The 72089-nt window shown below is 41.0% G+C and overlaps 1 protein-coding gene across 1 annotated transcript; it reads right to left on the reverse strand.

Moving 5' to 3' along the window:
- Positions 1-19979: 19979 nt before the first annotated feature.
- On the reverse strand, positions 19980-20729 carry bhlhe23 (basic helix-loop-helix family, member e23). Its single transcript, XM_060836052.1, has one exon. It carries the CDS (start codon positions 20727-20729, stop codon positions 19980-19982), a length of 750 nt encoding a protein of 249 aa, XP_060692035.1.
- Between the last annotated feature and the right edge of the window lie 51360 nt (positions 20730-72089).

The following is a 72089-nucleotide window of genomic DNA, read 5'->3' on the forward strand; positions in this document are numbered from 1 at the left end:
AAACTCAGCAGGTTTGGCAGCATCTGTGGAGAGAAAGCAGAGTTAAAATTTCAAGTCTGGAGACTTCATCAGAACTGAAGTTCATGGCAATTTCTGTTTTTGTCCTAAAGAAACTGTGATGATTCTGGCTCAATTGTTTTATACATTTCAAAATATTTTGGTACTATTTCCTTAAATAACAGTTTGTAAGAATTTTGCCAATGACCATTGCTAGACTAACTGACATAGTTTCCTGCTTTTGGCTTCCTCTTTACTTAAACAGTGGTGTTACATTTGCAGCTTTTGACTCCACTGCAACCTTGCCAGAATCTATGAAACTTTGGAGAGTTATAATCAATGCATCCATTATCTCTGTAATCACTTCCTTTAATACCCTAGGATGTAGACTATCAGGTCCAGGGGAGTTCTAAGCCTTTAGCCCAGTAATTTTCTGAGTACTTTTTTCTCTAATGACTATAATTACCTAAAGTTCCACTTCACCTTTTTCTTCCTGCTTCTCTACCATTTTGAGAGGGCTTGTGGTCTCATACCTTGAAGGTGAATGAAAATTCTGATTCAAAGTCTCTTCATTTTCTTGTTTTCCATTATTAGTTACCCACTTTCAACTAATTTCCTTTTTATACCTATATTTCTTATTTATGAAAGCTTTCCTTATATTCTTAAACTTTTATCAAATTTTTATCTCATACTCTAGTTTTTTCATCTGTTACTTTTTTAGTCATCCTTTCCTCTTTGCTAAACTATTCTCACTTGTCTGTTCTACTAATAATCTTTGCCACCCGATGAAGGAGTAGTGCTTCAAAAGCTAGTACTTCCAAATAAACCTGTTGGATTACAACCTGGTGGCATGTGATTTTTAACTTTGTCCACCCCAGCCCAACATCAGCTCTTCCAAATCTTTGCCATTATGTATGTCTTTTTTATTTCAATATGATATCATCCTCAGACTTCCTTAACTGGTCACTGATTAGTTTTGTTGAGAATTATGAATATCTCCTTAAATGTCTACTGTTGTTTCTCTGCCATCCTTTTTAACCAGTTTTCCCAGTCTGCTTTAGCCAACTTGATTTTCATATCCCTTTAATTGTCTTCATTTATCTTTAAGATTTCAGTTTCAGACCAAACTTTTTCATGATCCAATTGAATATGGAATTCTATACACTATGATCACTGGAAGATCCTTTATAATCAGGCTGTCAATTAATCTTGTTTCATTACATATTATCGTGTTCAATATAGCCTAACTCCCAGTTGATTCCTGAATGTATCGTTCTGAGAAACTTTGCTATGTACACACTATCAAGTCATGATCCAGGTTGCCTTTGCTAATTAGATATGTTCAATTTGTATGGAAAAGAAATTCTCCCACAATTATTGCAGTATCTTTCTTACAAATCTCCACTGTTTCTTGAATTAAATATACCTACAAGGTAGATGGAGTGCCGTCAGCTCAGTTGATTGGTATATACTGTATTTCAGGATCATATGAACTGCATGGCTTCAATTCCCTTTCTGCCTCCTGACCCTGCCCTGAGAGTGAAAGGCAATTGCTAAGCACTACTGACAAACTGGCAAGGAGCCAGATGTGGATGAAATATAAGCAGATACAGAGGCAAGGACTTGCCTTTGGCAGAACATACATGATATGACTGCAGTTTAAGGGCTAACATGAGGCCTGTAAACCACTTCCACCACTGAAAATACTTTCCTTTGCTATTTTTTAACTCCACTCAAATTAATTCTATATCTTGAAATTCTTAAACAAGATTATATCTAACTACTCTACAGATTTCATCCTTGATTAGCAAAGCCACCCAATCTGCTTATCCTTTCATATTGCCTTGTCAAAATGTTAATTAACTTTGAATATTCAGGTCCCAACAGTGGACTGGATTTTATTTTTCCCCACCAGGATTGAAGTTCATAGAATGCAACATATGGCCTTGCTGCTGCCTACCTACCTGCCCATAACCTTTGCGCTGTTATCAAGAGGTTAGTGGAAGCTGCAGACATATAACCCATCCTTCTGCCTATTAAGTTGTTTAAGTGACTAATTAATGCCAATCCCAAGATCATAGCTCCTTCTTTGCTCTCCCCTTGGCATCTCAAGAATGGTCCACTTCCCTTAACCACAGCCCCACCAAAGCATACCAGTCTGACAATAGTGAAATTCCTTCCATAGAATAGTTGAACTTGCCTAAGATCGATACTAAAGCAGGTGGCAACTGTTCTGAAACCTTAGCTGAAACATTGTGATTTAGGAGCTGGAAGAGGAGGGCAGGAGGATGCATGATGAGGGTGAATGGTTGGTCAGTTCAGACTGAGGTATATATAAATACTACAGCATGATGCTACAGCAGGAAGAGGAAGATATTGAGAGAGAGCTAATATATGTTTCCAGACTGATAGAAATCTTCACAGATGCGGGGGTCTTCATAATCAACAAAGACAAGGAAAAGTTCATGTGCAAACCTTTTCTTACTGATTACAGCACTCTTCATTCCCCAGTTAGTCAGCCCTGCAACTTCTAACAACACTTGTTTCTGAGGCAGCAAAATTCTTTGAACTAAAAATCTGTTTAAAGAAATCAGAAAGCCTGCCTCAGCCTGCACTGTGAGAAGAATAACAAGCATTGTCACTGAGGGAATGAACCAAAGAGCCATCAAGCAATTCACCTGTTGGGGAATATCATTTCATTTCATGTCACTATAGACAAGAAAGTGGCCAATAAACCTTCAAAAATAAACAATGCATTCAGGAGACTCTACTAATGAATGTGGAACAACCAGGGCACAAAGTGTACAAAATTGTAGTCCTCAACACCATTTTGTGTGCTGTTGTGTCATGTGTCCTGTATCACACTCCTATATGCCTTCTAGAAATTTCCTGCAGTGCTGCATCTGCAGCACCCTCAAACTCTGCTGGAAGATCTACATCACAAACACTCAAGAACTGGAAATGGACAATACCACCAGCATCAAACCATTTTCCTGCAAAACTAGCTGTGTAGGGTGGGTCATGACAGTCATCTGCTCAAGATTGTGTTGTACTGAGAGCTGACCATAGAACTGTGCTGTCCTGTACAAATCTTTCAAGGAATCCCTGAGAAAGTTCTTCTATGAGTGCCATATGAACCATCACCAGCACAGGCCATAGATTCTAATACTTAGTGATGCTACTTTGGGAGTGCTGCAAACATTTTTGAGACTCAATGAAAATTCAGAATGAAAGAAGAAAGGAAGATCCCATAGCTTCCGACTGGGCTGCACAATCCCTTGCCCACTACGGGACAATCTGACAGGTAGATCGGACTTGCCACCAGCTGGTCTGCAAGATATGAGTAGTCTTTCTAAAACCTTTGTGAAGAAATGCCAAGATGAGATGGCAAATAATTGGTAAAACTTTGACTTGTGTGTTCTTGTTGTGGCAGCTCAATGCCAGGGAAATTTAAGTGGGGGTGGTTTTCCAATAAATTCTAGACTATTTTAGAGGTGATTAATACTTCTTCTTCAATCTAATGAAGCTTTATTTCATTATATTTTGAAGGGAAGAAGATTCGACTTTCAAAGAAGATTAGGAACAATTCATTAGAAGAGTAAGCGAAGCAGTAAACTGTCAACATGCTGTGAGGTGTTTTGATCTTATTCATCTACATTTGCATTTTGTTTGCTACTGGGACAAGTTAAATAACTCTGCCAGAGGGTCTATTCTTAAAGCAAATATTACAGATGATATGCAGCAAATCTTGGCATAGTTACAATATTTTGAGCAGGCATGTCACCTGCAATATTGTGACAGTTTTTTAACTTGATTTTAACACCCAATGCAAGAATAGATAGTCAGTTAGCATTTGAATGTACACAGTCAAGACTGGTAAAATGTGAGATTACTCCTAAAGTTCACAGCACCAGATCCTGATCTCCCCTTCAACATAAAGACCTGCTGAGTCAAATCCGGAGACTGAATTTTTCCCTGCTATATGCACAAGGATGGGGACAGATGCGTTGTAGCTTTGCCAGCATGCTAGTTTGACAGTGCATCCTGCACACAAGCCATTTTATTTGGAGGGGGATCAGGGGCAGAAGGGTTCCAGCAATTGGGAGGTATCCAGCTGAGGTAAGATAAAGGCCAATTATCCAATGCCAAGTAGGCAGGCCTGCAGGCTCCTTGAGGCATCATGATGAGGTTAGTTGCCTGCAGGAAATCTTCCTTCAGTAGTCCAGGGTCATCCCTTCAAGCAGGCTCTGAGGTTTCCTCACACTCTGTACACCATTTGTTTTGAAACTCCTGAGCGGGCACCTCAAGATGGAGGGGGCCACTCTCTCACACATGTCTAATAGCAGGCTGCAGTTTCTTCAGCCTCCTATTGGCCCCTCAACTTCAAGAATCCAGCCTCAGTCTCGATGACAAATGCACCCTTTAGCAAGAAATAAAGCAAATGTTGAGCTTCTATCAGTGAGAATGGAGAGTTAATAGCTGATAACAAAGAAATGGCTCATGTAATAAACAAATACTTTCTTCTACCTTCACTACATGGGATTCAAAAACATCCCAGCAATAGCTGCAACTCTGAAGTAGATGGAAGGGAGAGATTTGGTGAAATTCCAATAACTATGGAAGTGGTATAGAGTAAAAGTGATGAGCTATGGGTTGGTAAGTTTCCAGGACCTGATGATCTTCATCCTAGAGTCTTAAAAGAGATGGTCAATTAAGTAACAGATGTACTGGTATTATGTTTCCAAAATGTGCTAGATTCTGGGATCCCCTGTATTCAAGGAAGAGGGAGACAGAAAATAGGAAACTGTAGTCCAGGTTAGCTTGACATCTATCTTGGGAAAGTTGTTAGTTTGATCTTTAAGAAGATTATACCTGAGTACTTGGAAAAACTCAAGGTAACTGGCAAGAGTCAGGGTGGTTTTTGAAAAAAAGTAATCTTGTTTAACCAATTTATTGAAATTTTTTGAATGCGCTTTTGATAAGGGGGAGCCTGCTGATAACCTGTCCTTTAACTTCCAGAAAGCATTTGACAAAGTTGCACAATAAAGATTATTATATAAAGTAGCAGCAAATGGAATACGGAGTAATACGCCAGCATGGTTAGAAGATCAGCTAGCTGACTGAAAACAAAGTATGCATAAATGGGACTTTTTCAGATTGACAGAGTGTGGCAAGTGGGGTCCCACAGGGATCTGTACTGGACCCTCAAATGTTTACCATTTGTTTTAATGACTTGGATGAAGAGATTAAAGGTATTGTGGCTAACTTTACAGCTACCACACAGATTAATATATGTAAGTTAATTAAGTGGGCAGAAATCAAGCAGATCAAGCATAATATTGGAAAATATGAAATTGTTCAACTTAGCGGAAAGAATTAAAAAAGCAGAGTATTACTTAAATGAAAAATGATCGAAGAATTCCAATGTACAGAAAGATCTAAGCGTTCTAAGAGAACATAAAAATAAGGCTTAATGCTTCAATTGCAGAGGGCATTGGTGAGTGCATTTCTCTTACTGTGTGCAGTTTTGGCCTCCTTATTTAAGAAAGGATGTAAATGCATTGGAACTGGTTCATAGAAGGTTTATTAGATTGACACTTGGAACAAGTAGTTTGTCTTATGAGGGAACATTGGACAGGCTGGGCTTGCTTTCACCACAGCTTAGAACAGCAAGTGGTGATGCAATTGAATGTTATAAGATCGTGAATAGTCTTGATGTGGAAAAAATGCTTATTTTTTGTGGATAAGTCCAGAACGAGAGGATTCTGTTTTAATGTAATGTGTCACCCTTTTGAACAGAACTAAGGGAAGCCCTTCTTTCTCTCAGAGGGTTGTGCAACTTTGGAACTTTTTGTTTCAGAAGGCCCTGGAGGCAAATCAGTCAATATTTTGAGGTAGCTCAGTTCTTGTTAAACAAAGGAATTGGGGATAGTTGGGTACTTGGAATCTGAACACAAACAGGTCAGCGGTGATCTTACTGAATAGACCAGGGTGGGTTTGAAGGGCTAAGTGAGATTATGATTAGATTCCCTACAGTGTGAAAAGAGGTCCTTCGGCCCAACAACTCCACACCGACCCTCTGAAGAGTAACACACCCGGGCCCATTTCCCTCTGACTAATGCACCTACCACTATGGGCAATTTAGCATGGCCAATTCACCTAACCTGCACATCTTTGGACTGTGGGAGGAAACTGAAGCACGCAGAGGAAACCCACGCAGACCTGGGGAAAACGTGCAAACTCCACACAGACAGTCGCCCAAGGCTGGAATTGAACCTGGGTCCCTGGCACTGTGAGGCTGCACTGAGCCACCGTGCTGCCCCTGCCTTAATTCTGTTCTTAACGTTTATCATTATATGTATGTTTAGTCACTATTTGATCAATGCAGGGAAAATTATCTCTGTTAGGCCATTTCCCACAAAGTATGGGATTATCTGTGATATCTGAGACCTGACTGAAAATCCAAAATCCTGCTCATGCTATTTCTGCACGAAGAAAGAAAACAATTAAGAGATGAGACCATAAAGGCCTATCTGATGCATTTGTCAGAAGTTGGTTTGGCAGTTGATTTAGCAGGGAATTGTGAGTGGAGCATATACAATGAATCACACTTGAACATCTGATGTGATGCAAAGACAAATCTAGCCACGGGTCAAAGCAACATAGTTTAAAGTTAGAAGAAAAAAATTCTTAGAGTGAGATTTAATAATGCTATAAACTAAAAGCTATGCCAAAAGAAGGTTAAATACTTCTTTTCAGCAACAAGGGAGACAATCAATGCCCCTAATTAATTTGTCTAGGAATAATTAATGACAATCAGTAATCTACCGACATTTTCTATTTTCAAGTGCCTGATGGTTCGATCCTGCGCCAATTGAAAGTTATAGGGACTGGTATGCATGCATCGGCTAGTAGTAAGTTAATAAGGAATTCATTAGTGCAAATTACTTGCAAAAACCTTATTGTTGGGCTCTTTTACACAAGGGAAATAAAACCAAGCAGGAAAACAATCTGTCATGGTAACCTCAGAAACTGAAATAAGTGAATAGAAAGTCCTCAAACCACCAGAGTAAAGAAGAACCCAGAACGACAGAAAATAATTAGGGAAGTGGGAAGTAAACTGAGACTAACTGTTTCATTTCAGGTTATTTTTCTTTATATGCTTTAACTGGCAGATTTTGAATGTATACAGATCTACATTTGTTGTAGTAAAAAAAACTTAAGAAAGTAAAAATTGCAATGTAACTCTTGACACCATAAGACTGTAAGACAGAATGACATAGAAGCAGAAGCAGGCCATTCAGCCCATTGAGCCTGCTGTGCCATGCAATGAGATCTTGGCTAATCTGATGAAGGGCTCTGGCCCGAAACGTCGAATTTCCTGTTCCTTGGATGCTGCCTAACCTGTTGTGCTTTAATTTTCAGCTCTGATCTCCAGCATCTGCAGACCTCACTTTTTACACTAATCTGATAATCCTCAACTCCACTTTCCTGCCTTTTCCACGTAATCCTTGATTATTTTTCCTGATTAAAAATTTGTCCATCTTAGTCTTGAATATACTCATTGACACGGCCTCAACTGCCCTCTGTACTAAAGAATTCCACTGACTCAAAACCCTCTGCGAGAATAAATTCTTCCTTATCTCTGTCTTCAATGTATGATCCCTGCTCTGAGTCAGGTCTGAACCCGAGTTTGGCAGGGCAATGTGAGAACCAGCTGGAAGAGACTATCTCATGCCACAGGGGTTTGTCACTGCAGTATTGAACCAGGATTATGTGACTTTGGAGGGTGGATGAACATGTGCAAGATTTTATAACAACATCAACTTATTTAAATGTATCAAGATTACAAGCATTTCTACTTATATGCTCTGTATATTTCAAACTGGGTTTCTGCGAATGATATTCTGTGATGACAGTGGTTCTTTTCTTCAACGAATTAATGGCTATGAATGAATATTGGCCACTGGAATGTATGGGGTTTTTAAACTGTCAACATCTCAGTCTGACTGCAGCTTCAGGATTGCTTTGCAAGTGGATATTAATGTGAACATCCTGAAGGTGTGATCTGTCATTCACTGCCACAAGTGCACCATCTCCAACTATCCCCACCCTAAATAACTCTGAGCTGGCAATCGGTGCAACCCATTCATCTGGTGAGAAGTTCCCATTTTCCACTTTCATACTGCTATTAGTAACCCCATAAAATTTAAGGCATATTCAACAAGGTGCAATTGAGTTCTAACCATTACCTAAGTAACGACTACTGTTGTGAAATTAATCAATCCCTGGAATAATAATTTAGTTGTGGAATATAGCTGAATGTCAGCATTTTAATTTATTTCAGCTTTTATCTTAACCCCATGTATAAGATATTGGTAATGGCACAAATGCATTACTACGTGCAGTTCTGGTCACCACATTACAGGGAGGAGGTAACTGCTCTGGAGAGTGTGTGGAGAAGTTTTACTAGAATGTTGCCAGTGCTGGAGAATTGTATATATGAGGACAGATTGGAGAAGTTAGGTTTGTTTTCCTTGGAACAGAGAAGGCTGAGGGGAGACACAATTGAAGTATATCATGAGCGGTAGACATAGAGTAGACAGGAGGAATCTGTTTCCCTCAGCTGAGGGTTCAAAAACCAGGGTTGCAGATTCAAGCTCAGTGTTAGAAGGGACATGAGAGAAAATATTTTTATGCAGAGTGTTGTAGGTGCCTCAAATTTGCTGCCTGAGTTGGTGATAGATGCAGAGACTCTAAACTCTTTTTAAAAAAGTATCTGGTTCCGCATCTTAAGCAGGGTTGTGAACTGTCGACAGGAAGATGGGATTTGATAGGGCATTTGGATGCTTTTGGGTCAGTATGGACAGGATGGACTGAATGACCACAGAAATGCTGTAGCATTTCTATGGTCTATCTTTGTCTCAACCTTTATTTCATGTTCTTCAAATTTAAAAAAATGATTATTTGATCTTATTAGTATTACTGTTTTCCATGTCCTTGGGAAACAAAGAGTTAACATTCTCAACGCAGAGGTCATTATTTCTCTCAGCAAAGTTGTATTTGAAGAATGGGGTTGTAGTGCAGTGATTGTCTCTGGACTAGAATCCATAGAAGGTAATGTTATAGGGAGCGAGCAATAATGCAGGAGCTAGGAGATTTAGAGAATCATGCATGGAAAGCTGATGGACAGTTTAAAAAATATAATCAGAAAAGGCTACTGCAATGTTCGCCTTAATTTCAAGGGAACTGAGAGACAAAAGGGATTTATTGCAGTTACAGAAAACCCTGGTTTGATTGCATGTTGTGTTTAGTTCAGAGTACTGCACACAACAAGAGTATGTGGACCTTGGAGGAGGACCAAGTGCAAATTCATCAAGTTACAAGATTTACATTTTCAGGAAATGTTGCATGTACAAGCCTATATTCTCTTTCGTATCGAAGATTAAGGAGTAATACCATTAAAGTGTTTAAGATGATGAAAGGATTTGATAGGATTGATATTAAAAAATTATTTCCTCTGGTGAAAGTAAGGAAGATAATAATTATAAAATTACAGCTAGGTATGATGTCAGAAAGCAGTTCTTCATCCAAGGAATAGTGAAAATCTGAAACTTTCTTTTTCCAAAAGCTTTTAGGATTGGTCAAAAACAATAAACTACATTTGCAAATTGCATTTGAAGTAAGAGAATGTCTCAATAAATTTTACAGTGAGTTTCCAAAATATGATTAATGTGGTAGGTTTTAAACAGTGTCTTACAAAGGAAAAGTGAATGATAGGCAGAGAGATGTGGGGAGCTTTTGTTACTAATAATAATTATAGTAGAGAAATATCCATGATTTATAAATTTTGGGAGGTAATCTGCAACGAAAGGTTTCTGGACCTTGAAATTCAAACAGCCAAATTGGTGACCAAGAATAATATGCTCAAATAGAAAATATATGTTTTAACAGCCATAATGCTGAAGGTCTTTTCATAAGAAATGCTGATTTTTGCTTATTTGATTTAAAATGGTCTTGTTTAGAATGATGTGAAAAGGACTCCAAATAAAGTGTCACAAGTTTGTGCTCCCTGAGATTAATTGAGAGTAATGGTTCAAGGCAGATTTTTAAGTGACTTGGAGGTCAACTGAAATAAGAAAATTACTGCCACTCTTTCTTTACATTATATATATAATATATATGTAGATTTTAACCTGTGACAAAAATGTGTCAATCATACTTTCAATCATAAACATTTATAGAAATTATATGTAGAGATTTAATCTATTATCTAGAATTTCCTTAGCTACCAGTGAGTGAATGACTTGTAAAGCTTGTAAGATTCAGGATTCTTACATTGGCACATTATGTATGCATACTTGGCTGAGAGCTTACACTAATTAAAACATTAGCTCAACAGGGGGTTTTGTTTGACATCTTAGATTAGTTGTAGATTTTACTTAATTGACAAGTTTAAGTTGGTATAGTAAGTTGGTCTTTCTGCGATCCCTCTTGTCCATGTTTCAATGTTTATTTGGACAACAGTTGGAGGCGTGAAATCAAAAACTCTATTTTTGATAATTTAATGGAATATCCAGTTAACACTTTTGTAGGGTTATAAAACAGCAGATTCCTTTTAAAATGCGTCTTGTGATGGGTATCAACAATTCTATTCTTGCTATTGTTATTGAGTGACTCAATGGTCATGTGTCTAGTGCATACTGTGTCATGGATGGAGATAAGATGGCATTGAGTTGGCACGGAAAGTTTGAGAACCATAGCGAGTGGCTGGGATGCTTGTGCTGGCATAGGGAGAACTTTGGGGCATGTGCAGGACATTTTAATCTTGATTTCCTAAAGATTTCCAATTCAGACAATGATTCATGGGTCCTCTGAGGGGCTGCATACATGAGTCACAAAGAACGTGTTTCAACTCCACAAATATCACTGGGGGATGGGGATAGACATAAGGAGATGCTTACCATTGCAATGGAATCAGCCAGACCTGGAGTGTAGGTTTCAGGTTCACTATGTACAGCTTTATCCAGCATCAGAGAACATTGAGGGCATTTGGAATTTGAGTCCAATTTTAATATTTAAAGGACTTTGGAGTCAGTCCCACTCCATGAAAATCCAAGCCATTGCATTCATTCCACTAACATTTCTGCCACCATTTAAATAAATACAGAATGACTCAGTAATTAAAAAGCATGACTTATCAGGTCAGAGTTAAGATCACCTTGAAACTTTACTTTAATATGGGCTGCCTTGTGAAGTTAATCATATGGCACTGTGCATCAGGTAAAATGTGCTGGTTGATGAGCATGACCACAATTCCTCCAGACACGGTTCAACAGAAACTGAATAGGACTTTCACAGTTATGTGAATAGAACTGATTATAATTCTGTTATTTATACAATTACAATATGGAATTTAAGATTTAAAAAGAATGATATACTCTGAAAAGCAGTAACTTATTTTATTCTGTCTGTGATGAATGAACTCTTTACAGAAGAATGTTTCACTGGTAACTACCATTCTCCATTGAGTAATAGTATGACTATCTTCAAATGAAACTGGTCTGTGTACATAGCTGGCTTATTCCTGAGTGTTAATCCTGTACAAAGTTCTTTGGAATTCTATCATCATTGCTGTGATGTCTGATAATGAGTTTCCCAGCAAACTTTGGCTTTAGACTGGAAAAAACAATCATATTACTTATCAAGGTCAAACGTTTGTAGCAGTGAATGCTATGCTGAAATATTTTATCTCAGATAAATTATCATGATAAATAACTTGTCAAATAATAAGTAAAGCATCTTAGATTTGCAAAATTTTGCAGTTCATCTTTATCATAGCATTCCATCCATAATTAATCTTTGGAAATAAAGATGGAATTCTCTTAGACATTATGAATATGAGGATAGAGATGTAACAAATATATCTTTGAACTCCAATTTATAGCTAACCCCTTATTATAGTTTTAATCAGTCATAAAGGGTGCACTTAAGTACAATTTGATGTGATGAATTGGCAATTGGATTTATCTCATCTGGTAATCTAAATTTTTTACACATGCCAATACTCCCAGGCCTTTCTGAACTTGTTTGCAGTCGGTAAGTTTCACAATAATCATTATTTCGCGAGTCTGTTGGTGTTTCTTTTTCTTAATATGGTTATTGTGTTATATTGGATTCAAATTATGTTTTATTTCAAGTGTGTAGTAATGGGTCACAGAGAAATTGCTGTTTTAAAACAGCACTCTTAAAATTTCTAAAGTGCATCCCACTATAATAGGAATGGGAAAATGTCAAATACAGAAAAATCTAAAATGAATGGGCATCAGTTGAAAAGAACTGAAACTAAGAAAGAATGAAAGACATAAAAGGCAGAATAAAGGGGCTCATAATGAAAGTAACTCAAAGGTATTCTTTACTCCAGCTTTTCTGAGAATTCAAATCTATGTAGATTTTCTCTATTGACCATGATTTGCTGGTTGTCATTCCTGATGGTTAAGAATTCCATTCCATTCAGTGGACCATTCACTACACAGTTGGAGATGGTTTTCTGCAGCTGAATTTCACTAATCTTATTTTCAATCTTAATGTTACAGGAAGTGACAGTTTCACATTATATCTGATTTATATTGCGAATCATTGAACTTTATTTTGGTGTCAATCACTGAAAACATCATTTTTCTGACCTACTTAATGTTTTAATTAACCAATATATGTATCCTGTTTAATTTACATCAATGATTTTGATATATTCATTTCTTCCAGCTGTCCAGGATGTGATTCATGTTCAGGTTCTGTTTTACCATATTTATATATTTAACTTAAATGAGTATGACAAACAAAATCTTTGGAATTTTTTTGCGACCTAAAAAAGCCAAATAAATATGGAAGCACTGTAATATTAGTGAAGTTCCTACTTTAACTTTTAAGCAATGCACTGTTGCAACATTATCTTAGCCAATTCCAACATCAAAAGCTGCTTTCTTGATGAGCTACATTGGATCACTTTGCCTGTTGGACTCTCTAAGCTGACGAGTGTGATTGGTAGCATGCTTGCCTCTGGATGACATGCCAGGATGGGAATAATATAACAGAATCAAGACTGACTCTTCAGGTACTCAGGGAATTATGCACTATCAGAGGTGATGTTGTTTGAATAAGATGTTAAACTGAGGCCCTGCCTCTCCTCTCAGACTGACTAAAAATATTGCATGGCACACTTTGAAAAAAGAGCAGGAAAACTATGCCCAGTGTCTGAGCTAATGTTTAACCCTCAATCATCATCACATAAAAATATTAGTCTATCTTTCTTATATTTGTGGTTAGTTTTCATTACAATGCAGCATTATTAATTTGTTTAAATACAGCAAGTGAGTTTTTTTTTCTGATCTTGATTAAACAGTTTCATATGACCAACATATTTTAGTTTCATAACAAAGCATGATGTCTAAATTCAACATTAGTGATCTTAACTATTCAAGCACATTCCTTCATTTTTGTTTGATTATGGAGACATACAACATGTCCTAAGTTACTCTTGAGTTTCACAATCTTCAGTAAAGTGATCAGTGGAAGCATTCAGAACTTACCTTTCCACATCAATTCACTAAAGTTATTCAAAATTTGTCTTTTTGGTTTATTTTATAAATGAACAATGGCTACCCACCCACTATTGCAAATTAGGTGGACAGGCAATTACAATAGGCTGTGTAACCCACTCACACTAAGCTTACTTCCTTCTTGTTGTGATTTAACTTGCCCTTTTAAACATGTAAAAAGGAGATCAGCTGGAAGTTGATAGGGTCACTTTCTTGAGCTTCCTTTACTCACTCCCACGCCCACACTGTGATGCCCTCCTAAAACTGCTGTCAAATTGTGATTGCCTGGGATGGTAGATTTAGTCCTTGATGGCAGTTCCTGCCACTTCAAATCCTGCACCTTTCAGCTGCTTCCCAGCAGGCGAGGATTGAAATCAGACAGTGGCTGTTCAGATAAGGCCTGATAGTTAAAATCACTTGGACTTTACGCTGTAGAGGGCTGAATACTTTTTTCTTCATTTAAGCCCTCACCTACATGACTCCTCGCTACAGCAGAAAATGAAGAAACAAGGCATGTTTTCATGAACGGATTCACGTGGTGATTGATTCTAGCTGTTCATGAGAGTTTCTATCCACTTGTAAAAATACCCATCCTTTATTATTCTCTATGTAAGTAGCCAACTCATCAAATGTTAACAATTCTAAATTTTAAAATAGTTTTGGTACTGTTTTTATTCTCAAAATGTATTTGAGATTATCCTAATTCTTCATGATATTACAATAAATGGTACATCTTTGTGCCACTAATGGCAGAGTGTATATGTGAAATAAAGGTTCAGTCCTCAAGTTATTAATTTGTTTTCAAAACAGTTTTTAACCTTTTTAACTAAAAAAAATCAGTCAGTTTGGATAATTATTTGTCTTTCAACCTGATTAATGTCTGATATCTCTGTGATGCCTTGACATTCTCTGTAATACCCTTAAGCTTTAGATTATACTGTGGAGGATTAATGTATGGAAATGTGCTGTTCCTGTATGTGGTGAAGGATTTAGGCTTGGGTGAAAGTACAGAGGAGAGCCACAAGTCTTAAGTCTCTTAGTCACCAGGTTAGGTCTCAATAATTAGGACAATTTACCTTGCCTAATGCGGGCTGAGAACAGAAATGATTAATGTTTTTAAAATGAAGTGAGAGGATTCAGTCTGGTTGAAAGGATTATACAAGATGTAATACAATGGTGGAATAAACATCATGCAATCATGTTGCATGTCCAAAGATGTGCAGGTTAGGTGGATTGGCAATGCTAAACAGAGATGTGTAGGTTAGGTGGGTTAGCCGTGGTAAATGCAGAGTTACAGGGATAGGGTGGGTCTGCGTGGGATACTCTTCAGAGGTTCATTGTAGAATTGATGGGCTAAATAGCCTGCTTCTGCACTGTAGGGATTCCATGGTTCTATGAAATTAAATTTCTTGCAGTCAAAGAGTTAACTTAGATATCAGAATAACTGTAATTCTTTAAATGGGGAGTTAAGAAATTTGAGTGAAAATAATAGCTGACATTTCCCAAGAACTCCAGTTAAAGCAAGTTATGATTCTCTTGATCTTCTACACCAAATCCACAAAATACTGTTAGAAAATAGTTGGACTACTTAGTGAAATATTCAAGGTTAACCCAAATTACATATGCTTTCTCTAATTCCACTATCAAATAGTTCTTTCACTTCTCTTATAATTTATTCATATATGAAACAACAATTACTGGAGTTTGTGCAGACAGCACTATGTCATTTTTAACACCAGAAACTTCTGATGTAGCCCACATTGGTGGGATTAATTGTCCCTGTCTTTAATTATGTTTCCCATCAACCTTAGAGGTAGTAAACAGTTTGCAAGGAAGCCAAGATGGAGGCATAAACTGGAAAGGTCTAGTCAGCACAAGATGTCATCTTGACTGAGAAATTGGAGCTTGTGCTAGGTATAGACATCTGAAGAATCATTAAACAGATTATTTCCACTTAACCTGCTTGCTAGCTCTCATTAAAGAGGCTGCATTACATTTTGATGTCTTGCACTTTAACAAGTATCTTTCTTTAGCTGCAATTAACTGGGAGTAAAGTAATTGTTGCAGAAGGTTTTGAACGTTAGTTCTAAGTATATCACCGCTTATTGTTCATTAGGTTTGAAGGTTTGAAGAGGATTTTTGAAACACACCAATAGACTTTCTCCGACCCTTTTCTAACATTTCACTGATTCATTGCAACATTCCTTCCAAAAGTGATCTGAGGATTGAATCACAAAATACTAAGTGCTATACCACTCCACCTCCTTCTTGAAGTCACCAGGAGAAAGGATATGATAATCCTCCAAATTTTTACTGGGGTTCTCTGACTTTACACTTTGGTCAATACAAATCATGGTTATCAGCAGTAACAGCCAAATTAAAACAGGTCTTTTAAACAGCTATGTCTTATTAGTATATCTGTTTGCAGCCTTCCAATCAAATAATCCTTCCAGCGACCTATATACATTAAGATTAGGTAGCATCAGTTTAGCTTCTAGTGGGTAAAGAGTCACACTACAAACCAATGCCTCCCATACCCCCGACAAATTCAACACAAGCTTGACAATATCAGACAGTGAGGCTGTAAAATAGCTGGAACAGAAAATGGAAAAAATATAATGCAAGTACAGTGGTAAGTTATCTTTTAAGGTTGGGCTGAATTTCATCCTGAGCAATTCACAGAACAATCTTTGTGCATCTCCATCAGACGAGAGAGAACTTGATGCTAACACAGATTGTTCAAAATAACCTTGTTAAGCACAATTTTTAAAATGATCAAATTAGATATAATTGTAAAAATTCATTCAAGCCAGGCTTCTTACAAAAAATTCAGCAGTAGGTTTCATTTTTATCAGAAGCTACTTAGATTGGTTAACACCTGCTAAATGTATTATTGGTTAATGATTTTAAGTCGACTTATTTTGTTATTTTTATATATTGATGCAAAGTAGTTTACAATGCACATCAGCAAGTGAGTATCTACTGTAGCTGATCATAGAAGGGGTTGTGAGCAAGTCTTATTCAGCATTCTTGCTCCTGGCTCCACAACTAAAAAAAAAATCAGTATTTACCTTTTCTGATTACCACTGTACCACTAAGTTTTACTGAGTAGAACATCTGTGGTACATACTCCACTAAGTATGCAGTCAGATTTATATGAGGGACCTACATCTTTCAAGTATAGAACATGAGTCTCATTGATGAATGAGGCTGTTCTCTGATTCAGGTAGATGCTCCAACAACAAAGTTCAAAGCACAAGGCAAATCAGGAGTGGAATGAGAATGAGGCAATGTCCATCAACATTATATTAGTTCCTCAATTGTAGCACTTCTGCTGGGTGGCCAGTGTAAGAGGCTCTCCCACTGTTATTTATTGGTGTAAATTAGTTTGCCTTTTATTAAAATTACACATATTGAAATTGTATCTGTTTCTGGAAGTTCAGCATTGTTATTAGTATTTATTTACATGATTGATTTTTAGGCACACAATATTGACTGCGTTTGGTGACTATGTTATTTAATGGCTGAGCTACGGCTCCAATAGATTTGTTTAATTTTGGAAATTAATGTTTTAAAGTTCTTTAATATGAATTGAATAATTCCATTGCAGTTATTTTTCATTACCACATTTTCAATAAGGTTGTCTTTAGATCTTATTGTCAGCACATTTTAAATTACTACATGTGGTATTTATATTAAGTGGCATTTTATCCTTTTTTGATTTCAAAACAAGTTATACTTTTCACACATACAATGTTATGCACAAACTTGCTTAGGGTCACCTTTGAACTACAATTCCCAATTTTCTGTTCTTTTGAAAAAACCATATGTTCCATTTCCCTGCTGGTTTTCCAATATCCTTACAGATCATATTTCCAAAAATGTGGACATTTCAGCTAGTGTATTAAAGCTTGTAGGTATTCACTTAATGTAAAACTATTAGAGTACAAGTGTCAGAAAATGCATTAGAGTTTTAGAATGCAGCGTACATGCAGAAATAACATTTTCCAACCTTTGGAGTATTACTTTAATCCAAATAGCTCAACATAATGAAATCACAAAACTGCTGGCCAGATTTTTCTCTCAGACGCCAATACACTCTATTTAAAAATTAAACGGATTGCCAGTATGGAGTATTGGGCACATTTTACAAAGTAGTCACAGGAAGAAGCTATATTGCTATATTACAGCAATATTACTAAAGCTTTTGCATTGCTAATGCGAATAACATTAGTATGTTTGAAAGCTGGAACTTGATTAGAGTGAATTCAAAGGTAAACTACACGAGTTCTGGAATTGCAGCAACACAAGTGGCACACTCTAGCACTGTCCAGCATTCAATATAAATATCTACAATACTTTGGGACAATTTGCATTTTTCTTAAGTGTATGAAACTGATAAAATTTCCTTCCTACAACTAATGTGCAGTAAGCTACGTATTAGTCCAGACCCTGGCAAAAAATAAATATCTGGGTCGATTTCATTTTTGTGGCTTAGGTCTTTTGGTATAAAAGGGTAATTTCATTAACATAATGCACTCAGGTTTTAAACTTACCACTTCAATCTCTACAGGCTGCAACACAGACAACACAAATATAACCTCCAATGTGGAGGATACTAAGTGCCCATCACGCCTGTCGAATGCACTGGGGGATGGCCCGAGTGTACCTTAGGAAGGCCTTTACTTGTGACAAATCATAAGTTTCTTCATAAAATTAACACTTTACTTTTGCATTATTTTAACCATCACATAAGCGTTTCACAAAAACTGCAATTTACGTTACTGTTAGCCAAATTTGAAATATGTACAATGAAATACAGAATTAATATTCGTAACAGTACAGTCTAAATACAAAAGTCAAGGTCGAAGCATTAACTTAATAGAGTTTTTTTTCGTTTGGGTTTAGTTTCACTTAATAAATAAGTAGAAACATTTGAATAAAGGCCATGTAAGAGGGGCATTAATTATATTTTATATTTTGATACAGTTCTTATTCGAATAGTGTTGCCTCATTATATTTTCCCTTTTAAATAAGTCGGCATCGTTAATGTTATTCAATTATAAATACCCCCAAACCGTTGCCAAAACGCTTAGTCTGACCATTAAAAAAAAGTCAAAGTACATCAGGAAAAGCAAATACTTCCAAAACACGAGTGCAGAAAAATCACTTCAATTTGCATGCAAGTTTATGCAACAAATTATCAGTAATTACTTTTGTAATTATGGTGGATTATGCAACACATTCTCAACACATTCTGCTCAATTATGCTTAACTATTTCGTGAAATATTTATTATAAACACATCAATTTAAACACATTGCTTATAAATTGCATACTTAAAATTTCCAATGAATTAAAATGCATGACATATTAAAATTCAGGTCAATCATTATTGAAACTTCAAGTTACATCGCCCGTTTTTCGAGCAAACCTATTCAGCAGGTTGTGTTTTATACAGCAATACATTTGATACCTACCATTGAATTGGCTGTGTTTAATAATAAGGGATAGTGTGGAGAAAGTCGTTACAACAAGTCACAAGAAGTATGATTGATAGAAGGAGATTATTCATCTTAAGCAGGTCAGTCCGGAAAGTAAGGTAACCTCAGCATTAATGTTCGCTGTTAACTTTATTCGGTTAAATACTTATACACGAAAAAAGCAATCGATAATTAAGTAGAACATGTTCACGTGACTTTGGAAATCTATTTCCTTAGACTTTTCAATACATTAGTGAAGAACAGCAGATCAAATACTGTCTCACCTATGCATTTCCTGTTTAGTGCTTGGGTCAGTGACAATTAATTAAATTTAGTATACATTCTCCCTAAAAACCTAACTTCGCACAATCATCACAACGGGACCGTGAATGGATTCCATCCATATCGAATATGAGTAAAATGTTAACTTGCTAAAAGAGCTTTTGTATTTAATCGGAACATAAATATAAATGTCTTGTATTCTCGAATGGAATTCTTCATAATAATATGTGGTCAGACTTAATGGGGAATAAGAACCTTGAATCTTCAGATCTTGGTACGGAGATGTTGCATAGATAACAATTGTTGAATGCGCCGAACGAGTGCAGTCGTACATAAGAAAAAAAACAACTGTTAAAAAAACACTCCAGAACTTAAGTCTTTTATGAGCCATTTATCCATCTATCTATGCATATCAATTGATCTCTTCTACAAACAAGTTAGGATCATACTAGGTAGGTTAGCGAAGACTGGCGAGCGGCGTGGAAACGAATACTACTTGGAGACCAAAGTGGATGAGCAGCAAACTGGCTTGTTTGTACATAGACAAAATGGAGCAAAACAAAATTTCTCAATTCACAACAGAATGGATGGACAGATGGATGAATGGATTGACATGTTGCTTAAGGCTTATCGTTACAGTGTTTGCAAAGACTGGACGGTGTTCCTGTATATACAGCGCACTTGTCCGGACAAGCAGCAATGGAAGTGCCTGTAAATGGGTAAACAGCAGACTGTCCGAAGGAGCTCAGAGTGTTGGTCAATGCAGCTGCAGATGGAATGGGTCCTGTCAGTGCCTGGCCCTGGTTCAAATAAGCTACCAGCCGCCTCATTTCATCCAAAGCTTGAGCCTGCATCAAGATGTAGTTTTTCGCCAGAAGCAATGTGGCGATTTTGGACAGTTTTCTGACTGATGGGCTATGGGCATAAGGAATCACAGATCTCAGACCGTCCAGTGCATCGTTTAGGTCGTGCATCCGTCTCCTCTCCCTTGCATTGATACTCAATCTCAGCGAGCGCGGCTCTTTGTCCTTCTTGCCAATTGAACTTTTTAGTTTACCCTCGTTGTCACTGCTGGGATTCCTTGTGCTCCCGGCAGACCGGCCGTCACTGTCCTCCTCGTCTCCTGTCTGGTCTTCGCTGCTTTCTGTCGTTTTTGGATCCTGACTGATTGAGTATGGAGTACAGCTTTGTCCAGACCAGCTCTCCCGGATTTCAGCACCTCGGCTAGTGCCACTGTAGCTAAATGTAGATTGGCCGTAGCGCTGGGGCACATCAATATATGTGTCATTGACAATGGAATTTAACTCGTCCCTCCCTTTGACAGAGATGTTTGCTGTGCTGTGAAATAGATCTCCTTCCGCAACGTTCATTTTTTTAGAATCAGTCACTTGAATCAAAAAGGATTACCCCTCTTCGCCTTTCTTCAATTTTAAATCGGTGACGTTTTGAAATGAGAAAAAAAAGTGCACTGAGCTGTGTGTGTGTGTGTGAGAGAGAGAGACAGCTCCTCGACTCCTTCTCCAGTGTGCGCCCGAGCACTGGGAGGGATGTGACTCACTTTCTATCCCACTTTCAGGTTATTGCAGAGAGTCGCCTGTTGGGACATGCCGTCTACCCAATCAGGAGGACGCTTTAATTAATAGGATTAAAACGTTTAGAAGAAAAGGTCGGCAGCTGCCAATACAGTCGGTTGGGTTTAATCTAAACACACACACACACACATATATACAATGTCTGACCTAAACTCGACAGCATTGCATGGAGGTTCCGGCAATCAGCAGTTACCGACCGCACCGAATTTCACCACCAGTTTACGGTCAGATGATTCATCCAATTGTTGCATGCGGAAACTTGCAGAGAATCAAACGATTTCGATAATTGGAAATAAACATTGGCAGCAAGAAAATATCTACCTCACAGTTTGTAAAGATGTCAGGGTCAACTTCCTTTCGGAAGTTTTGTTTTGCCTATAGCGCCTGACCAGTCGCATGCCTCTTGAACGTGCGCGTACAGAAGGAGGCCATTCGGCCTGTATGAACCGAACATCCATCAGCCGCTTTTAGAAGCGGGTCAGACACCGTATAAAAATGATATTGGTCAATGACCAAATCACCTTGGCTTTAGTTAGTTAACAGACCGAAGAATAGATACATAAAGATGGTCATCAAGATCCTGCAGACGTTAACAACATTTTTTTTCTCGTTTGTAAGGGACGTGAACATCATTTTTAGATCGATTAAGCCAAACTTTAACCATTGGACTTAGCCTGGGACATTTTTAAAAATAAGACTATTTAGTTCACATTTTTTTTGTTAGAAAAACAAGTCCACTCCCGAGCCATAGTATCTTCCACCATAGGAAGGTTTTGCAAACTGTCTGGTTTTCAGGTTGCACTAACTGACCTGGCTGAAAACTGTCCCTCTTGACCAACATTACACAAGTCAATGAAATGTAAGAGATGCAACATATCTGACAACAGAACGGCAGACAAATGAGAATCTAATGAGGCTGCCTACTGCTTGCTCCGATGTGATTATCTTTTCATTTCAATTACTCCCAGTTCAGCCTCGAAACCCTCCCTGGATTGAATGAATTTATGTCTTTGTGTTTAGCTTTCCAAAGTTTCTTACGTTTTCAGTAGTTTACACGTAACTCGTGAAGATTGTTTTCTGCCAAAAATTGTTGGCGCTTGGACGAAATGTTTTAGAATTTAACAGAAGGATGAGCTAATTAAGATGTACACGATGGATTATTTTGCAGACTCCTGCTCTGACTGGCGATGTAGTGCAGTTGTAATTCATGGAGGGCAAACGTGTGATAAAACAAAGCAACTGATATAATGTGATTCCGTTAAATACAATTGCATGTTTCCAGAACAAGGTAATGCTGACCAAGGAGTCCTAAGATTTTAAAATCAATAAAACATTTTATTAAATCTCCACTTCAAAACGATCACACTGATGACCAACGCCACCGTATGGAAGAAATGCACACTTAAAAAAACTAAATTAAGTCGGTATTTTGCACAGATACTACCAAAAAGTTTCCGTCCTTGTCAGAAGTTACTATCACCAACAAAGCCACGAGAACCTGGACACACGGGCCAAAGAGGTAAAGGTTTGTTGAACTGTGGCTGTAATCATACTGCTAGTCATTCCTGAATACTGTTGTCAGTCTGAATTGAAATAAAGTTTATGTAGTCTTAAACAAAATTATTACATTAACGTGCATGCTAAACAAATAAACATGAAACAAATAGCTACTTTCACAATGACCCAGCTTCTGCTAAAATGAAGCACAATTACCTTGGAGTGCTTTTTGCCGAAAATAAGATACATCTTTTGAAAAGTATTTATATGATCCTTCATTTTTCGTCCTGAGAAATAATAATCTTTTACTTTACCCTCCACCATGCAATGGTATGAATTAATCATGGGACCCATAAGCTCCTGAGCTTCAATTTATAATTTAGATGTTATATTAATACATTTTAAAAACTTTTCGCAGTTATGGGTGCACTTTGGCATTCAAGTGAACTGGATGATACGATTATACAATAGTTGCAGTCGGAATTCAGGCTTATAGCCCGGCCCGACATCAAACGTTAAGGACACTAACCCTCTGATGCTGGAGGCTTTCTGGTATACCGTAGTTTACCACAGTGCTGCCTGCCTATTGCATAATACACACCAGAAAAGGGAAAACATATTTTGATTATCAACAAAGCATTGTCTATATAACACACGTTTATTAAAATTTGCATTCACTTCCTTTCCCATGATTTTGTGTAAACATTTTATTTTTCCCATTTCCACACCTTCAAAGATATGCTCTATGCCAACTGATCCTCTTGCTTCCTAACTTAACATTTGGAGTTCTGTTTAAACATACATTAGAAATACAATGATGACTTTAAAAATTTAATTATCTCTCCATTCATGTTAGTTTGGCCTCTGTCCCTCTCTGACCGCAGAATCGCAATTGGTCTTAGTTCCAAATGACCATAGCAGATGGAATAATCTACATATTGTTTAAATCAACATGTCCTGCCAATTCTCATGGGAAATTCAATGATTAATTGTTTTATATGCACTTCCACTTGTAATTAATTGTGAAGTTTGCAGAATCTGAAGTAATAGGGTTTCCATCAAAGCCTTTCAATCCTTTGTCACACATCCCAGTCACATTTTCCATTAAAGTAGTTGGTTTTAATTGATTCACAGGCTGGTCCTCTGGCAATGAAGTGGTTATAAAATGCATTGTCAACCTTCATCTGAAAATTGTCACTTTTTTTCAGTAATTGAAAAATCTATTGCCCAAATTAAAAATGATGCATATTCCACAATAACATGATTAAATCTACCCTCTTTGTTTGCCTGTTGGGAGTTGGTTAGCTCAGTTGGCTGGATGGCTAGTAGCAATGCCAGCAGCGTTGATTCAATTCCTATACTTGTTGAGGTTACCAAGAAGGAGTCGAATTCTCAGTGTTTCCCCTCGCCTGAGTGTGCTGATCCTCAATTAAGCCACTACTCTCTCTGAAGAGAGAGCACTACTATGTTCTGTAGGACTATGACAACTTTACCTTTGCTTTCTTTTTGCTTATCTCATTATAAACTTCACCTGAATATTTCAACATTGTTTTACAATTGGATTTTTAAGAACACAATTGTTCAGAGGAGCTTTCAATCACATCAGTACATTGTGAGTGCACATAACTTGAAGAATTTCCAAGTATCCATTTGAAGCATCAACAAGCATTAAGAGTCAAAACTGTTACCATCATTCTGTAAGGAATTGAAAGTTCCTTTAACTTGCAAAGAAAAACTCAGAAAGAATTCTAGGGATAAAATTATCAAAACATTTTAATTCAGACAAGTGAATTTGTATAATACGTTACACTTCTTTTTACTTTTTGCAGAAAAACAGAAATGACACATGCAAAATAATAATAGGTATCATTACCAGCAGGCACGGATTCATGTTGGAGAGGGATTGAAACTTAAGTACTTTATGGTGACTTGTACCATGCTAACTCTGTACCATGCTTACCAATATCGTTTTACTCTGTAACAATACTTAAAGGTACTCTGTATGTAGGTACTCAGCACCTAAGATAACATCAAGAGGTGACATTACAAACTTTGTAGTGTATGTGACAATAAAGGCTATTCTATTCAAACTAATTTATTCTATCGAATCTATTCTGTTATATTCTATTCTATTCATCATTGGTTGTTTGCTTCAACTTGTAAAATAAGTTGTAAACTGCTTATGGAGATTAAGCATGATTAAAGTAAAAACCCTTGGAGAAAATTGGCAAAACATTCCACATCAAGAATGATTTTACAGATTTTATTAAAGTATCACTGTTTTTGTAGGAGTGCAAGCATTTAGTTAACATACGGAACAGGTGTGGTGGCATTCAGTTGGCTCAGCAAAAATTGTGAGAAACTGATACTTATGCTAGCACCAAATGGTTAACGTAGCTCTTGTGCTTTGGCTTTCATCTTTCATTTTGCCTCTTGTGTTTAATCTTTAATTCTTCGCACATTAAGGAAATTTTGAGCTCACGTGTTCCCTTGCTTTTATTGCACAATTTGGTCAGTATTGTGGAAGAAAGGAGGCATGCTGTTGAAACCTTTTGTCTTGCATCCATCAGGACAGTTGCAAGAATACCAATTTTCAATGGGAACAATAATGGTAACATTGCATGAGAAAAGGGTACTAATTAATTGGCAACTGGCCACTGATTGTTTGACTTATTGCAATGGAGGATGTATCAGGAACTACATATTCTCCTCAGATTCTGCTTAAATTTAAATTAAAAAAGTCAAATTGACTCTGATAGATTGTAATGTTGCCATGGAACAGTTGACTGTTGGGAAAAAAAATGTGTCTGCACAAGTTATTTCTGCTTGCAGAAGACAGAGACCTGCATGTGATGTATTAATAGTGTAGCAAATGTAAGTAAACTACATTGCTGGTCTGACTAATGTTAAATTGGCTTAATTCTTAACACACTCAGGTTTGATCAGTAGGTGTTGTCCAATTGTGGAACCACATCTAACTTTGGATACTGCTGTGAGTTTTGCAAGCTTTGGCTAATTGAATATGATCAGTATTATATATGTTGCAAACAGCCATGTACTACGTTGTATTTTCCAAGAGCAGAATGCTGCAGTTGAGCCAAAAAGATGTGCTGCTTTAATGGGCGGCACGGTGGCACAGTGGTTAGCACTGCTGCCTCACAGCGCCTGTAGACCCGGGTTCAATTCCCGACTCAGGCGACTGACTGTGTGGAGTTTGCACGTTCTCCCCGTGTCTGCGTGGGTTTCCTCCGGGTGCTCCGGTTTCCTCCCACAGTCCAAAGATGTGCGGGTCAGGTGAATTGGCCATGCTAAATTGCCCGTAGTGTTAGGTAAGGGGTAAATGTAGGGGTATGGGTGGGTTGCGCTTCGGCGGGTCAGTGTGGACTTGTTGGGCCGAAGGGCCTGTTTCCACACTGTAAGTCTAAGTCTAATCTAATCTAATCACAAATGATCAATGTGTTGTATGAATTTTGGTGTCAGTATCATGTTAGATATGTAGGGTATACATCCTAACAACTGATGGATTGTTTCAAACAATATACCCTTCAGCAGTTTCAATCAGCTCAGTGAATGCTGTGAACTCTTACTACCTTATCACATTCCAAAACCTATTCAAAAGGCATCTTCAGAGACCCTGGGGTATAAGCTTGCAGTTACTGTCCTACATCTTGTCAAACGTTTCTAATGTGCGGCAAAACATGGATGTTCAGGTTGATAAGTATGAAGTAACAATTAAGCCACATAAGGGTAGAATGGTGGTTCAGTGGTTAGCACTGCTGCCTCACAGTGCCAGAGACCTGGTTCAGTTCCCACCTTGAGCAACTGTGTGGAGTTTGCCTGTTTTCCCTGTGTCTGCGTGGGTTTCCTCTGGGTGCTCCAGTTTCCTCCCACAGTCCAAAGATGTGCTAGTCAGGTGAACTGACCATGCTAAATTACCCATAGTGTTAGTTGCATTAGTCATGGGTAAAAATAGGATAGGGGAATGGGTCTGGGTGGGTTACTCTTTAAAGGGTCGGTGTGGACTTTTGGGGCTGAAGGACCTGTTTCCATACTGTAGGGAATCTAATCTAAAGTGTCAGGCTATGGTCATCTCCAAAAATACTTAATAATTGTCTCTTAGTATTCAGTTTTATTACCAACACTACATTCTTCCACTATCAACATCCTGGGAGGGTTAATATTAAATATAAACTGAACTAGACCAGTCATATAAATACTGTGGCTACAAACTTCTGACTTCTCAAAATCTGTTCACCATCTTCAAGGCACAACTCAGGAGTATTTGGAGTGTCTCCAAATTGCTTAAATATGGCACCAACAAGAGTCAAAAAGTTCAACACCATCCAGGACAAAGCATCCCACTTGATAAGTGCTCCGTCCACCAACTTAAGCATTCACGCTATCCAGCACCAATGCAGCAGTACATTCTGTGTAAAAGTTGCACTGCAACAACTCGCTTCTTCACCGAACCCACACCCTTCACCATCTGGTGGACAAAGGCAGCAGACACATATGAACACTACCACCTGCAATTCCTCATCAAGCCACTCCTGATCCTTCCTTGGAACTATATCACCATTCTTTCATTGTCACTGCTTGAAAATCCTGGAACTTCCTTCTGTATAACACTATGGGTGTAACTGCAGCTTCTGCACTGCAATGGTTCAAAGCGGCAGCTCACTATCTACCTTCTCAACAGCAGTGAGGATTGGCAATAAATTCTTACCAATAATGTCCATATCCCATGAATGAATAAAGTAATCCTAACCAGTAAAAGGTTAAGTGATCTATTGTGTTGCAAAATTTTGGCATTCACAAGAAGCCAATAAAGTATAAAGCATATGAAGCCTTTCTTTCAAGGTTGAACCTATAGAAGAGACCTGAATGGGTGGGATCAAGCTCCCACAGAACCAGAATTTTTACTTTCAGCTTTCACCATTTGCTGGGGTCTTAAAGCTTGATGTAAAAGCCCTTATTCTTCTCTGTTACAGCTAAAAGCTGGGGTTCTCTTCCTTCTGTTACAATTGCATATGAGACCATTTATTTGCCTTTGCCAAGGGTGCGTTTATGGTATGTTACTATATTGGAATAGTTAATTAGTAGAAGTTTATATACATGTATTATGTATGTATATATATTTTATACATATAGTTAAGCATTTCAATAGAGTTACAATTAAGCCAATTGCATTCTTTTTATCTCATCTGTATTTTAACTCTCATGTAAAAACAAAATATAGTTTGCTTAAAGTCAAGTACTTTGACCATTCGAATTTTACCTGGAATACATTACTATATATTTATTTTTTAAAATAAAGAAAATAATCTGGGCTATCTTCTTAACATACGTTAAGGGGGCTTGGTCTGGTCCAGTACAAATTGAAGGCTCTTGATGGGATGAAAATCTCTAATTCCAGGTTGGGTTTAGGATTATTGGACTCAAAGACAGCGAGTGGTGAGTGATAGTGTTCTGTTTTGGGGGTGTTGAATTTGGTTGGTTTAAATATGGTGTGTCTTGTGTAGTAAAGGCTCTTTCAGTCTCAAAAAGTTCTCTGGGGGTGGACAATGTCACTTCAGGAGTTTTACAGAAAATGAACAAGGCAGAGCTTTTTGATTGGCAGACAAAAAGGAGTTGGAATTGCTTTGTCTGTGCCAAAAGGGGAGGCAAATGCAACAATGGTTTGACATTTACAATTTCTGGACATGCCATCGGAATCTTAGGAATTTGCTATAATTCAATTGCAAAAAGAGAAGCTTGAACATGAAAGGGAAATGAAACAGTTTGAATTCCAATTCAAATCAGAAAGAAAGAATATCTCTAGGTGAGGGAATAGAAAAGGAAAGAATAACCCTGGCAGAACAAAAAGAAAAGGAAAAGAAGGCCCAGCAGAAGAAAAGGAGAAAGAGTTTTGAATTTCGGACGTTCGAACTGAAATTCAAAGTCGACTTAAAACGGTGAAGGTAGAGATAAAAGGTAGGAGTAGTGATGAGCACAGTTATGGAGAGAAATCACATCATAGCCAAAGGCCTGGGAGGGATCATTATAAATATGTCCATATGTTGCCAAAGTTCGATGAGAATGACATAGAAGGCCTTTTCATTTTATTTGAGAAAGTGGCTAAACAAACAAGTGGCTAGTGGTCTTGTGGGTATTGGTGATCGAAACAAAGTTGATAGATAGAGCTAGTGAGGTATTTGCATCACTATCAGAGGAGCTATCTACGGACAATAATGAGGTAGAATAAGCCATCGTAAGTGCATATAAGTTATTTTCAGAAGCCTGCCAACAATGGAATCTGAAGAAGGACCCTGGTCAAATGTATATTGAGTTGGAAAGGATCAAACAAATTAATTTTGATAGCTAGATAAGGGCATTAAAAAAAATCAAATGTAGGATACTCTTAGAGAGACAATTATTTTGGAGGAGTTCAAAAATTCACTTCATGAAGTTAGTGAGGACTCGTGGAAGAGCAGAGAGTTAAGGCTGCAAGATTAGCAGTGGAAATGAAATATGATTATGATTTGTTTCATAACCAAAGTTTGGCTTCTGAAATCAATTTGAATCTGTAAGGGATTGAAATTGGGGAAAAGGGAAATCCCCAGGTGTTAAGGTAAAAGGAGATCTCACTGAAGATAGTTTACCACAGAGTAAAAAGGAAACCCATGGGGGGAAAGAAAAATAAAAAAGCTCAGGTGTTTTCACTGCAATAAAGTAAGCGATATGAAGTCACAAAACACTGGGAAGACAGATTTGGGAAAACAGGATAAGCCAATGGAAAAGAAAGTGGTAAAGGGAAGCACAGTGGCAACTAAAATGTTGCAAAAGAATGTATAACCAGATCAGAGGTTAGTTGAGAAGAAAGTGCCAGTTCTCTTTAAAGAATTTACTTGCTTGAGCAAGATTTGCTCATGTCTGCCAGGAGGAGTAGGCAAAGAAATTAAAATTTTAAAAGCTACAGGAAAAGTCAATATTTGTTGGTGAGAGATGAGGAGATATGTAACTCAGAAAGAATATTGTCAGAAAAAATGATAATATGTGGAATTCATGGTGAAAAGAGTAGTGTACCATTATATAAATTTAGGTTGGACAGTCTGGTGAAAACTGGTGAAGTGGTGATATGAGAAATAGAGAAATTCTCAGTTCCAGATACACATTTATCCTTGATAATGACATAGCTGGATCACAGGTAGAGGTGATGCCTACTGTGGTTGAAAAGACAGTGGAAAATCAGGCAACTGAGGTGTCACAGGAAGTGTATCCTGGTATTTTTCCTGACTCTGTGGTAACAAGGTCACAAAGCTACAGGTCGAAGCACAAGGAGAAATGAAGCAGTAAAGATAAGGAAGTTGAGTTCAATATCAAAAGTTACATTTACTCAAATGGTTGAAAAAAAACAAGAAGAGGTGGAAGACAAGGTGAATATTTTTAGTTCTGAGAAATTAGCCGAATTAAAGCAGAAAGCTAAAAAGCTAAAGCTGTTGTATCAAAAAGCATACACATAAGTAGAATCTGAATGTATCCCAGAATGTTACTACATAAAAGTGAAGTCTTGATGAAGAAGTGGAAAGCATTTGCATTGATGAAAATTGGACAGAAATTCATCAAGTTGTATTACTGGTGGGGTATAGAAAGGATATATTGGGGATGGCACATGAATTACCAGTAGGAGGTCATTTGGGAGATTGGAAAAGTTAAGCCAAAACACAAAAACATTTTATTGGCCTAGATTGTATAAAGATATCTTTGACTTTTGCCGGACATGTCATAGTTATTTGGAAAACCTCAGGTAGTGAAAAACATAGCAGACTTCATACCCATTCCCACATTTGAGGAATCTTTTACAAGATTCTTAATTAATTGCATAGGACCCCTACTGAAAACAAAAAGTAGCCATCAGTATTTGTTGACCATGTATCTGTCGGATTTCCAGAGGCCATTCCATTGAATTGAATTGAATTTATTGTCACGTGTACCAAGGCACAGTGAAGAGCTTTGTCTTGTGAGCAATACATGCAGATCATAGATAAGTAAATAGATAAACAGCAGCAAAAGCAAAAAAACACAGGTACAGGCGAATGTGAAGAGTTTGTGAGTCCATTCAGTATTCTAACAAGAGCTTTGAAACCAGTTGGTGCGTGTGTTCAGGCTTCTGTACCTTCTCCCCGATGGTAGAGGTTGTAGAGGAGCGTTGCCAGGGTGGGATGGATTTTTGTGAATGCTGGCTGTCTTTCCCTGACAGCGGGCCTGGTAGATGGATTCTTTAGATGGGGGGATGGGCTTTGTGCTGCAAATGTGTTGCTGGTTAAAGCACAGCAGGCCAGGCAGCATCTCAGGAATAGAGAATTCGACGTTTCGAGCATAAGCCCTTCTTGTCCGGGCCGAGTTCACCACTCTCTGTAACTGTCTTTGATCTTGAATGGTACAGTTACCATACCAGGTACTGATATATTCAGAGAGAATGCTCTTGATGGCGCACTTATAAAAGTTGGCAAGGGTATTCACAGTCATGCCAACATTTCTCAGCTGCCTGAGGAGGAAGAGACATTGAGGGGCCTTTGTAACCAGTGCGTCGACGTGAAGAGTCCACAAAAGCTTGTTGTTGATGACCACTCCCAGGAGCATGACACTGTCCACTCGTGCCACCTCTGTGCTGTTAATGTTTAGGGGCACATGAGTAACATCCCACTGAAAGTCAATAATGAGTTCCTTGGTTTTGCTGGCATTGACAGCTAAGTTGCTTTCAGTGCATTATTTTTCCAGATCTTCCATCTTCTGTCTGCAGTCTGTTTCATCATCATCTGAGATTGGACAAACTATGGTGGTGTCATCAGCGAACTTGTAAATGGCATTAGTCTGGTATTTGGCGACGCAATCATTGGTATTCAGTGAGAACAGTAGGAGGCTGAGTATGCACCCCTGGGGGACTCCAGTGTTGAATGTTAGTGAGGATGAGATATTGTCCCCAATCTTCACTGATTGAGGCCTGTGGGCCAGGAAACCAATGATCCAGTTGCAGAGAGTGAGGCTTAGTCCGAGATCATGAAGTTTAGTAATCAGTCTCGAGGGGATAATAGTGTTGAAGGCTGAACTGTACTCAATGTGTAAGATTCTTACCTAGCTGTTCTTGGTGTCAAGATCCTCCAGGGAGGAATGAAGGGCAAGTGATTTGACATCTGACATGTATCTCTTGGTCTGATAGGCAAATTGGAGTGTGTCAAGAGTAGTGGAGAGGCTGGAGTTAATTAATGCCTTGACTGGCCTCTCAAAGTACTTCATGACCACTGAAGTTAGGGCCACTGGGCAGTGGTCATTGAGATATGCTACATTAGCCTTCTCAGGCACAGGGATGATGTTGGCCCTTTTGAATCAGACAAGGACATTGGCCTGCTGCAGGGAGAGGTTGAAGATGTCCAGAAGACTTCTGCCAGTTGATCTGTGCATACTCTGAATGCACTGCCTGGTCCCATCGCTTTCGTTGGATTCATATGAAGTAAAACTGATCTGACCTCTGATGCAGTGAATGTTGGGATAGGTTCGTCAGGATTTGTTGGAATAGGTGTTACTACTCCGCTGAAAGTTTGCTCAAAGCGAGCACAGAAGACGTTGAGACAGTCTGGGATGGATGTGTCATCATCTGCTATCTTGCACTGTCTCTTTTTAGAACCTGTGATGTCATTCAGTCCTTGCCATCATCACCAGGTGCCTGCTGAGTCTCTAGCTTGGATTGATATTGGTCCATGGCTGAAATAATGGCTCTGTGAATATGTAGTTTCACAGCTAAAAGGATTGTAGAAGAGTTAATTACAGTTTTTTACAAGATACAACTATCCACAGAAACACAATTGGTTCAAAGGTAAAATTTTACATGCAAGTTGTTCAGGGAAGTTATGGATAGCTTCGGAATAAAACAATCTAAACCCATTGCATACCATCCAGAATCGCAAGAGCGTAAGAACAGTAGCATCAAAATTTAAAGACCATGTTGAGGTCTTGCAGTCAAGACTATTAAGAAGATTAGGATTAAGGAATTCTGTTGCAATTCGGGATGTACCTAATAAATCAGCTAAATTCAGTCTATTTGAATTAGTTTTTGGGCATGAGATGAGAGGACAACTGAAATTGATTAAGGAAAAATTTGAAAGTCAGAGTTTAGAGCCCATATGTTTAGATTATGTGTCAAATTTTATGGAGGGATTACATAAAGTTGTCAGTTGGCAATATTCAAAAGTAGCACAGCATGTGATGTGACAAGAAATCAAAAATTTGTAGTCTCACTAGAGGATACAAAGTGTTAGTTTTATTCCCAGTGATAGGTGAACCTTTAAAATCAAGGTTTAGTGGGCCTTGTCAAAATCAAAAGTAAATTGATTGAGGTGTATTATTTGATAAGATTGCCAGGTAGAAAGAAATCTCACAGAATATGTCATGTGAATATGTTCAAAAGGTATTTTTATAGGGAAGAAAAAAACAATGTGGCATTAGTTACAACACAGAATGAAGAACTAAGTTCAGATGATTCTGAATCGAACATTTCTCTACTTAAAATGGACAACGAGGAAGTTCTCAAAAATTGAGATAAATTATTGAGTTACCTTCCAGAGGAACATTCAAATGACCTGAAATAGTTATTATAATCACATATATGGGAATAAGCTGGGAGTACTAATCTGATTATGTATGATGTAGATATAGGAAATGCTGTTCCAATTAAGCAACAACTTTATAGACTTAACTCCCTAAAGTTGGCAGCAGTTCAAAGAGATATTGAACGCATACTCAAAGACACTATGTATCAAAGTGAGTTGCAGTGACTGGAGCTCACCCATAGTAATGGTGCCAAAACCAGATGGTGCCCAATGATTATGTGTTGACTATTGTAAAGTCAATACAGCTACAAGATGTGTTTCATATCCTATTCTACATTTGGAAGACTGTATTGAGAAGATAGCACAAGCAACTTATATTTCAAAGTTGGACTTACTCAGATGATACTGGCAGAATAAAGGAAACGTTGGCTTTCTTGACACTGAATGAACTGTAACAATTTAAAATAATGCCCTTTGGTTTGAAAAATGTACCAACTACATTTCAAAGACTAATCAATAAAGTCATTTCAGGATTACCCAATTGTGTGATGTACATTGACAATCCGGTAATTTTCAGTCATACATGGAAGGAATATTTGGATCATATTTGAAGCAGGCTTGGTGATAAATCTGGCTGAGTGAGTTCACAAAAGTCCGAGTCACATTCCTGGGCCATGTCTTTGGACATGGACATATGGTCCATAGATGTGAAAACAATGGTTGTTGGGGAGTTTCCCATACCGTTGGGCGGCATGGTGGCACAGTGGTTAGCACTGCTACCTCATAGCACCAGAGACCTGGGTTCAATTCCTGCCTCAGGCGACTGACTGTGTGGAGTTTGCACATTCTCCCCGTGTCTATGTGGGTGTTCTCCGGGTGCTCCGGTTTCCTCCCACAGTCCAAAGATGTGTGGGTCAGGTGAATTGGCCATGCTAAATTGCCCCTAGTGTTAGGTTAGGGGTTTTGGGTGGGTTGCGGGTCAGTGTGGACTTGTTGGGCTGAAGGGCCTGTTTCCACACTGTAAGTAATCTAATCTAACCATCGACCAGGGAGATATACTATGATTTCTGGTAATTTTAACAGTGTGCTAACTCTACTGACTGACTCATTGAAGAAGTGTAGAAAATTTCAGTGGTCAGAGGAATGTCAGAAAGCATTTGACAGCCTGAAAGCTGTGTTAACCACTGCCCCAATATTAGCTGCATCTAATCATGCAAAGCCATACAAGGTGGCTATCGATGTGAGTGATGTGGGTGTTGGTGCTGTACTCCTGTTGGAAGATATTGAGAAGACAGAAAGACCTATTAGATACCTTTTTTTCCAGAAAATTGATTAATTGTTAACAGAAATATACCATTATTGAGAAGGAGATCTTGAGTTTGGTGTTAGCAATGCAACATTTCAAGATTCACATTGCCAGTAGTGTGTCTACGGCAATTCTATGTTCTGATCATAACCGCTTAAAGTGTTTGGGGCCATTTTAAGGTTAAAAATACCAAACTGTTTCGATGACACTTATTATTGGATTCATTCAATTTGACAATTATATATCTGACAGAAAAAGGGCATGTAATTGCTGATGCACTGTTGTGACTTTGATGAAGAAAGATGGAGGCGTTTGGTGGTGGGAGTAAACAGACTGCAATGGATTGAAGTAGTGAATGTTTGCATGCTTAGAGTCAAAGTAATGTATATGTATTGCAGTGTACTAATAGTGTAAGACTAAAGTTTTTTAGAAATGAAGCCTTCTTTGTATACTGATGGCTCATTTTTATTAATGGAGGAGGTGTGATGAAACTATGGCTTTAAGATGTGTATTTTGCCCTGTTCCTTTTTGTGAAGAAAGGTTAAGACAGAGGTTGAGAGCAGTCTGACCAAAGCCAATGAAGTAAACAGCTTGTGAGGCCTTAGGGTTTTTATTTATGGTAAGAACAATAGAAGCAGCCTGAATGGGTGGGGTCAAGCTCCCAAAGAAACAGGATTTTTTACTTTTAGCTTTCAACATTTGCTGAGGTCTTGAAGCTGGATATGAAAGCTCTTATTCCTGTTACTGTTACAGCTAAAGGTGGGTTTCTCTTCCTGCTTCTATTTTGCATGTAAGATAATCTATTTTACGGAATTTCTTGCCAAGAGGGTGTTTATGGGATGTTACTATATTGGAACAATTAATTAGTCATAGTTTACATATATTATTTTATTAAGCATGTTGATAAAGTTATAATTCTTTTCCTTTACAGAGGAACCTCAATTATCCGAATATCAATTATCCGAATATTGGATTATCTGAAAGGGATCTCAAGGTCCCAATAGAAGCATTATGTCAAAGAGCTGTTTCAACCCTGATTAAAAACAATCTCATTCACTGAAATGCTACCTAGAAGAGTCCTGGACAGTCCACGCACTGTCTTCAAATGACCGACCATCTGTCTTCTCTCCCTGTCCCCACACTTTCCCTGGAGTTCTACACAGGGGTTAACCCTAAACCCCCTTTCCCAGATAGTTTCTCCAACATTGTCCTGTACAGGGCAGAGTGGGAACTTGTTAAAAAGTTGTGTGTGTGTGTTATTTTGAGACTTATCCCATAAAGGCATCAGCAGTCTTACTGTTGGTGTACAGTCCAGCTGCCCTGATGAGGGGGCAGGGGGAAAACTGCAGTGGGGGGAGGTCAGGGCAGGGCGGCTGGGGGGGGGGGGTCATGGATGGGGGCATGACTGGATGGGGGTGGACAACTGTGTGGGGTTGAGGGAACGGGATTGGAGGCGGATGGGGGCGGTGTTGGGCAGGGATGGGGGCAGCGTGGGAGTGGATGGAGTTGGGGGCGGGTGGAGGGAGGGGTGGTGCAGATGTGGTTGGGGGTAGGCAGGGGGACAGGGTGGGAGCGGACAGGTTTGGGTCGGGCAGGAGGGCGGGGTGGGAGCGGACGGGTTTGGGGGAGGGAAGACAGTGGGGGTGGGTGGGTTCTCAAGCACAGGGTGCTGCTGTTTAAACTCCTGAACAGGGAGCAGACTTCACAGAAAACCCCGAGCCCCAGAAGAAATCAATTAACTGAATAATCAATTATCCGAATGAAATAGTGCCCGTCTATCTCGTTTAGATAATCGAGGTTCCTCTGTATTTTGATTTTGTCTATATTTTAACTGTAGTGTAAAATAGGGAGTGATTTGCTTAAAGCCAAGTCATTTGACCAATTGAATTGCATCTGGAATGCACGTCTTGCACTGATCTTGAAAATATGATAAAGTTAGGGTCTCAGCTATCTTCTTAATATATTTTGTGGGGGTTGGCCTGGGTCCATAACACAGCATGAAATTATTGTGCAACTACATATCGAAACACATTTCAGTCACATTGCATGCCACTAAAATGTTATCTCAATGTATAAAGACAATGGGCTGGATATTACAACACTTTTCTTGACAAAATACGATCGAGCTCTGTGAGGTGATTTTCACTGCAAGGTCGAGAAATGTTTCTTCCCATAGCTTGACAAACTTGCCAGTTTTACTTGCCATTTGAGCTCTCATGGAGAGTGTTATGTCTGATTTCCACACCATCTCGTTGGGTCCCTCCTTTTAACCAGCTTTCCCTTAGAGGTGCATCAGCTTCTGAAGCCTGCTGTGCACTTCTGCTGCCATCCAGAAGCTGCACTGCTCTGCAGAGCTCACTTGTGACATCCTCATCCAAGCCACAGGGAGTTCCAGGAGGCAGTGCAGATGGCAGTCCCTCCAATGCGCCTGCACGATAGAATATTACAGTGCAGTACAGGCTCTCAATTTTGCACCACCCTGTGAAACTAAAATTCTGGGAGGATGATGAACCATCCTCTGTGGGAGATGAGCTGATCCTTGGGAGGGTGGGTGCTCCTGTAAGATGTAAGAGGGAGAAGTTGTACAGTGAGCTCCATATAATGTCAGCTCCGTGTGTAAGTGTAGGAGAAAACTGCTGGGTCTTGGAGTCTGAGGTCGGCTGAACCATGGCAGGAGATGGGCCGGTGATCTCCATGATGAGGACTATGTGCAGATGTACAGGAAGGAACAGCAATGGCTAGCAGGTGTACAGGAGGCAGAGGCCCTCATAGTGGAGAAACTGGAGCAAGCAGCCAGTCCTGCGATACACTGACTCTCATTGCTCAGCTGTTGCAGGAATGCATGCAGCCCGTTGATGTGCTGCTGTTAAAGTCCAGACTGCAGCAGCACAGCCAGTCCTATCACTGTCTGTGTAGACAGCTGCCATGGAGAGAGAGGCCCAGCACCCTCACAGAGAGTTGACAAGACCTGCACTCCATCATTCCATCCTCAGGATCTAGGGCAAGGTGAGAGTGAGATGGGAAAGCCTCAGCTTTCAGGGAGCTCCAGGAGGCAGTGCATATGACAGTCCCTGCAATGCACCTGCGCTACAGAACATTATAGCACAGTACAGGGAAGATAATATAAATGCAAGGAAACAGTGCAGTGCACCTACGCAGCTAGTGGGAGGAGGAGCCAGACACAGCTTCCTTTACTTTCTGCACTTAGGAGACTGTGGAGATGTTCCAACTCCATCCTGCATGTTCCCTCTCCCACCTTTGGTAGTTCCAGCTGAAGAGGTTCAATTTGCCTTTTGTAAGAGGACCCCCAGCCACTCAGGGTTGCTAAGCCAAACCCCCAAGGTCAACTGGCTCCACTGTGGAGCAAGACCCCTCTGCACCATCTGTAGAGCAGTGGAGCTCAGTACAGTGCAATGGGAGAGGAGGAGAAACCTTTACTTATGGTACATGTGACATTGGGGCCTGAGAAGCTCATGCTGCAAACAATGTGATGTACACGGCTTTTTTTTTGCAAGTAACATTATGTTGAAAGTTAGTTTTCAAACAATGTTAGTTCAATAATTTAATTCAACATGAAGTACATTTCATAATCTCTTATGTTTCACCATTTACCCCCTTATCTGTTTTGCCTGTAGATCCTTCATAATGCCCTGCAGCATCATTCCTTGGCCATTAGCGAGGTGCAATGGTTAGAGTTGTATGACAAGCACAAAATACTTCATTCAGGAGTAGAATAACAGTGCATATACATGGCATTATCTCACTCTGACAACGTAGGTCCTTCTTCCTTTCTCATTGCCCGTTATTCAGTTAGCTGTATGTGGAGGACATCTGAACAAGTGACAGTGACAAGGATGTGCAATTGAGATGGTCACTGGTAGGCACCCTGAAGCTGGTGTTGCCAAGCTAATATTAGTCGCAGGACAATGTTGTTCCTCTGCAAAGATGCAGTGAACAGTCGCAGATACAACCTTTCTCTCACATGTCGGCTTACCTATTCCACCCATTGCAAGTCTTTCACAGCCATTCTCCTCAACATTGACTCTATTTATGTGCTTCACAACTGGAACAACAGTGAACGGTCCTCTCTGAGACTTTTAGTCTCAACATACCGCTGAGATCTCCAACATTCCCTTTTCCCTTCTATTCCATCAGCTGCACAGGATTCACATTTCCCCAGGTCATCACCCAAGCCATGTACAAGCAACTCCATCATGTCTCCCCTTGTCTGGTGGGCTCACGTCACTGACTACATTTGTTCAAGGGCAATGCCACCCCGATCATGATCGTACCTGGGGCAGCTGAGGGAGGCTGTTCTTGACTAATCTTGCTGGACCCCTGATTGATGTGTGCCCCTGTGGATACCACTGCAGACTACTACCCTCAGTGTTACAGACATATTGCATGGCATGTGTTTGGTATGAAGATTGAGGCCACTTGGTACAGGTGCTAGACTGAGGTGCCACACTGACATAAAGCACCTTTGACTGAGGACTGCCACGCAGCATCGCCACCTGCCTACTCATGTGACTGCATCCAATGCCAACTCAAGGCAAGGTAGGCCAGAGCTGACATGCTTTCTATGAACATGTCAGTAAGCAACAATTGAATGTGCATTGAGAAAGCAAATGTGTAGCTCTGTAGACAGTCTAATCCATTTATCTCCCATTTATCTCTCCATCCTAGAGGCTTCCTGCCTCTATTCCTGATGAAGGCCTTTTGCCCAAAACATCGATTTTCCTCTCCTTGGATGCTGCCTGACCTGCTGTGCTTTTCCAGCACCACTCTGATCTAAACTCTGGTTACCAGCATCTGCAGTCCTCACTTTTGCCTAGTCTAATCCATGCCATGTAATAGGTTCCTTTCCCTGTACAAAACATGTACCCAATGTAACCATACTGCTGATGTGCCCTCTTAGACGATTGTGCCCTTGCAGGCACAGTGCCATTGCTTTGGAGAGTGGCAGAATGGTGGCAATGCCTCCCTGAAAGTGGAGTGCCAATATCCATGACATAAGGGTATGTGCAGCTGATGTCAGTAGATCGTGCCCTACTCTCTTATTTACCTGTGAGCTAAATGGATGCCTTTTGGGGCAAGTTGCAAGTTGAATGCACCATGAGCCTGGTTTCTGTGTTGAGTTTCCCCATTGGCACATTTTTATGGTGAGTTCGTTAAGATTACATTCAATCTATTAACAAAGTGTTTCACGAACAACAGTGAGCATTAATTGGGGGGATCTTGTGGCTGACAGTGAGAATCTTGCCATGCTGCTTGAGAAAAATAAATAAGAAGCAGCAAAATGATATTGTGATTGATATGGACCTCATTGGACATCTTGCCTGATTCTATCACTCATCTTATCATGGCCCACATCATTCAAAGCCTGGTAAGTTTTCATCCAGTATGTTATCTCTGTTATTTGTGATCTGTATCCTTGTACATGTTTCTTGTTAGAGAAGTCTTATTCCCTGAAGAAAAGAGAGATGTTTAGATATTGGATGTATCTATGATCAGAATGTACCTCTAAGTGAATTAAGTGACAACATGGGTGTAATGTCATACATGTGACATACTTGTATAATGCTATTAGTTCCACCTTGAAGAGTTACTGCTAGAGTTAACATAAGAACTCTAGAAAATATATTATCTTTCACTTCTGTTAAATCTCTTACACTTCTGACTTCTCCATATTTCAATGAAAGGTCCCCTTCCTGAAAATGTTTCTTTCCACAGATGCTGACCTGCTGTCTATTTCCACATTTTCTGTTCTTATTTCAGATTTCTAGCATTCCTGATATTTTGTTTTTGTAAACCTCAAAAAGAGATGTTTTTCCTTGATTCCTGGCAACCTATTTCAATAGATTATAAAGGGGCAGGTCCAATTCATTCATGCAATCTTGAAAACTCATGGGGCTGGAGACCAAATTCAATGGATGCCTGTTCTCTTTTCCTGGTCTTTTCGCCTGAGGAGTTTGGGATCAATGGCCCTGGATTGGAAAGTAAACAGTTACATCATTTTAAAAGGACAACTAAAAGAAAAGGTGAGAAATTAATATGAGCACTAAATGCATATGTGTTCATATATACATGTTTGCCAGTTTATAAGATAAATTAATGCTTTTAAAATAAATGATTATATCAATTAAAGTTGAGAAATGATATGTTAAGGCTTCATAACCAAATATCGCAAACTACCATTTCTTGACATGTTTCCTTACTGTGAACAACACAATCAATGTCAGAAATTTCCATTTTTATCATTTTGGTGGTGCAACTAATTTTTGAGATTAGTTAACCTCACATAAACACAAAAACATAGTTTCTGTTTTGAAACATTCTCTCCACATGTGTCTAGCACAGTGTAGACTCTTGTCATAATTTCATGCACACTGACTCATCTGTTGTCTTGGCAAGTATGTCTTCCTTGTGTGTTGGTTTACATAGTGAATGTTGACAAGTTATTTATTTATGGAAGTTTTAATTACTGAACATAATCCTAAGTTTTACACAAGAACTTTCAACTGGAGTCAAAGATGGTGATAAGAAACTCAAATATTGGTTTTATTCTCTTCCTGAGCCCAGGATTGTTGAGATCTGCTTACGCAGGATAGACCACAGATTGGATCTGGAACTATCAGAAGAGATCATTTTCACTAGATAGTGCACTGACAAATTGAGCTATCAATGTACCAGTATTTTCTGACAAATTCATAACCATTAATTTATTAAACAGCTTTCTAAATTGCTTAGTAAAGTCCCTGACCTTGACAGCTAAACATCAAACTAATGCTTCTTTGTCATCACTGCATGTCAACAACAAATTTTCTGTTGTACAATGCAATGACTCCAAGTAAATGGAGTAAATTTTAGTCATAATTTGTGTAAATTGGCTAGTAAATTGTTGTCCAACTTTGATGATATATTAGATTTGTGTGTGTTGAGTTTGAAGTTTTGGGTTACAGTAATTACACTTAAATAGAATTTGTACAATGCTTAATTCCAAGACAGTTGCTTAAATTGTTTGATCAATGTATGTCCTAATCATGGATAAATAAACTGTAATTCAGAATCTGCTTTTGGATTGTTCTGTTTAACACAAAGAAGAAAGAACTTGAATTCGTAAATTATCATATTATATTCTCTGGACTTGGAACCAGGAGAGCTAAGCATTTTGGATACAAATTGACTTGAAGATAGGAGACAGAAGGTGTTGGTACAGGGTTTCTTTTTAGACTGGAGGCCTGTGACCAGCAGTGTGACACAATGATCAGTGCTGGGTCCACTGCTTTTTGTCATTTTTATAATTGATTTAGATGTGAATATAGGAGGCATGGTTGGTAATTTTGCAGCTGAAAATGTGTTGCTGGAAAGGCGCAGCAGGTCAGGCAGCATCCAAGGAGCAGGAGAATCGACGTTTCGGGCACGAGCCCTTCTTCAGGACTCTGGGCAGAGGAGATGACCTGGGGTGTGCAGTGAGAGAGGGACTCACTGAAATCCTTGTAGAGGGAGGAAGAGAGCTTCTTCAAGGAAGGCATCCTTGCAAGAGGATTCACAGTAGGTTAAAATCTTCTAGGAGAAAGTGAGGACTGCAGATGCTGGAGATCAGAGCTGAAAATCAGAGCTGATCAGGACCTGAAGAAGGCCTCATGCCCGAAATGTCAATTCTCCTGCTCCTTGGATGCTGCCTGACCTGCTACACCATTCCAGCAACACATTTTCAGCTCTGATCTCCAGCATCTGCAGTCCTCACTTTCTCCTAGAAGATTTTAACCTACTGCGAATCCTCTTGCAAGGATGCCTTCCTTGAAGAAGCTCTCTTTCTCCCTCTACAAGGATTTCAGTGAGTTCCTCTCTCATGCACACCCCAGGTCATCTCCTCTGCCCAGAGTCCTGAAGAAGGGCTCATGCCTGAAATGTCGATTCTCCTGCTCCTTGGATGCTGCCTGACCTACTGCACTTTTCCAGCAACACATTTTCAGCTCTGATCTCCAGCATTTGCAGTCTTAGTAGTTTTGCAGATAACATCAAAATAGGTGATGTAGTGGACAGTGAAGAAGATTAGCTCAGAATACAATAGGACCTTGATTAGATGGGCCAAAGGGCCAAGGAGTGGCAGATGGAGTTTACATAAATGTGAAATTTTGCATTTTAATAAGGCAAGCCAGAGCAGGATTTATACAGGTAACGATATGGATCTGTGGAGTGCTGCTGAACAAAGAGATTAGGGTTTGAGGTGCATAGTTCCTTTGAAAGTGGAGTTGCATGTAAACAAGGTGGTGAAAAAGGCATTTGGCATGCTTGTCTTCATTGGTCTTAATACTGTGTTTAGGAGTTGGGACATCATGTTGCAGCTGTACAGGACTTTAGTGAGGCCACTCTTAGAATACTGCATACCATTCTGACCAACCTTCTATAGGAAGGATGTTGTTAAACTTGAGAGGGTGCAGAAAGGATTTACAAGGATGTTGCTGGGATTGGAGGATTTGAGTTTTAGAGAGAGACTGAATAGGCTAGGGATTTTTTTCCCTGGAGCGTTGGAGGCTGAGGGGTGACCTTACAGAGGTTTATAAAATTATGAGCGGCATGGATAGGGCAAATAGCCAAGGTCTTTTTCGTAAAGTGGAGTCCAAAACTAGATGACATAGATTTACCGTGAGATGGAAAAGATTTAAAAAGGACCTGAGGGGTATCTTTATTATGTTGAGAGTGGTGCATGTATGAAACGAGTTGGCACAAGAAGTGGTGGAGGCTGGTACAATTACAATATTTAAAAGACATCTAGATGGCTATATGAATGGGAAGGTTTTGAGGGATATGGGCCAAATGCTGGCAAATGGGACGAGGTCAGGTGGGATGTCTGGTTGGTGCGGATGAACTGGCCTGAAGTGTCAGTTTCCATGCTGCATGACTCTATGACTTACCAAAAATCTTTACAAGCAAAATCAGTTTTGAAGTGTAGTCACTCTTGTTGCATAGGCAACTAATTTGTGCATAGCAGGATCCTTCAAACAGCAAGTGAATAAGTAACCAGTCAGTCTATTTTTTCCATCTTGCTTGAAGAACTTTGATGAGGACAGCAGGAGAACTTCCTTCTCTTCTTCAAATAATGCTTTGGGACATTTTCCTTGAACAGTCAGGCAAAGGTTCTGATTAATGTGTTATCTAACAGATGGCACCTCTAACAATGCAACACTCTCTTAATAGTATGTTGGATTGTCAGGTTAGAATATGAGTGCAAATTGTAAATTAAACATTAAATGTATGGTAAATTGTTTAAAAATGTTTGCATCAAAACCTACTTCTTCATCAGCTTGACTTACTCTGCTCTCCTTTGGAGATATACCTCAGGAGGTCTGGCATTGTATTTGCCATTGTGAGACAAAAATGAAGTCACAGTGGGGTAATTGACCTTTGCTGCTATCACAGTGACTATAAATGTAAATGGATGATTGAGGAGGTACTGTGTGCACATCACAGAGTTATGCTTTGAGCTAAGGTCACTGTGATTCACCTGGTACACACGTTTACTGCAGCTGGTTCGCTGCACAATCTCATTTTATTGTCAAAAACAACTTCTTCATGAGATGTACAAACACATAAACCTTTACATATCCTTTGAGTAACTCACAAGTTTATGTTGGAGCCTGTGTCTGATGGGATACATTTTTCTTCCCCAGTCTCTTGAGTATTCCATCTGATTTTTTAAAAAAAAACCTTATGGAAATATTTAATTTAGTTTTTAACCTGAAGCAGTAATTCCAATTTTTGGCATGATTGCTGATTTGAAATGTGCTCCTGGGCTCACTGATACCAGATTTGGTCTCTAATATAACCAGGTGCATAGAGGAAAGCACTGGAAGCAAAGTGAGCCAATAACTGCATATGCAGAGACTTGAACCAATTGATAAAGAATGAATTTGGCTGCACTCACAGGAAATGGTGAAATCATAAATCATTTGTAAGATTAATAACCTAGTACCATTGTGCTTGCATTGCAATATTTCTAAGCTTTGTTCAATATTGAACACTTGAACCCCACAATAAAGGTAATGACACATTGCTGGGGCAGAAGGAAAGAAGCCTTATTCTAAAGCAGACTCATGACACTCGGTGGGAAGATTTCTTCTTGTTTGCCTTCATGGGTAGTCCACAACCGTCATTTTGGCTGGTAATACAGTACGGTAGAGACTGTGAATATGTGCTGGCACCTACTGAGAGTCGAAAATAAGGGCATGAAGTTGAATTCTGCACTGTACATTATCCAGCACGAGTGCAAGTGACACAATACTTGTTTGGGAAATCAGTGTGTATTCCTGGTGGTTGCTCACAATCAAAGCAGGCATCATTTAGATGTACTACAAGACTTACACCTGAATCAGGGCTGTTTTGTTAAATTAGTATCTGTGCATGCCTGTAACACCTCAGCTTTCTTTTTATTCTTTCATGGATGTATGTGTCACAGGCCTTTGGATTGTCATTTTGGCTTATAGAATGCATTTAAAATATGGTTAATTCTGTTTTCAAAGCATTTCTCTCTTTAATACCTACGCAGGGTGAATTTGTGGAGGGTGTCAACTGTCCCTCTTTTTCCTTTTACCCTTCCAAGGCCCACTCCCACTGCTAATTATAGGATGTCTGTTAGCTGAATGGCTTACACTTTCCTTCTCTGTGTCTCCATCCACATTCCCTCTAATCATATGTGAACAAGTTTGTTGCCATCGATGAGCTAATTGTGAATTATTGCATCAACATTATGGTTCTGAGATATTCCTGCTTTAAAAGCTTCCCCCATTATGAAACCTTCCCTTCTAGTCAGACCTTTTAACACTTGATATACACAAATCACCATGTGGTCTGCTTCTTATCACATTATAGTATATCTTTTACTCCTCAGGCACCTTCTCCTCCTTTGAACATCTCAACTTGTTCTGCCCCTCATGCCCCTCCTTTAAAATACTCATGCAGTCAGTTCTAGTATAATGCGATAGTTTCGTTCTCGTACAATCCTGTGTTATAAAAAAATTGCGTATAGCATCACCATTTAAACTAATGGATTCAGAATCACATTATAATCAATTCAGTTTATGCTATAGAAACTGTGTCCCCAATTCATCCATCATATTATAGCAAATTCGCATTAACGAAATGCACATTATAACAGAACGACCTGTAATCATTCTCAATCAGCTAAGCCTGAAATATCTTAACTGCTTGTACTCCCTCAGTTTATGTACTGCACCAAAAACCTCTTATCCTTGTGATTTCCAGGTAATCTTATCCTATTCTTAATCTTATCCTAATCAGAGATGAGGTAATCACTGAACACTTCCTTATATCACTCTCCATCTGTAATCCCTTCAGACCTCAAATGTCATTCACAGAATCATACAGAATGGAAACAGACCCTTTGGTCCAACAAGACCATGCTGAACAAGTTTCCCAAACTAAACTAGTCCCAAGTTAAAAATCACACAACACCAGATTATAGTCCAACAGGTTTAATTGGAAGCACACTAGCTTTTGCAGCGACGCTCCTTCATCTGGTGATTGTGGAGGGCTTGATTATAACACAGAATTTATAGCAAAAATTTGCAGTGTGATGTAACTGAAATTATACATTGAAAAATTGATTGTCTGTTAAGCCTTTCATCTGTTAGAATACAGTGATAGTTTCACTTCCTTCATGTGTAAATCACAAAACCCTTTTTTTTAAAGTTGCATTCTCGGGTTAGCTGTTAACAATGATGACAGCTAGACAATATGTTGAAGGTGTTAGCCCTCTGTGTTCTCTGTCTATGACCTGATGTTTAGACTGATTCTAATCTAAAAAGTGAGATAACAGAATTTTACATAAATTCATGCAGTTTTTGAGCTCAGAGTTCTACATGAATCTATGCAGTTTTTGAGCGAAGTGCAATGTAACTTTACAAGTACAAATTCACCCCAGAAAATATATGCGTGCATGTGGGTCTTTGTCTGTGTGCATGTGTGTGTGTCTGTCTGGGGTGGGGGTTGTGAGTGTGAGAAAGTGTGTGTGTGTGTGTGTGTGTGTGTGTGTGTGTGTGTGTGTGTGTGTGTGTGTGTGTGTGTGTGTGTGTGTGGTGAATGCAGAGTGTCTTAAGTCTGTGAGGGGGTGCATGTGTGAGTGTGGGAGTGTGTGTGTCTATAAGGGTGTGTGTGGGTGTCTGTGTGCACATCTGTGTGTACCTGTGTCCGTGGGTATGTGAGAGTGTGTGTGTGTGTAGGAATATCTGTGTGTGTGTGTTGTGCAATGGTGATCACCTGTAATGTGACATGAACCCAAGGTCCTGGTTGAGGCCCTCCCTATGGGTACCAAACTTAGCTATCAGCCTCTGCTCGGCCACTTTCCTCTGCTGCCTGTCCCGAAGTCCACCTTGGAGGATGGTCACCCGAAGGTCTGAGGTAGAATGTCCTGGACCACTGACGCATTCCCCAACTAGGAGGTAACCCTCCTGTCTGTTGATTGTTGTGCGGTGCCCATTCATCCGTTGTAGCCTTTGCTCGGTTTCCCCAATGTACCATGTCTCCGGGCATCCTTGCCTGCAAAGTATAAGATAGACAATGTTGGCTGAGTCACATGAGTACCTGCCATGTACAAGGTGGGAGGTGTTCCCATGCGTAATAGTGGTATCTATGTCCACAATCTGACATGTCTTGCAGCGTCCACCGTGACAGGGTTGTATGGCGTTGTCCTGAGAGCTGGCTGTTTGCTACGAACAATGATCTGTTTGAGGTTTGGCGGTTGTTTAAAGGCAAGTAGTGGAGGTGTGGGGAAGGTCTTGGTGAGGTGCTCATCCTCATTGATAATGTGTTGCAGGTCACGAAGAACATGGCGTAATTTTTCAGCCCTTGGGAAGTACTGAACAACGAAGGGTACCCTGTCAGTTGCAGCACGTGTCTGTCTCCTGAGGAGGTCATTACGGTTCCTTGCTGTGGCACGTCAGAACTGGCAGTCGATGAGTTGAGCATCGTACCCCATTCTTGTGAGGGCATTCTTGAGTACTTCCAGGTGCCCGTCACGTTCCTCCTCATCTGAGCAGACCCAGTGTCCATAGGGAATGGCTGTTTTAATATGTTTTGGGTGGAAGCTGGAGAAGTGTAGCATTGTGAGGTTGTCTGTGGGTTTGCGGTAGAGTGTGATGCTGAGGTGTCCATCCTTGATGGAGACGCACGTGTCCAAGAATGAGACAGACAGTCGAGAGCAGTCCATGGTGAGTTTGATGGTGGGATGAAACTTGTTGATGTCACTGTGTAGTTTTATCAGTGGCTCCTCGCCATGGGTCCAGAGGGAGAAAATGTCATCAATGTACCTGGTGTACAATGTTGGTTGGAGATTCTGCATAGAGAAGAAATCTTGTTCGAAACTGTGCATAAAAATGTTGGCATATTGGGGTGCAAATTTGGTCCCCATGGCTGTTCCATGTGTCTGGATGAAGAACTGGTTGTCAAAGGTAAAGACGTTATGATCGAGGATAAAGCGGATGAGTTATAGGATGGTGTTTGGAGACTGGCAGTTGTTGGCATTGAGTACTGAGGCTGTTGCCGCGATGCCATCCTTGTGGGGGTGCTGGTGTAGAGTATGGAAATGTCCATTGTGACGAGGAATGTTCCCGGTTTGACTGGTCCGTGAGTGCTGAGTTTCTGTAAGAAATCCGTAGTGTCGCGACAGAAGCTGGGGATCCCCTGTACAATAGGTTTCAAGATGCCTTCCACATAGCCAGAGAGATTCTCACATAGGGTCCCATTGCCCTACACAATGGGACATCCCGGTGTGTTGGCTTTGTGTACCTTTGGAAGGCAGCAGAAGTCACCTACACGAGAAGTACGTGGGATGAGGCCGCGTAGGGAACTCTGAAGGACTGGATCCAAAGTTCTGATCAGTGTGTTTAATTCTCGGGTGTGTTCTTTGGTCGGATCAGCTGGTAGTTGTCTGTAGTGTTCCTGGTTGTTCAGTTGTTGGTACACTTCCTTGCAGTAATCTGTTCTATTCTGAATGACAATGGCTCCTCCTTTATCTGCTGGTTTGATGACAATGTTGTGATTGGTTTTGAGAGCCTGGATGGCATTGCGTTGTGAACGGGTGATGTTTTGCTCTACCTTGTGGGTACGGTTGATGAATCTGGCATTTATACATTTCCTGACAGTTTGAGCATACATCCGGTGGGGTCCATGTTGACACCTTGTCATAGCGGACATAGATACCATTATTACACATGGGAACACCTCCCACCTTGTACATGGCAGGTACTCATGTGACTCAGCCAACGATGTCCATCTTATACGTTGCAGGCAAGGATGCTCGGAGGCATGGTATATTGGGGAAACCGAGCAAAGGCTACGACAATGGATGAATAGGCACCGCACAACAATCAACAGACAGGAGGGTTCCCTCCCAGTTGGGGAACACTTCAGTGGCCCAGGACATTCAGCCTCGGACCTTCGGGACACCATCCTCCAAGGTGGACTTCGGGACAGGCAGCAGAGGAAAGTGGCCGAGCAGAGGCTGATAGCTAAGTTCGGTACCCATAGGGAGGGCCTCAAATGGGACCTTGGGTCCATATCACATTACAGGTGATCACCATTGCACTACACACACACACACAGATATTCCTACACACACACACACACACACACACACACACTCTCACATACCCACGGACACAGGTACACACAGACGTGCACACAGACACCCACACACACCCTTATTGACACACACACTCCCACACTCACACATGCACCCCCTCACAGACTTAAGACACTCTGCACTCACTACACACACACACACTTTCTCACACTCACAACCCCCACCCCAGACAGACACACACAGACAAAGACCCACATGCACACATATATTTTCTGGGGTGAATTTGTACTTGCAGAGTTACATTGCACTTTGCTCAAAAACTACATACATTCATGTAGAACTCCGAACTCAAAAACTGCATGAATTTATGTAAAATTCTGTTATCTCACTTTTTAGATTAGAATCAGTCTAAACATCAGGTCATAGACAGAGAACACAGGGGGCTAACACCTTCAACATATTGTCTAGCTATCATCAGTGTTAACAGCTAACCCAAGAATGCAACTTTAAAAAAAAGGGTTTTGTGATTTACACATGAAGGAAGTGAAACTATCACTATATTCTAACAGATGAAAGGCTTAACAGACAATCAATTTTTCAACGTATAATTTGAGTTACATCACACTGCAAATTTTTGCTATAAATTCTGTGTTACAATCAAGCCCTCCACAATCACCTGATGAAGGAGCGTCGCTCCGAAAGCTACTGTGCTTCCAATTAAACCTGTCGGACTATAACCTGGTGTTGTGTGATTTTTAACTTTGTACACCCCAGTCCAACACCGGCATCTCCAAATCTAAACTAGTCCCATTTACCTGCTTTTGGCCCATATCCCTCTAACCTTTCCTGTTCATGTAACTGTCCAAATGTCTTTTAAATGCTGTAACTGTACCTGCATCTTCAACTTCCTCTGGCAGTTCATTTCACATATGAACCACCCTGTGCATGAAAATGTTGCCTCTCAGTTCCTTCAAGATATTTACAAATGGTCTTTCAAATTCCTAACTGTCCCTCCTTTGACCTTCCATTCACCACAACACTGGGTCCTTGATTACCTATTCCAATCTTCTGTTCAGATATTATTTCTCTTCCCATCAAATTCGCTTTGATCTTCCCTCACCATTTAATACTACCCTGACACCTTTGTCCTTACATTTTAGTGCCCCATTCCAATTGATTTTTCATCTCCAAAGTCCTTGAATGCATTGTCCCCTCAGAAATCCAAGGGCATATTTCCCATAACTCCATGTATAAGTTCCTCCATTTAGGTTTCTGCTCTGTCAGTTGACACAGCTCTTATCACAAATGATATGTTTGTCACAAAGGCAATCTTTCCCTCATCCTCCTTCTCCTCCTGTCATGACATGATTGATCATGCAGTTCTTCTCCACACTTCTCCTCTGTCATCCAGTTATCTGGAATTACCCAGTTTCTTTCTCATCTACCCAGTCAGAGCCAGGGAATCACCTGCAAAGCTTTCTTTTACTGCTTCCAAATGATTTCCTCTTGAGTTCCACAACTATATATCGTTGGCTTCCTCCTCCTCAAATCATGACAAGTAGCAGGTCTGGCATGCTAGCCCTCATTTTGACAAGCTGGCCTCTGACAGTCCATAACCTCTGCTGTTACTTCTATGCACTAGTGCCTGCAGGTGTAAGGTTGAGTGATGTTTCACATTGTGCAATGTTTCCCTCTTCTCCTTCTGTTCCTTAAGGGCTGTGGGGAGCTGTTGGACCTGAAATGGAGGAGAGAAGAATTATCAGTTAGTGGCATAGTTTAGTAGAGTTAGATGGTTCACTTCTGAAGGCAATAGTAATTTGTCATGCATCATGTGTAAGAGAGAGAGACTTGAGTAAAAAGGGAAGGAGAGGAAGGTAGTTTAAAACCATATAGCATGAATCTTTCAGCTACATCAAAATGCATTGGGCAATTGTTAATGCGGTGAGACTATTTAAGGACACAAGTCTCAGGGCAAAATAGTGACACTGTTGTGTGGAAGCTGGCAGAGGTGTGAGGGGGTGAAGGAACTAATAGCAAGGAGAGTACCAGGTGCACAGCAAGCTGGAGCAATGGAAGCAGAGCGATCTCACAGGGACACTGCAGTTAATCAGAGAAAGTAGTATTAGTGGAAGCAGAGTGCAATCAGAGATTTTATGAAATTATTGAATGATTTCCCACAATGCAGCCATGTCTTTCAGTGGTAGCATTTACATGTTGCTGCCTCTGCCTCCTCATGTTGGTCTGGACAACTTTCTGCTGCCTGCTGGATAGAAAATGCCATTCTTATTCTATCAAATCTCCTAAACAGCGCCATGTGAAATGCACGGCAAGGTGTGGTGGGAGGGGGATTGGGGAGGTGGTCGGGAGGGTGGGGGAGGGGGGAGTCCTGTTGTTTTCTGTTGTGCTGACTATTGTCCACAATCATTAGTTATTGTTATCTGCAGCCAAAATGTCTCTTCCCTTTAAGAACTATGGCCTATTGTTGAATGGTGTCAGTCATGTAAGATATTAGTTTCTAGCCATTAGGCAATTTGCCAGTGAATAACGAATTGGAAAAGTCAATTTTTGATGAAATGGGTACTCAGCAAGCATTTTAAGATTACTTGGGCAAGATATTCTCAAAACGTCCCATTTGAAAAAGCATAAACATACTTCTCAATTTGATATATTCAATATAGAGGAAAACTAATCAGGTTGTAGGTTTATATAAGAGAAATGTTTACAAAAGTATTTGATCTATAATTCTGACACAGAACCTGTACCCTTTACAAAATCAATTGTCCTGCAATATCATAGTCAGCCCACATGGTGGAGTCTGTAAGTAAAACTATTGGTTATGCTGCAGTGGAAATGTTTGAGAGTATATTAATGTCAGCTACGTAGCTGAGGAAAGCGTCATATGCTTAGAAAGGGAACAGTAGACAGGTAACTATATTGCTTGGGCAGCATGAATAATGTGCTTCTATTTGTGTCAAATATATAATTTTCAATGGGAATAACATGAAAATTCTTGTTTCAGTATTATATATGGAAATAATGTAGATGACTGGAAAGTGGATTTGCACCAGACAAAGACATATGTCTTTACAGAAAGAATATGCTTTAACCACTGCTCTGGCAAAATGTTGGGCACATAGTTTACCTCTGCATTGTCAATGTCTATGGCTCTACTATTAAATTTGTACATTCTGAATCTCCATTTTATCTTAAAACATCTGGCTTCTGTCCAGTGGTTCAATGTTTCTTCCCAGCTGATAACTCATGATGCATCTTTCGCCATCCTTTTCAATAAAATATTGAAAATAAAGAAAAGAAACATGAAGAATTTATGGAAATGAATGAAAATAGAATAAGTTAGCATGTGGAGTAGAGCGATATTAATTGCGATACATTAAAAAATTCTTGTGACAATAATCAAGTTGTATTATTAATTCAATACACTAAAAAACCTGACAAGTTTTGGCAAATGCACTTATGATTCGCCCATGCTGGTGAGTTTTTTGTTGGTGTTGGGAAACATAACAGTTAAAAGAAAGTGAAGACTGTTGCATGGAGTTAAATGCTTTTTACAGCACTGCATGTAAGCCCAGAGGAGCAGGAATGCCTGAACATGGCCCACTGGTCTCAATGTGTTTCCTCACCACAATTAGCCACTTACTCGGCCCTCCTGTGGCCAGGTCACCACAAACTCTAACTATCTCTTCCAGAGCTATGATCTTCCGCAGATCCTGCCTTCTGGCCATTACAGAGTGCACAATCCATTCTGGTTGTTCCAGACCTATTCTTAGGATTATTCAGCTGCACTCTCTACTTTTGATCCTTGTAATCTCCCTGTGGTCCTTTTGATCTCATCTTCACCTCTAACATCTGCCTTCAATCTTTTCTCTGGCTGTCAAAATAATTCTTCAATTTTTCCTCCCCTCCAACAACAGACTCCACCCATCACTTCCACACTCTGATAGCAGGTTCCGATCCCATTTTCAGATCTCTTCCTCTCTGTTCGTCACTTCTGGCTGCAGCCTTGTTCTGAAAGTCTGACAGTCAGCTGACTGTTGATGGGAAAAGGAAGCATGAAATATTAATCAAATTGTATCCCTAAATTTGGCCAAACCTAGGGGAACTGCTAATTTCTCAAAATAAGCAGTACCCCACCTATGCTACTACCAGCCACCCCCCTGCAACAACTCCATTCCCAGTCCAGCTTTTTGTAAATATTGGGACTCAACTACTCAGTTCGAACATGTACACATCAGTAAAGAATCTTCATATGAAGTGGGTTTCAACATAGCATGCATGAAAATATCCTCATATGTTTTTAAAAATATTGATATAAATACTCTAAAATTACTGGAACAATATCCTAAATAAATCTCTGAAATTTAGAAAAAAATTCATACATTGCATCACCACATTGAACTATTTTTGTTTACAAGACAAAATTAGTCAGCACAATAAAATTAGAGGGCTGTCATATTATTTCAGGAAATGTTAATAGAAGGTTAGACGGTAGGCTAATGTTCATATCACATTGAGTACGTTCATTTCTTAAATCGTGAATGTATTGGCACACTGATCAGTGTGTGCAGATCCTCAGGACAGCTCAACAGCAGTGCAACTTAGATGGAATGTTGTCCATCAGTCTGGAACTAACAACAATGATTAGGACACATGTTTAGTGTATAGGTATGTGTCTGTTATTTTTTAAAAAGATTTTATTACTAATATATGCCTGCAGTCTTCTGCCAGTTTATATATTGTAGCATCTATTAAATGAATATATGCCTTCGCTTCTATCGAGAATGTGGGTGCAGTACCTGGTGAGTATCTCATAGCAAAACTTTGCTGTAGGCTGAGGAAGCTGCACAGCCCAGGCAGGATAATGCTTAGTCATGTTGGCAATCAGAGTTTTTATCCACATGCCCAGGGCAGAGCAGCAGTGGTAGACAATGTTGGTGAGCCCCTGACTGTTTTCCTACGCGTCCATACTGTTAACCCCACAGGCATTGCACTTACCCGAGTCCCAATCTAAACCTATCTATATGCAACTACACCTTCTAAATTTTGGCATGTAGCCCCTGACATATGAGGTGACCATGCCAAGTGTGGTCATTCATTGACACCTGCTTAAAGCCAGGGTACTCCTGACATTGGACAATCTCCCTTCCCAGCCATGGTTAGTGTATGTTACCTCTTCACTATTCTACTGTTCAAAACCTTCATCCCCTGGTCCCAAAGACTGACCTATCAAGGCTCAGTGTCTCAGCAAGAGCCCTTCATCAGGAATGAAAGGGTGGGCCAAGGGGGCTGAGAGAGAAATGGGAAGGGCTGGGGGGAAGGTAGCTGGGAATACGATAGGTAGATGAAGGTGGGGATGATGGTGATAGGTCGGAGAGGAGAGCAGAGCAGATAGGAAGGAAGATGGACAGGTAGGACAGGTCAAAAGGGAGGTGCCGAGTTGGAGGGTTGGATCTGGGATAAGGTGGGGGAGGGGAAATGAGGAAACTGGTGAAATCCACATTGATCCTGTATGGTCGGAGGATCCCAAGGTGGAAGATGAGATGTTCTTCTTTCAGGCATCAGGTAGCTAGAATTTGGCGGTGAAGGTGGCCCAGGACTTGTAAGTCCTTGGCAGAGTGGAAGGGGATGTTAATGTGTTTGGAAACGGGCAGTGGGGGTGGTTGGTGCATGTGTCCTAGAGATGTTTTCTTGTAGATGGAGGAAGAGAGCTTCTTCAAGGAAGGCATCCTTGCAAGAGGATTTGCAGTAGGTTAAAATCTTCTCAGAGAAAGTGAGGACTGCAGATGCTGGAGTTCAGAGCTGAAAATGTGTGGCTGGAAAAGAGCATCTCTGGGACACATGCACCAACCACCTCCACTGCCCGTTTCCGAACACTGTAACATCCCCTTCCACTCCGCCAAGGACTTACAAGTCCTGGGCCGCCTTCACCGCCAAATTCTAGCTACCTGATGCCTGGAGGACTACTGATCAGAAAGGCAAGCTTCCTGTTTAATGATTGTACTAATTGGCACAGCAGGGTAAAGCATATTACTGTGAACAAACAGAGATGCTAAATAAATGTATACTAAGAAAACAAGTGCGCTGAGTTGCAGCCTAGTCCAATCTGGAAGCTGAGCACCTGTCGCTTTGCAGGAATCATCCCTGCTGCAGCCTTTCCATACTAGTTTCTGGTGTGCAGGTATTGCAGGTGTGGCCTGCAATATAAGCCTGTGCTTCTAGAGTGCACTATCATCATACAGTAGAAGTGCCAGAATGGCCAAGATGAATTGGCAGAAGTGGATGCCAATGCCTTGAAGGAAGGATGTGTATGTTTGGTAGACAAAATAAATTCTGCCCAAAATTGGTGTTTCAAGTCCAATGACTGTTTGCAACTTACCATTCACTACTGAAATTCTCATTCCAAGATTCCTGGAACCATTCTGGTATATATGGGGTCTGTGATGATGTTGCTCCTTTAACAAGGTCATGTTGTCCTTGTTTTATTTTTTCAGCGAGGTTATAAAATCAGCCATCCCAAAACGTCCTGGGTATTATGGCCAATTTGATTACAGCTAACAGATACTGCCCTGAGGAAAAGGCTTTTGAGTAAAGGAAAAACACTGAGCAAGTTCTCCCAGCTCAGTTTATCACTGGTTTGACTTGGTTTCGGCAGTCTGGCTGTTCACTGAAAACAGTCAAGCAGTTTGAGGCTGCTGATCTAAGAAACAGCTACATGGAAGAAGGCATTCCATGCTGCCACCTCTCTCTCTCCTGTAAGACCCTATGTTTGATTTCATTTTTTGTGCAAAGAGCATTTATGGGGTTTGTTGCAAGTATTTGGAACAGCATCATTAAGTTGGAATGATTGGTTGGGTTTTCGGATAGATTAAGCTATTCAGTATTCTGTTCTTTTTTGTTGTGTTGCATTCAGTAATCTTGTAGATAAATTGATTTTTTAAAACTAAGTGCTTTGACTAGCTGCATCCATCCTGAAATATCCATTTTACACCTGTTTAAAACAGCTAGCAAAGTTTGGGTCTGGGCTACTTCCTTGAAATGTTTTGAAGGGGCCTGGCCTGGTCCATAACAGGGCGAAAGTGAATACTGCAGGTGCTGGCAATTAGAGTCAAGAGTCAAAAGTGTGGAGCTGGAAAAGCACAGCAGGTCAGGCACCATCCGAGGAACAGGAAAATCGACATTTCGGACAAAAGCCCTTCATCAGGAATTGAAGGGTTGATGAAGGACTTTTGCCCAAACATCGATTTTTCTGCTCCTCAGATGCTGCCTGACCTGTTGTGCTTTTTCAGCATCACACTCTTGACTCTGGTCCATAACAGGTCTAACCAGAACATTATTAAAATTCAGCATTTGTTATTCATTCTCGCTTGTATTTATGAAGTCAAAGAATCAATGAGCCTTGCTAAACCTCTTTGGATCTGTTCAGCCACCTTCAAAAATTGATGCTTATGCATCCCCAGGTTTCTCTGTTACTTTATAGTTTTTAGAATTGTGCCATCAAATGTACATCACCTCCTCCCATCCCTTCTTCCAACTGTCTCGCCTTTCACTTCTGAGTTAAAAGACTTGGTTAAAAATTGCCCCACTAGCTACCTGATGAAGGAGGAGTGCTCCGAAAGCTTGGTACTTTCAAATAAACCTGGTGGACTATAACCTGATGTCATGTGGTTTTTAACTTTGTTCACTCCAGTCCACATTAAAAGACTTGAGCATGGAAAGAAACCATACAATTCAGAGCAGGACCGATGAGCACTGCATTTCAGAAGTGCCCATTTTCATATAAGACATTAATCTAAGGAATCATTTATTAGCTCAGGGGATGCAAAAGAACTCATGGCAATATTCAAAGGGATGCATGGAACGTCCCACAGTGCCTTGAACAGTGTTCATGTCTCCACCAATGCATTCAAAATAGATGAACTGGTTATCCAGTAACATGCACTTTGTGTGACTCTTCACAACATGCTGTGCTCATAAAGTAATGATGGCTGTATTTAAAAAAAACTAATACTGTACAATAGTAACAACAACTTGTGTTTATACAATACCTGTGATATAGTAAAATATCCAAGGCACTTCACAGAAAGATTGTTGACCAATATTTGATGCAATGTTAAGGAAAGAAATAATATCTTACCATCATATCAAACTTATCAAGCAAGCTAAACATCGTGACAACGTGACAAAGAAATATGAAGAAATATTACAATAGGTCACCAAAAATTTGATAAATGGTTTTAAAGGAAGAGAGATGGGGGATCCAAGGTAGCAGCGATCTAGGAAGATCACATTGCAGAGCTCCACACCCCATTGCAAGCGGGAAGAAGTCTGAACTGCTCTAATCAGACCACCACGATATCCTGGGACTCTGAAAAGGTTGTGGAGTCCTAGGAAACTGTCAGAGAGCAACTTACCTTGGTTTTCACCGCCTAGGGATGCCAAAGAATGGAGAAGGTACGTTCGAGGCTGGGCCCGCAGCCCAGCCTGCAGGATTCTCAGACTCGATTTCCTAACAGGCCCTGATGTAGGAGCTCGCGAAATCTGGCAAGATGTTGGGCAAGCAGATAGAGGAGAAGCTGGCCCCGATCTCTATCATGCTGCAGAAACATGAACAGAAGCTGGGAGACCTGGAGAAAAGGACGGGTGAGGCAGAGTGCAGAGTCAAAGTGGTGGAAGCTGTTCTGGTTCCTCCAAGGATCTGGGCCCTGGACACACAGGTCCATAATTTACTTGACCAGGTTGATAACCTTGAGAACAGGGGCAGAAGAATAAATATTCGGATCGTCGATCTGCCAGAGGGTAAGGAAGGTGAGTGGCTGTTGGAATTTGTTGAGGACTGGTTGCCAAAATTCCTTAACTTGGAGGCTGGAATATAAAGCTTAAAGATTAAGAGGGCTCACAGGGTCATGATGTGAAGGTCAGGTCTGGACCAATGTCTTCGTCCTATCTTGGTGCAGTTTCATCACTATAGAGATAAGGGGAGAATAGTGGAAGCTTCCAGAATCCAGGAGCAGGATCTGAAGACCTTAGTTTATGAGGGCTCTAAGATCAGGTTCTTCCAGGACCTCTCAGCGGTAGTGATCTGGAAAAGAAAATCCTACGATGGCATCAAGAGAAGAGTGTGGAAGCTCAGGATCCAGTACTCTCTGAGGTATTCGGCCGTGCCTCGATCACCTTCGATGGATTTGTGCAAGTCTTTGACATGTTGGAGAAGACAAGAGACTTTGTGGACAAATTAACTTAATCTAAACAAATTAGTATGTACAAATAGTAGTGCTGTTTGGGTATGTCTCTACTTTGAAAAAAGGAGGAAGTCCCGCTGTGGCTTTTCTTTTCCTTTTTTATTGGTAATAATCCGATCTAAACAATGCTTGGGGATGGTTGGGATGTGTACTTTCAAGTTCTAAGTTAAGTTATTCTGAAGGATGGGTGGGGGACTTACCCTTTTAATTTCAAAATTTCTTTATTCACCTTTGTTACTTCTTGGTGTTTTTATGTTTCTTTTCTGCTTGTCTTTGCGGTGCAGCTCTAGCTGGGAGGAGGGAAAACGGATGAGTTGGTTAGATGTCTACTTATAGGCGGTTTATGCCTTGTTCAGGTATTTAAATGCCTGGACTAGAGTATTGGCAGCAGGATGGAAAGTTGGATTCTGCGATGTGGAGATGCCCCCTTTGGGCAGGGGGTGAGTTCCTCTTTCAGTGTCATTGGCACTTTATATGTAGGTTTGTTTTTTTTGCTTTTTGTTATATATAATCCTTGATAGCTTTGTAGGTTTGTTAACTGCAGTGGGTTCAGTTTAAGACAGTAAGTACCAAAAAACTTTCATGTACTTACCCCCACACTCCGGTTTCCTCAACCATTCCAGTATCTTCCATCGGCCTCCAGAACCGCTCGGGCGCCATTAACCACGCGGCCGCTCCAGCAGCTGCCGTCGTGAACCATGACATCACTTTCGCCCCCACCAACAATGCAGCCTCTGCGATCGCCGCCCAGACAACCACCTCCACGATCGCCAGGAAGACCATTGCCAACAGATTCGCGGCCTCTGTGGAGTCCACAGCCACCAGGAACAACACCATTTCTACCATCGCTGCAGCCACTTCCGCCCCCAGAGTTGCCGTCGCCATATCTACTTCCATCCCCAGTGACATCACTCTCCTGCACAACGACCACGTCGCATATGTCTCCACCCCCACGCCAATCTCCACCCCCACGCCAATTTCTGCACCCACGCCGATCCCCACCCGGTGCCGATCTCTGCCCCCATGCCTAAACCTGCCCCCACACCGATCTCCGGTCCCGCGCCGAGCCCGACCCCTGCGCTGATCTCCACCCCCACGCTTAACCCCGCTTCCACACCGATCTCCGCCCCAACACCGATCTCCGCCCCCTGCCCAACTCTGCCCCCACTCCCAACTCCACCCACACGCATAACTCCGCCCCCACGCCTAACCCCACCCCCACTCCCTGCTCCAGCCCCACACCAGGTCCTAGCTCCCAGCCCTGCCGTGTTTTCACCATCCCTCCAGACCTCCCCCTTTCCGAGGATGAAAGATCAGTCCTCAGCAGAGGCCTCACCTTCATCCCTCTACGCTCCTGGATTAACGAGTTCAACACGTGGCGAGACATCAAACAATTCTTCTGCTGCCTTTGTGTCCGCACCTACTTCTTCAACCAGGATTCTTGCCCACCCTCTGACGACCCTTCTCTCACCTCCAACACACCCCATCCACCTGGACATCCCGTGTTGGCCTCTTACCCGCCCTCGATCTCTTCATATCCAACTGCCGCAGCTACATTAAGTGCCTCAACCTGTTCACCCCTCTTACCCACTCCAACCTCTCACCCCCAGTGACGTCACTCTCCTGCACAACGACCCCTCGCAACATACAGCCCTTCACTCCCTCCGCTCCAACCCAACCTCACTATCAAACTGGCAGACAAGGGAGGTGCGGTGGTAGTTTGGCGCACTGATCTTTACACTGCTGAGGCTAAACGCCAGCTCGTGGACACCTCCTCCCACTGCTTCCCTTGACCATGACCCCACCTCCCACCACCAAACCATCATCTCACAGACCATCCATAACCTCATCACCTCAGGGACCTCCCATCCACCGCCTCCAACCTCATAGTCCCATAACCCCTCACCGCCCGTTTCTGCCTCCTGCCCAAAATCCACAAACCTGACTGCCCCGGCCGACCCATCGTCTCGGCCTGCTCCTGGCCCACCGAACTCATCTCTGCATACCTCGACACGGTCCTGTCCCCCTTAATCCAAGAACTCCCCACCTACATTCAGGACACCACCCTCATCCTCCACCTCCTCCATGATTTTCGCTTCCCTGGCCCCCAACGCCTTATCTTCATGATGGACATCCAGTCCCTCTACACTTCCAGCCCCCATCATGTAGCCCTCCAAGCCCTCTGCTTCTTTCTCTCCCGCCGACCCAACCAGTACCCTTCCACTGACACCCTCCTTCGACTGTCTGAACTGGTCCTCACTCTTAACAACTTCTCCTTCCAATCCTCCCACTTCCTCCAAACCAAAGGAGTAGCTATAGGCACCCACATGGGCCCCAGCTATGCCTGCCTCTTCGTCAGATATGTGCAGCTACACTGGCACCACCCCCCACCTTTTCCTCTGCTACAACGAAGGCTGTATTGGCACTACCTCGTGCTCCCATGAGGAGGTTGAACAGTTCATCCACTTTTCTAACACCTTCCACCCCGACCTCAAATTTACCTGGACCGTCTCAGACTCCTCACTCCCATTCCTAGGCCTCTCCATTTCTATCTCGGGCGACTGACTCAACACGGACATTTACTATAAACCGACCAACTCCCACAGCTACCTAGATTACACCTCCTCCCATCCTGCCCCCTGTAAAAATGCCATCCCATATTCCCAATTCCTTCGTCTCCGCTGCATCTGCTCCCAGGAGGACCAATTCCAATACCAAACAACCCAGATGGCTTTCTTCTTCAAAGACTGCAATTTCCCCTCAGACGTGGTTGACGATGCTCTACACCGCATCTCCTCCACTTCCCGCTCCTCTGCCCTTGAACCCTGCCCCTCCAATCGCCACCAGGACAGAACCCCACTGGTCCTCACCTACCACCCCACCAACCTCCAGTATCATCCTTTGTCATTTCCGCCACCTCCAAACAGACCCCACCACCAAGGATATATTTCCCTCCCCTCCCCTATCAGTGTTCCGGAAAGACCACTCCCTCCGCAACTCCTTCATCAGGTCCGCAGCCCCCACCAATCCAACCTCCACTCCTGGCACCTTCCCCTGCAACAGCAAGAGATGCAAAACTTGTGCTCACATACACCCATCACTTCCCTCCAAGGCCCCAAGGGATCCTTCCATATCCGTCACAAATTCACCTGCACCTCCACACACATCATTTACTGCATCCGATGCACCCGATGTGGCCTCCTCTACATTGAGGAGACAGGCTGCCTACTTGTGGAACATTTCAGTGAACACCTCTGGGACACCCGCACCAAACAACCCAACTGCCCCTGGTGGAACACTTTACTCCCCTTCTAACACCTGAAAATGTGTTGCTGGTTAAAGCACAGCAGGTTAGGCAGCATCTCAGGAATAGGGAATTTGACATTTCGAGCATAAGCCCTTCATCAGGAATGAGAGAGAGTAGCCAAGCAGGCTAAGATAAAAGGTAGGGAGGAGGGACTTGGGGGAGGGGCGATGGGGGTGGGATAGGTGGAAGGAGGTCAAGGTGAGGGTGATAGGCCGGAGTGGGGTGGGGGCGGAGAGGTCAGTAAGGAGATTGCAGGTTAGGAGGGCGGTGCTGAGTTGAGGGAACTGACTGAGACAAGGTGGGGGGAGGGGAAATGAGGAAACTGGAGAAATCTGAATTCATACCTTGTGGTTGGAGGGTTCCCAGGCGGAAGATGAGGCGCTCCTCCTCCAGCCGTCGTGTTGTTATGTTCTGCCGGTGGAGGAGTCCAAGGACCTGCATGTCCTCGGTGGAGTGGGAGGGAGATTTAAAGTGTTGAGCCACAGGGTGGTTGGGTTGGTTGGTCCGGGCGGCCCAGAGGTGTTCTCTGAAGCGTTCCGCAAGTAAGCGGCCTGTCTCCCCAATATAGAGGAGGCCACATCGGGTGCAGCGGATGCAATAGATGATGTGTGTGGAGGTACAGGTGAACTTGTGGCGGAAATGGAAGGATCCCTTGGGGCCTTGGAGGGAAGTGAGTGTGGAGGTGTGGGCGCAAGTTTTACATTTCCTGCGGTTGCAGGGGAAGGTGCCGGGGGTGGAGGTTGGGTTGGTGGGGGGTGTGGATCTGACGAGGGAGTCACGAAGGGAGTGGCCCCGCCCCACCAACCTCCGCATACAACGTATCACCCCACCAACCTCTGCATACAACGTATCCTCACCTACCACCCCACCAACCTCCGCATACAACGTATCTCACCTACCACCCCACCAGGAAATGTAAAAATGTAACACCTCTGGGCCGCCCGGACCAACCAACCCAACCACCCTGTGGCTCAACACTTTAAATCTCCCTCCCACTCCACCGAGGACATGCAGGTCCTTGGACTCCTCCACCGGCAGAACATAACAACACGACGGCTGGAGGAGGAGCGCCTCATCTTCCGCCTGGGAACCCTCCAACCACAAGGTATGAATTCAGATTTCTCCAGTTTCCTCATTTCCCCTCCCCCCACCTTGTCTCAGTCAGTTCCCTCAACTCAGCATCGCCCTCCTAACCTGCAATCTCCTTACTGACCTCTCCGCCCCCACCCCACTCCGGCCTATCACCCTCACCTTGACCTCCTTCCACCTATCCCACCCCCATCGCCCCTCCCCCAAGTCCCTCCTCCCTACCTTTTATCTTAGCCTGCTTGGCTACTCTCTCTCATTCCTGATGAAGGGCTTATGCTCGAAACGTCGAATTCCCTATTCCTGAGATGCTGCCTAACCTGCTGTGCTTTAACCAGCAACACATTTTCAGGTGTGATCTCCAGCATCTGCAGACCTCATTTTTTACTCCCCTTCTAACACCGCCAAGGACATGCAAGTCCTTGGCCTCCTCCATCGCCAGACCATGGCAACAAGATGCCTGGAGGAAGAGCGCCTCATCTTCCGCCTAGGAACCCTCCAACCACAAGGGTTGAATGTAGATTTCTCCAGCTTCCTCATTTCCCCTACCCCTATCTTATCTCAGTCCCAACCCTCGGACTCAGCACCACCTCCTTGGCCTGCAATCTTCTTCCTGACCTCTCCGCCCCCACCCCCTCTCCAGCCTATCACCTTCACCTTAACCTCTTTCACCTATCGCATTCCCAACGCCCCTCCCCCAAATCCCTCCTCCCTACCTTTTATCTTAGCCTGCTTGGCACACCTTCCTCATTCCTGAAGAAAGGCTTATGCCCGAAAAATTGATTCTCCTGCTCCTTGGATACTGCCTGACCTGCTGTGCTTTTCCAGCAACACATTTTTCAGCTCTGATCTCCAGCATCTGCAGTCCTCACTTTCTCCTGGGTTCAGTTTATGTAGTTTTTATGTTCGGTGGATCTTGCGACATTAAGGCTCGGTGATTTGTAATTTGAGTTCCTCCTCTCTGGAATCTAAATGTTACTGCAGAAGGTTATGGCTAATGACTTGATTAAATGGTGTACCTGGAACATCAAGGGGAGTCACTCACCAATTAAGAGGAATAAGGTACTCTCGAGTCTTAGAAAGGAAATGGTGGATATTGTTTTATTACAGGTGACACACTTGGATCATAGGGAGCATTTAAAACTACAGCAGAATGGCTTTGATCTGGCTTATTTTTCATCTTGTAATACCAGAAGTATGGGAGTGGCTGTACTGGTTAGGACCAATCTCCCATTTAAGTGTGTGTTAAAGACATACATGGGAAATTTGTAATCCTGAAAGCCCTAATAAATGGGGAAGAATATGGTGCTTTAAATGTTTATTGCCCTCTGGCCTTTTCCCTCAAAAATTCTGGTATATGCATTCTTTAAATTGATCAGTTTCAAGTCCTGGCATATCATTATAGGGGGATTTTAACTGTCTTATGGATCCCATGGTAGGCAGGTTGCCCAAAGGCCCCCCCAATACCCTCCATACAAACTAAACAATTAGTGATCTGTATGTGGATTTAGGGTTGGTGGATGTCTGGGGGCATCTCCACCCTACAGGCAGGGATTTAACTTTTTTTTCCAATCCACACAGATGTCACACCAGGATTGACTTTTTTCTGATCCCCATGGCAACCCTAGACCTGTTGGCATCTTGTACGATTGGTAATATTACCTTTTCTGATCATGCTCCAGTGCCCCTGTTGGTTAAGATTAAGGACACTATAGTGGGCCTGAGGCACTGGCAAATGGATCCCTTTATCCTCAAGGATAATAATTTTATGATTTTGCTTGTATAGATATTAATTCAGGCTTGGTTAGTAGCCCATCCATCCTTTGGGAAACTGCCAAAGCCTATGCCAGGGGGTTAGTTATTTCCTACACTGCCAGTAGGAAGCAGCAGAAGAGTGAGCAGTAACGTCTCATCAAAGCACGGTTGAAGGTGGCTAAGAAGGCTTACTTTGACAGGCCATCATTGCTCAAGCTACAGAGGATTACAGCGCTGCGGTCTGCACCATTCTCATGCAGACAGCAAAGAAGGAGCTCACTTTCACAAAACAAAGGTTTAATGAGCATCGTGACAAGCCAAGCAAGTATCTAGCATATCTCACCAGGAAAAGGAATGCCCCTCAAACCATTACGTCAATTAGGGAATGGTCTGGGAACCTAACATGTCGTTCCACAAAAAAGATTAATGTAGCATTCCAGAGATTTTACACTGAATTATACCAATCTGGGAGTTGTGAGGAGGGCAGGCCAAGATGGAATCCTTTTTCAAGGATCTGGAGCTCCTGGGTGTGACCCCTGAACAAGAATCTTTTCTCAGTGCCCCTAATCAGAGTAAGAGGTGCAGGAAGCTGTGAAGCAGCTTCAGAGTGGAAAGACACCTGGTCCCGACGGACCTCCCAGCAAATTCAATAAGGAATTTATAAGTGCATTGTCAGGCCTGATGCTCAACATGTTCAATGATTCACACAGTCATGATCGCCTCCCGCCATTTCTAAGAAAGGCCAATATTTTGGTTATTCTTACAAAAGGGAAGGTCCCAGAGGACTGTGGTTCTTACAGGGCAATTTCACTCTTAAATGTTGACTTTAAAATCCTCTCTAAGAGTCTTGCATTAAGGCTGGAGCCTGTGTTACCTTCTATTGTTAAAAAGGACCAGATGCGCTTCATAAAGGGCCGCAGAACTTCCAATAATGTTAATCTAATTCAAGTGTGTCAACAACAGTCAATACAGGGATTGGTGATTTCTCTAGATACAGAGAAGGCATTTGACTGACTTGAGTGGTCGTACCTTTTTTATACTCTACAGCGGTTTGGCTTGGGCAAAGCTTTTATAAGATGGGTAAAGATTCTCTACAGTGACCCTCTCGCTGTGGTCATCACCAATGTAGTATGATCAAACAATTTTAACATTTTTAGGGGCAGCTGGCAGGGCTGTCCCCTTAGCTATTGCCACTTAAATTCATGATTGAACTGTTGACAGAGGCCATTCATAGGAATCCTAATACATTGGCTCCAGAAGTGGGGTCAAAATTACGTAAGATTTCATTGTACACGGACGATGTCCTCATTTATTTGTCAATTCTAGCAGTTTCGAAGCCTTGCCTGATGCAATGGCCCAGCTCGTTTGGCACCTTAGATTAGATTACTTACAGTGTGGAAACAGGCCCTTCGGCCCAACAATTCTGCACCGACCCACCGAAGCGCAACCCACCCAGACCCATTCCCCTACATTTACCCCTTCACCGAACAATACGGGCAATTTAGCATGGCCAATTCACCTAACCTGCACATCTTTCGACTACGGGAGGAAACCGGAGCACCCGGAGGAAACCCACGCAGACAGGGGGAGAATGTACAGACTCCACACAGTCAGTCGCCTGAGGCAGGAATTGATCCCGGGTCTCTGATGCTGTGAGGCAGCAGTACTAACCACTGTGCCAACGTGCCGCCCATTAATCGGGGAACAAGATTAATTTTGCAGAATCAGAGGTTATGCCTATGGGTGGTCTTACGAAGGTGTGAGGTCTTGAGACCAAATCTCAATTCCCATTTGAGATTGGAATGAGGATTCACGTATTTGGGCATATTCATCACTCCAATTCTTGATCAGTTGTTTAAAGCTAATTTTATTAAATTATGCGACAAAATCAAACAAGACCTTCCAAGATGGGAGGTGCTTCTGGTCTCATGGTTAGGTCAGATAGTGCTTATTAAGAGGAATATTCTCCCCTGTTTGTTATACTGGATGCTCTCTCTGATTTTTGATAAGCAAATATTCAGGAGACTGGATGGCTGGTTCAGCTCTTTTATTTGGCATCATAAACGGCCCCTTATTAAATTAACTCAACTGCAATTGCCTCACAGACTGGGGGGATTGGATCTCTCAGACATTAAAAACTATCAAGTAAGATTGCTTTTGTCTTATTAGAGTGATTGGGCTTGTGGGGACCCGCTTTCAATATGGTAAAATATCAAAACCTCTCAGGCAAAGTGCCTCCTTACTAACTTGCTGTTTTTGGACAAAATTAAGACAGTTAAGGAATATTGCCATAACCCAAGAATTATCAATACTATTAAAGCATGGAGGGCAATTTGGCAGAGGGAAGGCAATATTGGCAAAACATCTTTTCTTACACCTATAGTGGGTTTGCTGGGTTTTCAACCAGGGATGATGGATTTAGGATTCAAACTTTGAGCAGCTAGGGGTGTGACTTGAATGGTGATTTATTTGAGGGAGACACAATGATGTCCTTTGATCAGTTAGCATGGAAATACGAACTATCAAGCAGGGACCTCTTTCCTTTTTTTCAAGTTAGGGATTTTATTTAAGAAAAAAACTACACTTTTGACTGATCCCTACAAATCCGACATAGAAAGGAGGGTGCTCGGTGCTAAGAGTACACTTTCTGTCAGCACTTTATATCATCAATTAGTGGGTGGCCCTTCAGATGTGTTTGATCAACTTTGCAGGATGTGGGAGAGAGAGCTAGGCATTGAGGTCTCTTAGAGGCATGAGAAGATATTTGGGAAAATGTAAGAAAGATATCTATTTGCAATAGGACCCCTGCTTTACAGTTGAAGATTCTCCACAGGATCCAGATTGTTTGTCAAAATTTAAACCAGGAGTATACTCAACATGCCTCAAGTGTGAAGTTAGTACTGGCACTCTTACCTATTGTCTCTGGTCCTGTGGCAGGCTTCAAACATACTGGAGCGCTGTGGCAGGTGCAATGGGGGAGGATTTTGGGTGTAAGGGTGGAGAAGGACCGGATCTCTCTTCTTCCCAGTGTTTTCCCTGTAGACGCGCATAAGAAAACAACTTTCTGTGCCAGAAAGAATATCTTATCAGGTTGGGTATCTGAAAATCCCCTAGGCCTATTCGGTTGGTGTGAGATCATTATGGAGCATATCTCCTTGGATTTTCTTAGAAGTATGATAAATCACAAAACTGAGAATTTCTATAAGACATGGTAGCCCTTTTTGGAAAACCTGGACACAGATTTGTCTGCCACACTAATAAGGGCTTTTATATAATCGTAACAATTGTGCTTTACGAGTCTAATATCCAGAGAGAAGCAACTGCGAAGGTATGAATAAGTGAATGTTAATGCTCTTGACATTCGACAGTTAGTGTTTTGTTTGGTTGAGCTGTATTATTATTTGTTAGTTTGTTGTTAGTTATTATTTATTTAGTTGTGTAGTTTGTTGGAGTTTTCTAAATTTTTTTATACATTTTTATACATTTGTACATGAGGGTGGTTTGGGTTTTTTTTACATTTTTTAGGTGTTCTTTCTTTGTATAGTTTTAAATTATATTGTTTTGTATTTGCTGTAATATGAAAAAAAATCTATTTTATAATAAAAATATATTTAAAAAAGGATGAGAGAGAGAAAAGGAGGGAAACATGCACAGGTAAGGAATTGTAGAGTTTAGGGCCTAGGCTGCAGAAATTCAGCAACCATTGAAGATTGGAGATGGGCAAGAAGCTAAAGTTGGAGAACTCAGAGGGTGGAGGAGATTTTGCGAAACAATATTTCTTCATTTTTTTAATGATCTGTTTACTCAACAGTTTTGAGTACCAGTAGAGTTGAAAAGATTGCATCAAATGAAGACTGTGGCTCCCTACATTATCAGAAGTCACACGACATCACATTTATAATCACAAGCTTTCAGAGCCCTGCTCCTTTGTCAGGTAACATCAAGACCACCAGTGCAATGACATCACCTGACAAAGGAGCAGCGGTCCGAAAGTTTGTGACTTCAAATAAACCTGTTGGACTATAACCTGGTGCCATGTGAATTCTGACCTTGTCCATCCCAGTCCAACCCCGATATCTCCTCATCATCCCTGTATTATCAAGTAGGGGGATTTTATACATTTTCTGCGGTCCATGAAAATGATGTAGCTGAAAATACATTGAGTTCTTGAAACATAACTACAGATGAGACTCAAGATCTCATGTACAATGTAAAAGAGACCTTCTCCCCATCACATAGACTACCTAATATGAGAAGTGTAACTATTGTCTTGACCTCCACTGTAAACAGTCATTTCACTGGTGGTCTTGATTTTCCATTAGGACCAAACATCTGTCCTGCAGCAGCACAATGGGGACTGAAAGGGATGATTTTGTTCTGGCACCCTTATTGGCCTCTTCATAAAAGTTCTAATTACATTTTATTTGTATTGGAAGACCTAGATTCCCCCTAGATTTTGAAACTTCTTCAATACATTTTAAGCTACACAGTGGGAGCAGAATTAAAATACTTAAATGGGTAGATGAAATGCAAGTTAAACAGAGTGTGCCAATTTGGAACAATTGTTGATCCCTTTAAATAAATTATTAGCCCCAGCAATGTTCGCACAAACCAGGCAAAACAAGTAAAGGTGAATTCTGATTAGTCAGAGAACATCTTTTCAATTGGTCTGGTTGGATTTAGTCATGACAGAAATAAAACACATCATCACGTAAACTGAAGAGGGAGATTGTATTCATTGGAAAAGAGCTGAAGATAGTTTTCACTATATCAACATTATTTCTTGTCATTATCAAAGATCTGACACTTGTAATAACGATAAAGATAAAAGTGCTTCCCAAATATTGGGTGGGTTGTTGAATTTAGAATACTATCACTTCAGCTTAAGGTTCTGGCTCACAGGATAAGAATTGTTCACCAATGATTTTAAAGTTCCTGAGAAAAATTAATGCATGCAAGCAGCTTCAGCCTAGTTCCTGCAACAAATGAATTGCACAGAATTCTCAGTCTTCCTCACAGACACAGAAAATGTGAGAAACTAAACATTCACATTGATATAGTGACAATGCTCTGTTGAGATTGGGAATAAGCCAAATTGCTGAAGCAGAACAGATACAGGCTTTCCTTAGAATTGGCCCGTAGACTACTTAACATGAAAATGTTTCATACAACTATCTAATGCCAAAAGTGGAGAAAAAGTGTTTAATTTAACAGAGCTGACATCTGTCACCTTGATAACACCAAATATTATTCACCAAATGTATGAAGCATAATTGCCTGAGTGCTTCTAAAATCACTGTAAGTAACTTGTATGGATAATTACAATTAAATTACTTGCAACTTTAACACATGAAACCTTTTCACACAGATATATAAATCATCTTACAGAACAAGGTAACTCATTTTTTGGGGATCCCATTTATATTCAGCAGGAAATAAAACATTCCTTTCTTGAAATTCATGAATATTGAGAGCCACAAGTTCAAGCCAAATTACATGTTCCAAAAGAACTTGACTTACCAAAAGGATGCATTTTCTATTTTGTTGAAAATTATTTTGGAATGGATTGCAATGGCAGAAATAACCAGTTTGTTCAGTCATGATTTTGTCATTTCCAACTTGATAGAAACACAAAAAGCAACTAATCACAATGCCCTTGGACATAGGAGAGCAGGTGGTGCTTATCGCCAGAGTTGGTGCCTTTGGGGTGTTTAGGTAACACTACCTTCTCTCAAATCGCTTCAAATGTGCACACAAGCATATTTGCCCTTGACTGCACTGTCACCATCTCATGCAAGTGCTGGCCCCTAAAGGATTCCAAGGGCTATCTTCAGAGTATGCTGTTAATTATGGGCAGTTCCTTATTTCGCACAGAGAAACAGTCCATAATTGTGGATCGAGGTTTCACACCCAGATTACACTCCCAGTCTGTGTGTTTGAATATACTGAGATGACCTGATGAACTCAGAAGGAACCAAACGAAAGCAACAGCATTTGCTTGCAGTGCCGCTGAAAGCCCATCATCCTATTCTCAGAACAGCGGATGTCCCTCCAAACTGAGAATGCTTTTTATCCCTCCGCACTGTTGCTTGATCACATAGCACTATCATAGGAAATAGATGCTGGACTAGACATTCAGCCTATGAGCCTTGAGTCGTGATATGTCAGAAAAACAGTGCAGCAAGGCATAGAAGCGATCTTAAGATAGTTAGGCAGAGAAGAAAGTTGATGTTAATCTCCATAATTTTCTGTATAGTGATTTCTTCAGTGGGAGAAGATACCAAGCAGGACAAGTAGTAAGAAGGAATTCAGTAGGGTACAAGCATGACTTGCACATGCTCCCTATAAATTGTTCTTGGAGATTCCCTGGGAGTGGATGGTCATTGAGTTGACAATCTTTGAGTGGGCCTTCAGTGAGTGGGAGGAAGAGCAGAACTCCAGCAAAATGTATGTTTTGCTTCATGCTTGAGATTGAGGCAATGCAAATAAAGCTATTACCTTTTGCCCATCCTAAGTCTGGAAAGTGATTTCACAGAATCACAGTATCACAAAAGAGACTAACGCATCAACCCATGTGGTAGCACAGCTTCTACTAAAACCAGAAAGCAGGTTGGATACAACTGAGTATCTTGGCAGATCTCATGGGAAGATGGTTAAGCCAAACTTGTATAGGACTGGAGTCACATATAGGTCCAGATTGCATAAGTATCTCAACTTGCTTCCTTAAAGGTCAACAACAAACTAATTGGATTTTGATCGGAATATGATTTCTTTATGGCCCTATCCCTAGATGTGTCTCTGGTTGTATGTGTGCATGTGTGTGTGAAAGAGAGACAGAGAGAAAGAGAGATAATGGTTTGATATCTTTCATGCATAGATATAGTATTTCGTTTATTTCATCTTATAGCACTTTCAACTGCACATACTGGATAAGATCTCTATTGATTGCCTTCTTCCTGGCTTTTTCTCAATTTCTCTGTATTGATCACATTTCCATATTTTTTGAGCTTGCACAAAATTTGGTAGATTCCTACTTTGATATATTCTACTGTAGTTATGAATTTGTTGAGTTCTCTAGAACCTCTCTCTGACTCGGTGCACCTATCTGACAATTAGAAATAATTTCTTCTAAACCTTCAGAACTCCTGGCTACCATAAGGCTGACCAACCTGGTGCTCTGCAATTCATGATTTCCAGGTGGTGTTGATGTAGTTTCTCTGAGTTTTCTTCCTCTCATTATACACTAAAATATTGTCTATTGCAGTGAAGTTATTTTCATGTTCAAAGAATACTTTCTTGATTATACCACCATGACATTGGTCTGGCCCATCCTGTGAGAAACAACAAATTCAGATGCATTCCTCATCTTGCATCAGCACATGACACATTTGGTTGTGTTTGTTTATATGTGCTAGTTAGTGTGTTGCAGCAGCCAGAGGATATGACTCAATATCCTCAGTGAAGTTAACATTTTGTTGTGTAGGACTGTCAATTGTTGCTCTAGAGAATGCATTTTCTGTTGTTTACAGTTTACCCTGTACACGTGTCTATATAGCACATAGAACATAGAAAAGTACAGCAGCACAAAACAGGCCCTTCAGCCCACCATATCTGTGCCAACCTTGATGCCATTCTAAACTAACCCTGTCTGTCTATGCATGGCCCATATCCCCCCATTGCCTGCCTGTTTATTGTCTGTCTAAATGCCTCTTAATCATAAGCATATCTCATCAATCTTA

This window comes from Hemiscyllium ocellatum, chromosome 15 (assembly GCF_020745735.1).
Source record: "Hemiscyllium ocellatum isolate sHemOce1 chromosome 15, sHemOce1.pat.X.cur, whole genome shotgun sequence".
Classification (NCBI taxonomy): Eukaryota; Metazoa; Chordata; class Chondrichthyes; order Orectolobiformes; family Hemiscylliidae; genus Hemiscyllium; species Hemiscyllium ocellatum.

Bases quoted from the DNA above. Each gene is read 5' to 3' on its own strand.
- bhlhe23 (XM_060836052.1), bottom strand. From the start codon at position 20,729: ATGAACGTTGCGGAAGGAGATCTATTTCACAGCACAGCAAACATCTCT.